The 71,389-nt window shown below is 32.2% G+C and overlaps 7 protein-coding genes across 17 annotated transcripts in view; 5 read left to right on the plus strand and 2 right to left on the minus strand.

Annotated features, from left to right (window-relative positions):
• The window catches only part of LOC137823904 (ABSCISIC ACID-INSENSITIVE 5-like protein 2), a 4,793-nt gene extending 1,069 nt beyond the window's left edge, over positions 1-3,724 (plus strand). For 2 of the 7 annotated variants that reach the window (XM_068629233.1, XM_068629252.1), the window contains exons 2-4: positions 351-1,261; positions 1,368-1,439; positions 3,397-3,724. In XM_068629233.1, coding sequence (XP_068485334.1) covers positions 443-1,261; positions 1,368-1,439; positions 3,397-3,477 — 972 coding nt within the window. In that variant the 5' untranslated portion in view covers positions 351-442 and the 3' untranslated portion in view covers positions 3,478-3,724. Of the gene's footprint in view, positions 1-22; positions 318-350; positions 1,262-1,367; positions 1,440-3,396 lie in introns of all 7 variants that reach the window. The other 5 variants (XM_068629268.1, XM_068629276.1, XM_068629261.1 and 2 more) reach the window with 5 other exon arrangements.
• A 5,488-nt stretch (positions 3,725-9,212) lies between these two features.
• Positions 9,213-14,632, plus strand: LOC137829412 (calcium and calcium/calmodulin-dependent serine/threonine-protein kinase). The gene is made up of 8 exons (XM_068636216.1): positions 9,213-10,069; positions 10,441-10,746; positions 11,737-11,791; positions 12,019-12,129; positions 12,637-12,869; positions 13,390-13,597; positions 13,848-13,907; positions 14,267-14,632. Exons 1-8 carry the CDS (start codon positions 9,639-9,641, stop codon positions 14,444-14,446), a joined length of 1,584 nt encoding a protein of 527 aa, XP_068492317.1. The 5' UTR covers positions 9,213-9,638; the 3' UTR covers positions 14,447-14,632.
• A 5,563-nt stretch (positions 14,633-20,195) lies between these two features.
• LOC137818354 (serrate RNA effector molecule-like) lies at positions 20,196-27,683 on the plus strand. The gene is made up of 12 exons (XM_068621722.1): positions 20,196-20,806; positions 21,852-21,976; positions 22,617-22,665; positions 23,748-23,822; positions 23,930-24,004; positions 24,128-24,175; positions 24,355-24,423; positions 24,554-25,357; positions 25,446-25,491; positions 26,522-26,775; positions 26,863-27,042; positions 27,438-27,683. The coding sequence occupies exons 1-12, from the start codon at positions 20,406-20,408 to the stop codon at positions 27,496-27,498; spliced, it is 2,187 nt and encodes a 728-aa protein (XP_068477823.1). The 5' UTR covers positions 20,196-20,405; the 3' UTR covers positions 27,499-27,683.
• Positions 27,684-29,752: 2,069 nt separating this feature from the next.
• On the plus strand, positions 29,753-30,402 carry LOC137827112 (histone H3.2). The gene has a single exon (XM_068633328.1). The coding sequence runs from the start codon at positions 29,803-29,805 to the stop codon at positions 30,211-30,213; it is 411 nt and encodes a 136-aa protein (XP_068489429.1). The 5' UTR covers positions 29,753-29,802; the 3' UTR covers positions 30,214-30,402.
• Positions 30,403-38,806: 8,404 nt separating this feature from the next.
• Positions 38,807-44,888, minus strand: LOC137824658 (protein FAR1-RELATED SEQUENCE 3-like). Of its 4 annotated transcripts, none has more exons than XM_068630338.1 (6): positions 44,645-44,888; positions 41,346-43,676; positions 41,167-41,256; positions 40,742-40,891; positions 39,886-40,001; positions 38,807-39,009 (listed from the first exon to the last, which is right to left on the minus strand). In XM_068630338.1, exons 2-5 carry the CDS (start codon positions 43,560-43,562, stop codon positions 39,891-39,893), a joined length of 2,568 nt encoding a protein of 855 aa, XP_068486439.1. In that variant the 5' UTR covers positions 43,563-43,676; positions 44,645-44,888; the 3' UTR covers positions 38,807-39,009; positions 39,886-39,890. The 4 variants fall into 4 exon arrangements, with proteins under 4 accessions (XP_068486439.1, XP_068486443.1, XP_068486427.1 ...); XM_068630342.1 differs by having other exon boundaries at positions 39,851-40,001; positions 44,645-44,846; XM_068630326.1 differs by having other exon boundaries at positions 41,325-43,676; positions 44,645-44,846.
• A 14,480-nt stretch (positions 44,889-59,368) lies between these two features.
• On the plus strand, positions 59,369-62,131 carry LOC137820528 (uncharacterized). 2 transcript variants are annotated; one of them, XM_068624671.1, is made up of 3 exons: positions 59,386-59,513; positions 59,690-59,758; positions 60,155-62,131. In XM_068624671.1, the coding sequence occupies exon 3, from the start codon at positions 60,376-60,378 to the stop codon at positions 61,558-61,560; it is 1,185 nt and encodes a 394-aa protein (XP_068480772.1). In that variant the 5' UTR covers positions 59,386-59,513; positions 59,690-59,758; positions 60,155-60,375; the 3' UTR covers positions 61,561-62,131. The 2 variants fall into 2 exon arrangements, with proteins under 2 accessions (XP_068480765.1, XP_068480772.1); XM_068624664.1 differs by lacking the exon at positions 59,690-59,758 and having other exon boundaries at positions 59,369-59,513.
• A 1,555-nt stretch (positions 62,132-63,686) lies between these two features.
• Positions 63,687-68,875, minus strand: LOC137820541 (ethylene-responsive transcription factor WRI1-like). Its single transcript, XM_068624680.1, has 7 exons — positions 68,197-68,875; positions 68,014-68,096; positions 67,822-67,830; positions 67,533-67,621; positions 67,258-67,382; positions 67,049-67,125; positions 63,687-64,587 (listed from the first exon to the last, which is right to left on the minus strand). Exons 1-7 carry the CDS (start codon positions 68,373-68,375, stop codon positions 63,953-63,955), a joined length of 1,197 nt encoding a protein of 398 aa, XP_068480781.1. The 5' UTR covers positions 68,376-68,875; the 3' UTR covers positions 63,687-63,952.
• Between the last annotated feature and the right edge of the window lie 2,514 nt (positions 68,876-71,389).

The raw sequence follows: 71,389 nt of genomic DNA on the forward strand, positions 1-71,389 counted from the left end.
TCACTGTTTTCATGTTTGGTAGGTTTCATTTTTAGAGGAAATGAAATGTACCTTGCATCCTGCTGCTAACTTACAAGATCTCTGCTTTTTTTTCTCTTTTGACTGGTTTGAGTCATGAGTTATGTTTTTAAAATTATTTTTTTCATAGGAAATTGCAACTCTGTCAGCTACATGTGCATGATATCATGTTTGACAAAAAGTTTTGAAATTTTCTTGCTTTGCTACAATTGACGGTTTTCTTCAGTGTGTTGGAATGCATGTTAGACATGTAGGTTATTATGGATTCTAAAAGCTTATGGATTATCCCTACAAACAAGGTGATTTTGATTTTGATTTCTTTTATTTATCAGATTCTGATTTTCTGGGACAGGGTTGAAGATGTGGATTAGTTGGTTTCAGTCTTTTATGTGTGAACTGAATTGTTGACAGTTATAATTGGTAAATGGGGACTCAAACCATGGGATCTCAAGGTGGTGGTAAAGACAGTAATGGAAAACAGTCACAAGTCCAGCCTCTGGTGCGGCAAAACTCAATGTATAGTCTCACATTGGATGAGGTTCAGAATCAATTGGGTGATTTAGGGAAGCCACTAAGTAGTATGAACCTTGATGAGCTTCTAAAAAATGTGTGGACTGTGGAGGCAGGCCAGACCGTTGGTATGGAGCATGAGGGCACGCCACAAGCTGGTCAAGCGGCTCTGCAGCGTCAGGCTAGTCTGTCATTGACTGGTGCACTAAGCAAGAAGACTGTGGATGAGGTTTGGAAAGATATCCAACAAAACAAAATCATTGAGGAGAAGAAGTTCCGAGACAGACAGCCTACTTTGGGAGAAATGACATTGGAGGATTTCTTGGTGAAAGCAGGAGTTGTTGCAGAAACATCTAATCGAAAGAATACTGGTCCTGTTGCTGGGATTGATTCAAACATGGTAGTACCACAGTTTCCTTCACAAGGACAGTGGATACAGTATCCACCTGCACAATATCAGCATCCACAGCAAGGTTTGATGCAGATCTATATGCCAGGCCAGGGTATGGCACAACCAATGCACATGGGGCCTGGAGCTTCATTGGATGTTTCGTATGCAGATAGCCAGGTGGTCGCAATGCCATCGCCTCTGATGGGAACAATGTCAGACTCACATACTCCTGGAAGAAAAAGGGGCACTCCTGAGGACATGATGGAGAAGACTGTTGAGAGGAGACAGAAAAGGATGATAAAAAATAGAGAATCTGCTGCCCGTTCAAGAGCAAGGAAACAGGTGCTCTTTTTCTTTATTTTGAGTGTCACGTTATGTGTGTCTTTATCCTGTAATTAGTTTTTTCCATAGTAAAATCCTTATCCTGAATCATCAATGTCATAAACAGGCATACACAAATGAATTGGAGCATAAAGTCTCGCGTCTGGAAGAGGAAAATGAAAGGCTGAGGAAACGACAGGTAGTTTCTGCTTTGAAGTTCTACTTAAATTGCCTTGACCGTGTTTTGCTGTTAATTCAAATTAAATTCCAAAGAAAACTATGCATATTATGATTCATCATCAATCAAGACTTGAATTAACAAGTATTAAGGAGTTTTTGTTGACCATGAAATATTTTCCTCAACCATTCAAAAGTTTGCTTCTTATGTGACTTGGTTGGGAATAATTAACTCTGATGTTTGATTGACATTCACAGCTTCTTTGCTTCATGAGTTTGTAATCTTTGAAGTGTATAATTCTGGTATCTGGCAACTAGTGATTTAATGTTCACAAACTTCTCGTTATACAGCATGGTGTGTTGATGGTTGAGGAGATTCAATATAAAAAAAAAATTCTGCATTACATAATTTTGCTGGGAGGAAATATTATGAGATGAGAAACATAAACAAGGGATCTGGGGAAGAAGCTTTTTCATACTGGTCCTTTATCTTTGGTTTGTCCTTTATCCTTTGAGCTAATGATGGGGATTTTTTTTTTTTGTTGCATTCTTTCATTTCCATTCTGTTTTTCAAATGTGCTGATGCATTTCAATCATTTTTAACACATGTCTTACTCTCAGCCCCTTCCAAAAGATTAAGCAAGGTAGATCTGTATAAAACTTTGGTTTACTAGAACTGGATTCCACATCTTGAAAACTTTAACATTACTATTCTGCAGCAGGATTATACAATCACGTGATTTTTAGATATTTTCTTTTCCCTATTATGATTCAAGTCAAAGGACACTTCTTTTCTTCTGCTTTTACATTATCCTTGTGTTTTTAGAATTTTATGAAAGCAACTTATTTCTATGCATTGTGATGCACCATGTTTATACCAGTGTCATATTTCTCCTTAGCTTTTTTATTAACTAGCAGCTGTTTAGCATTGTAATAATCTGTCTGTCCTTTTTTATATTTCTGGTGCATACCATAATTTGCTACCCTGCATTTATTTTCGCTCTAAATTAAACTGTTTCATCATGTATGGTGGTTTTGGTCAATCACACTTCTTCTGTACACAAATCACTGATCAATCCCTGGGTTTGTATCACCTGGATTATGGAAGCTGGGGTGAGGGGTTACTTTGGACTGTCATAATTGATTCTGGTATATTGAAATAAAATAGAATTGCACTTTGATCAATATGATGTCCTTGATATACTTTGAAAAAACCAGTTTATTCCTTTGAAAAATTAGATTGTAGAGCTATATCGTTTTTTTCTCTTTTGGTTTTTGGTTAAATCCTACCCCGAGTTGTGCAATGGGATGTGTCTTTATGATGATTATGTGGCTTTGTCATGATTATGATGATTATAATGGTAGTTGGCTTAATTTTTAGAAAGGAAAATGGTGGAAGAATGTTGGAATAGGGCTTATAAGCTTTTTAAAGTTGAGGGATCAATCACAATCAAATCTTGTAACATCAAAGGAATTGGTTTGAGTCATTACCAAAACAGCTTTGATGAGTGATGATGGCATTTATTTGGATGCATCTCTCTTGCTGTCATTAGATTTGCCCCTTTTGTCTATGCCTTGTGATGTTTTAGCTATATAGAGAGCACAATTACTTGTCACCAAATATAAACATTGCTTTCATGCACTGGTCCACATCTTGAACTGTGTCTTGGATAATGTATTTTGATTTTTTGGGTACAGTGAGTTAGACTTTGGTTTACAAGCTTTACTTTCCTTGCTCATTGCACAATTGCAGTTCATTATTACAAAAATGTTGGATTATAAATCCTTCATGCAGCTATATACTACAAAAATTGTCATTGCATGTATTCAGAATGTTAGCATCATCACTCTTTACTTGATAAAATCATGAGTACCTACCAACATGTTTTTCGATGCTGATTCATTATAATTGGACATGCTTACTTTCTTATTTCTACCATATTAGACTGACTTGTTTATAAATTTTGCTAAACTTGCAGGAGATAGAGAAGATGTTGCCAAGCACACCACCTCCTGAACCTAAGTATCAACTTCGCCGAATAGGATCAGCTCCATTCTGAGATCTGTACCTAGTTGTAGAGGTTTTGTAAATATGAGTACCAGTGAGTGAAAGCTCCTTGTGGATTACTGTGAGGTTGATTCTGGTATGTCAGTTCAATAGTTATGTGACACTTTTTCCATCCAAAGCCTTGTTTTAATTGTTATTAGGTTCTTTATAACTCCATGTTTTTTTAAGAAAAAAAGGTATGAGAAATATTGTAGTTCTACTATTCACAATATAGCCATTATCATGGCTTCATGAGTTTACTTTGGCATCTTGGGGTTCCTCACTAATCAAGTACTAATTACTAATCATGGGAGATAATCAGTTTGTTCTAACTTTTTTTTCCTCCACTCAGGAAGAGAATCTGTCCATTGTTGCATCAAAACAATGCCTTGTTTTAAGCAAAAAACTTGCACCATTTCAAATGTGTCATTGGAATTGAAACTTAAAGCATGAATTTCATTACCTAAGTTTGCATTTTATAGCTAAATTTTCAATTGGAGATCAATGGTGAGAAAACCTAGGAAATGTATCTAACTTTTGTGCATCAGATAATTTACTCAAGATCATGAATGGACATGGAAAAGAGAGAAAAAATATCTAACACCAAAGATGGCTTTGATTTTACAAAGGGTATTGTACCACCAGCTTTCCTTTTCACACAAAAGGTGGCTTTGATTTCACAAAGGGTATTGTACAAACACCCTTTTTCACAGCAAAGGTTGCTTTTATTTCACTGACATGACGAAAACCAGAACAAGCATTTAGCCTTTTGGATGACGATGACTAAAAGATGCTCAACAAATTAAAATTTATCATTTCTTTTGCTGAAAAAAACCAGAGGGTAATAAGAAGCATACCTTTGGTGTCAGAGAATCCAATCATAAGAATAATGCTATTAATGTGCAATGAACACTTGGATAATTAATTTCACCTACTTTATATTAATCATGTTTAGTAGTTGAAAAGAGTATCTAACCTTTTTGAACTTCATCTCTTTTATAAATAGCCACTCTTTGAGGTTAAACTGTTATTTTTTCATCTATTTATTTATTTTAAATCCCAGGTATTTTTGTTAGTTTTATTTTATAAACCACTTTTTTCAAATATTAAAAAATAACAAAGTTTAAGGTTAATTTAAATTACTTATATTTTTTTAAATCTACAGTTTATTGTATTTTAATATATGAAAGAAGAAAAGAGAAGATACTAATAAATTATCGACATTTAAGGTAAATAATTTAACTTGAAGTTACTAATGTGGTCCAGTAAGAACATGTTTTTGTCATACCATAATTTGATAAAGTATTATGTCATGTCACTATTCACTTATACCTTGTTATTTCATCATCGAAGTTTGTGACAATTATTTATTATTACGTATGTTTAGTAATTTAGTTTATTGTAATTATTTTTTTTAGTTTCTTAAAAGTTTGTAAAAACTAATTCTCCAAAAAGTATAATTATTTTTTTAGTTTTTAAAAAAATATTATGCAGAAATCATTTCTTGGAATTTTAGTAGTTAGTTGTGAGCTTTGAAAATTATAATCTTATGTTATGAAAATCAAAAGAAGGGGTTGTATTAGGGTTTCAAAGTTATTTATGTTTAAACTCTTTCACAAGGTGTAATGAAGTTTTTATAGGGATTTCTAAAGCAATGAATTTCCTTATTTTTATACATTTTGTACTTAAATATAGTTTTAGTTCACATAAAATGAATGGATTTTTTATTTAGATTTTTGTAACAAAATTCTTTATTTTTTTATTTCTTGTATTAATTACACTAATTAACTCTTAAAATGTTAAATAAATATTTTATGTAATAAATATTGATGCATGTGTTACCTCAAAAATTTCTTAAGATTTATACAATAAATGTTATTTATTTTGAAATGAATATCAAGACTTCTTTCCGCAAATGATACACTTTTTGAGAGTTATTTCCCTGATAGCATCATTGGATATTTAATTTCTTGGATAGCACCATTTGATAAACAAAATTCTCACATTTGTTTTTTATTTCAGCATAATTTGGTATAATTTGGTTTAGGGTTTCCAAACCCTAAATCCTAAAATATAACTTCGACTTTTAGTTTTCATAATTGTTATTACTTATTTGTTTTGATTTTTTTTAATAAATAAAAAAATACTAACATTTAATTTTGGTACTAATATTGTAATTTATTATAAAAAAATATTTACAAATTTATTAGAATTTAGTCTCCACAATTCAAATTTATTATAGAAAAATGCAAAAAAACAAAACAGTTTTCATTTATTTTTCCCATATTACCTTAATATTATCCTTTATAAATTTTAATATTTCAAATTTTAAATTTCCAAACTTTATATTTCCTTCTATTTTAATTTTATAAATATTTAACCTTACATAATTTAATAATTTCCCCTCTCGTTTAAAATTTATTCTCTCAACTTTTAATTAAAATTTTCAAAACATTTCTTATACACAAAAAAGATTTTATTTTATTTTTTCTTAAATTTATTTTATTTTATTTTTTCTTTATACTTTTCCATTCACTCTCAACAAAAGCAAGAAAAATCTAAAACAAAATTCTAAAACTTGTTACTGCATAATTAATTGCGTATGAACATTCATACACCAAATTCGAACACTGAAAGTCAAAATTATATTTTTCAGAAACCGCATTTTGATGACCCACCAAACCAACTTTCTCCTCTCATGTTCATCATCGGAAAAAAAAAATACCCCCAAAATTCGTCTTCCTGAAAACCAGAATTCTGGAAACTAAATGTGAGAATTCGGGTTTCCTGAGAATCAAATTCTCACGTGAACAAAAATGGTTTTCTGAGAATCGAACTCTCACGTGAACTAATTAGATACCAATTTGGAAACTATTTATCATTAATAGAAACCAATGATATTTTTAGTCTTTAAATGTCTGTAATTTAGTCACTATAACAACTAATTACTTTTGTTCTTTAAAATTAGTTTATATTTAATGTTTATGAATATACTGGAAAAGATGAACATGGACAAAATTGAGTTATCATTTAGCCTAGATGTCTCGTATTAGTAATAAAAGGATCCATAAATGGGAGCACAGAAAATTGGGATCATGACAAATACCTTAGATTATGCGAGAAGGTATAATCGAGCAAGTCTATTGACTATTCAATATTAGAGGTGTTTGAGTGTCTTACTATCATGTAGATAAATGTAAGCTTGAATCCAAGTCTAGGAATAAAATGTTTGTTGGTTGTGAAAGTGGAATGAAATGCTTCATAGTATTATCACCATTGAAGAAATGAGTGATTGTCTATAGAGATTTTATGTTTAATAAAGTCTCTATTTTCATATGAAATTTGAGGAGACAATTAGAGAAGTGCATGAGTCAAAGAGAGTCCAAGAACAAGTGGAGTTCTATTTGCAGGAATCGTTTGATACATCTACGACGTTTATAAATGATGCACCCAATTGTCTAGTAGAACAACAATGATCATCAAACATTTATTTAAAGGTCTCAAAGGCAATAACGATAACTAGGGAGATATGAGTTTGATGGTATCTTGACCTATCCATTGGTCACAATGAAAGAGGTGGAATCATCTAAGGTAGTTATGTTTCATAAGGTGATAAGTGAAATATGGTCATGCATGAAAAGACGAAATGTATGTAGAAAAATGAGACTTAGGAGCTAGTGAAGCCACCTTGTGAATAGTCTAATGATACAACATTTGGTGAAACATCTATATTAGTCCTAGATACATTAGTGTCTAGTTGTAGAGCGTTTGATGGTACAATGTTTACGAAAATGTCCATATAAGAATATGTTATTAAGAGAAGAATATGTGAAAAGGAAATGTGTTGATACTTTCATCTTCAACCATTTTTCTACACCCACTTAACAACCAATAATAATATTATTTTAATAATTTTCTATATCATTTAATTACAAATTTTTTTTATTATTATATTATTTTTTTCTAAAACTATCAAATCAAAAGTTGCACTACAAGAAAATCATGAAATAGAAATCAATTTTAAATACAAAAAATAATTAGTTGTTATAGTAACTAAATTAGAGACTATTTTAGAAACTAAAAAAAATTGGTTTCTAAATTAATTTCTATTATTATTAAATAGTTTATAAATTGGTATATAATTAGCTATCAAGGTTTTAACTACCAATTATTTAGATTCTAAATTTGGTAACAAAAATATTGATTGCTAATTAGATACCAGTTTAGAAATCATTTAACAATAATAGAAACTAATTTAGAAATTAGTTTCTATTTCATGATTTTCTTGTAGTGTTGTATAAAAAAAATTAAAAATAAATAATAATAATTTAGAAATCAAGATATAATATTATAAAATATAACAATAACTTGTTGAATATATATATTTATCACGTGTACACAAATATTAATAGTAATGAATTTCTTTTAATGTAAATAAATATCTTAAACTTTAATCCTTTTAAAATCGACACTATATAAACTTCAAGACGATTCCAATTTTATAAATAATTAATTTAAACTTTAGTTTCTCCTTAAATAATAAATAATTTATTTTTTTTCATATTGAAAATGAATAAAAGATATGATTTAAGAACAATAAAAATAGAAAACGAGGAAAAGTAATCGCAAAACTTTTAATTAATTTTTAAAACGTCTAAAGTTTATAGTGTTTTAATGCTCAAAAAAAGTAACCAATAAACAATTGCGATTTAAAATAAGAGAATATCTAATATATATATATATATATATATATATATATATATATATATATATATATAATTTTTTAGGGGTTTATTTACAAACAGAGGTAATTAAATTTAAGAATAGGTTAGGATGAATGCATGTTTAAGGTATTTCTTTTAAACAAGTAAAATTTCAGGATCAAAGATAAAAAAAATAAAAATTTAAGGTATTTAATTACAAAAATAGACAATGTGTGTAGGAAAATATTAGTCTTTTTTTTTTAATTTATTTTAGGCTTGTATAATTTCCATCTCAAAAAAGTAGCCAAATTTTGATATCAAAAGTTCATTTAATTCCTTACTTTATAAAAAAAAAAATTAATGTAATATATTGTGCTTTTTTGAATAATTATTTTGCTTTATTAAATAGTGATATATCAAATTAATCACTTGATTATATTATATATTTGAAGATGGATGACCACTATAAGGTTGAATATTCCTAGGATCAGCTCAAATGTTTAGTTTATAGATATATACCTTAGAACTATATTGGAAGCTAAACAAATCATAATTACAAATTTTACATCTAGTATTTAATAATTTTTTCTTAATTTTTCTTTCCTATTTATTTATTTATTTTGTGTTTGGTTCCTCCTATTACATTATTTATATTTTCGTATAATAAAAAATATGTTGGTTGATATGATAAAAAATATTTAAAAAAATAAAGTATTTTTTAGTTCACTTAAAAGTTCTAACATAATTATAGGGACTAAATAAATAAATAAAAACTACTAATATTTCAAGGATTAAAAGTCAAGAAAAAATATATCAGTGATTAAATACAAAATTTGTAAATTTTTCAAGAATTAAAAATACATGTTAAATTTAAAATTATTAAAATAAAAATTAATTAATATCATGATATGAATTAGTTTAAGAGTAAGATATATTAACAACTCTACACTAAATTACAACTAGAATTAGATTGGTATCTTTCACTTTCACTGTGAAGTTGTTAGATTGGTATCATTAAGTGTCTTTCAGTGTGTGTGCAGTTATCATAGTAACATTTTACTTAGTTTAAAGAGAGTGTTGAGATAAAATCCAAGTGAGTCATCTAGTTTCTTCCTTTTGTTTTACTTATGATCTTGAGACAGTTTTAATCTCAATGTGGCTAAATGGTGAACATGGAAACATTAAACATAGAATATAGTGTTAGCAGTTGACTCTCTCTTTGTCCCTTCTAATATACCTTCTACCAGCCACATTGTTTTTTCTCTTGTCCCTATCTCAATTTGTATCATATTTTATGCCATAAACTAATGCACAAACTCTAACAGGTTATCATGTCACTCTCAACCGTTTCAACACGCGTTTTGAAGGCTCCTCCTATCATTTTTTTAACAAACAAATTCCTTTGTCCCTGCAAATTTTCTGAGTCTTCAAGATTCCTTAGTTTCCAAGACTCTGTGTGCAGCACACCACCATGGGGTATGAAACCAGAATACTCTCAGATGAGTATGAAGTCTCAGAGGTTCTAGGAAGAGGTGGATTTTCTGTTGTCAGAAAAGGCACAAGAAAATCAAGTAGTGACACCAAAAGCCTTGTAGCCATCAAAACCCTGAGAAGGTCAGGAACTGCCTCAAGCCCCAGCTACCCTTCTGGGTTTCCAAGACCAAAGGGTGGAGAGAAGAGCACAGCAGCTATGATGGGGTTCCCCTCAGGGAGACAAGTCTCAGTCTCAGATGCCTTGCTCACCAATGAGATTCTTGTGATGAGGAGAATAGTGGAAAACGTTTCACCACACCCTAATGTGATTGACCTTTATGATGTGTATGAGGACTCCAATGGAGTGCACCTTGTGTTGGAGCTGTGCTCTGGTGGGGAATTGTTTGATAGGATTGTAGCACAAGATAGGTACCTCTGAAATACCTATAGTTTCACTTGTTAAATTTATCTGAAGTATTCTTCAAGTCCTTAAAATGTTGTGAAAATCTCACTTAGTTACATGTAACACAGAAACATTGTTTTTTATATGAACAAAAGTGAAAACTCTCCTCTTTTAGATGCTCTTAAGAAAGAAATAAGATCAAAATTCCTAGTTGTCTAGAACAGAAAGTGATTTGCAGTGACATTGTTTATAATATGCAGAAGAATTACAGTAATATACTTATTATATGTAGATATGCATGTATTGTGTTTTGTGTTTTTCTAGAGTAATCACATTGTTGTTGAATAGAACATGTATGGTATCTGATATATGAGTCACATCTATGCATCAATGATAGGTACTCAGAGACTGAAGCTGCAGGTGTGGTTCGCCAGATAGCTTCAGGATTAGAGGCTATTCATAGAGCTAACATTGTGCACAGGGACTTGAAGCCTGAGAATTGTCTTTTCTTGGATGTGAGGAGGGACTCCCCTCTTAAGATCATGGACTTTGGATTGAGTTCTGTTGAAGAATTCACTGACCCAGTTGTTGGTTTGTTTGGATCCATTGATTATGTTTCACCAGAGGCTCTTTCTCAAGGGAAGATAACTACCAAGAGTGACATGTGGTCTCTTGGAGTGATTCTATACATCTTACTCTCTGGGTATGTTGACTTTTTTTTTCCTTCACATGTTCATAATTTGCCTGTCCCCATCTACCCATGTGCAATTGCAGCACATATGATGCCAAATAGGGAAAGTCTTCAATCACTTCTAGACATTGAAATAAAATATGGTATCACCTTATAATTGGATGAGATTTCCATAGAGATTAACATTACCACTCACTATAAAAATCCATTTTAGACTATAAAAAAAATTCACTAGCAAGGTGAAGTCTACTCAAGTTGGACACAAAAATAAATGTCAAATATTGTGTCCACAATGGAGACCTTTAACTCACACTAAAAATTATTAAAATAATAATAATAAGTTAGCGTCTAGAATGGGGACACAAAGTAGATGCAATAAAAAAATAAGTTGCAGAAATGATACTGCGTCGAGAATGGAGACACAAAGTGGATGCAAGTTAATATTTTAGTACATTTAGCGTAGGTCTAGGCAACACTAATGTTTGTTTCCCAAGTAGTGTCCCCAATGGCGACAATTTACTCACATTTGCTTTCCCACGTAGTGTCCCCAACGACGACGTTAAGTTTAATTATTGTTGGAGATCCCACATCGACTAGAAATTAGGACATTTCATAGTATATAAGTGGGTGCAAACCTCTCCTTATAAGATGGTTTTATGAGATTGAGTTAGGCTTAAAGTTTACTTTTTAATAATTATTTAATTTATTTATATCCATTTCTATTGGAATGCTAAACCCACACTTGCCCCATGTTGCATCGCAGTTTTGGCATTTTTCATGTTTCTTGACAAGTTAGTAGTTGTAGTTTTTACATATTTTCAGCAAATTTAACATGATTTTCCTCAATGCAATGAGTTTCCAACACATGCATTGTGTTGATCAATTGTTATATGCTTCACTGTAATCTTTTCTTCTAGGCATATCACTAGAAGAGGAAGCTTATTATATTTCTCTTGAACAATGAAATTAACTCAATAGTATCCTCCTGTTTCTATTTTGCAGGTATCCACCTTTCATTGCTCAGACCAATCGCCAGAAACAACAAATGATAATGAATGTAAGTAACATAGGCAGAGCAAAAATTAGCAATGTATCAAAATGTAACTTTTATGTGTTTGTCATAGTAGCTACAACTTTCAATTTCACTTTTGAAAGTGGTAAATACATAAAAATACATCATCTGCACTTCACTGTGCCTTTGCATTGTGCCTGATCCATTACTTTTGTCCATCAAGTGACCATTCTATAATGTTCTTGCTTACCAAATCAAATACTTTGAAACAGGGGAATTTCAGTTTCTATGAGAAGACATGGAAGGGCATTACTCAATCAGCAAAACAGCTAATTTCAGATCTTCTGACTATAGATCCTAGCAGGAGACCTAGTGCTCAAGATGTATAGTACACTCTTACCAACTTCATCAATCTCAATTGAGAATGTTTTTTTTTCCTTTTCTTGGTGCATGAAATGAAAGATGTGTTGTATAAAAATTATCACAAAATCTCATTCTCTATCATGTCTTTAATTTTTTTCTTAAATAGCCTAAAGTTATGCATCTTAAAGAATTATTGAGGGAAAAAAATAAGAGTGTTAGTAACACAAACAGGCCCTTTGGAACACACTTTTTATTATTGACAGAAATTTATTGTAAATCACAAATTTTTGTAGGTTCTATTTTTTATCTGACAAGCTCACATCATAGTTTTTGTAGTTTCTAATAAATTTCAATCAACAAAAATTACTTTAGAAAAAATGTGTTAGAGAATGTGCTACTAAAACTCTCCTAAACACTAATAACCACTTATTAGTGTTAGTATTTGTTCAACATTTTGCATCTTTGAATTTAAATTGTCAGAGAGAACAATAACTCCCTAACACATTCTATGTGTTGGATTGGAACAGCTTCTGAGTCATCCATGGGTGGTAGGTGACAAAGCCAAGGATGATGCAATGGACCCTGAGATTGTCTCAAGATTGCAGAGCTTCAACGCAAGACGCAAATTGCGTGCAGCTGCAATTGCTAGTGTTTGGAGCTCCACAATCTTCCTCAGAACCAAAAAGCTGAAATCCTTGGTGGGAACACATGATCTCACAGCAGAGGAAATTGAAAACCTCAGGATAAATTTTAAGAAAATGTAAGTACTCCTATTTTTCCTCAATAATTTTAGGCACCATAACTAATTTTTGTAAACACATCTCTTGGATATCACACATCGTCTAGTTGATAAAGAGATTTCATAGTATATAAGTGAGTGCAAATCTCGCCGGTTTGATAAGGTTGAATTATGCTTAAAATTCATTTCTTAATACGGTATCAGAACCATTTAAAGTCAGGTTTGCAAGGTTGAGTTAGGCCAGAGCCATTAGTTCTGTAAGATTGAATTATGTTTAAAGTACACTTTTTAAAATATGGTATCGGAACTAATATGGTATCAGAGCCCGTTTCAGTAGAGTTCATTTGTAAACTGCATTTTGTCTTCAAACTTTGTTTGAAAATGAAGAGCTGCTTTGCAAAAAGGAGAGTTTGTTCTTAAACTTTAACCCAAACATACTCCAATTTGACTCTTCCATTTGATATGCAACCAAATATTTGCATGCAGTAGTTGTTTTTGACAGTTTTGAACTGAAAAAGAAAATGCTGTTGGCTATTAACAGATGTGTGAATGGAGACAATGCCACTCTCTCTGAGTTTGAAGAGGTGCTGAAAGCAATGAATATGCCATCACTGATCCCTCTAGCACCACGAATATTTGACTTGTTTGACAACAACCGTGATGGAACAGTTGACATGAGAGAGATACTTTGTGGCTTTTCCAGCTTCAAAAACTCCAAAGGAGATGATGCTCTCCGTTTGTGCTTCCAGGTTTGGCTTTTCACAAAGCTGATATATTCTCAGCACAAGAACAGGCAAAAAATTTTAGTATCAGACAAACTCAACCTAACAAAACCGATTAAAACTTTGATACCATGTTAATAGAATTTCTGAATTAGTTAACAAATTTCACACTCATGCTATAAAAATCATGGATCCTTAATATGACTTTTATTTTACTTATTGTAAGGAATTACAATAATCTGCTGCTAATTTGCCTCACTAATTTCTTTAACCACAGATGTATGACACAGATCGATCAGGGTGCATCACCAAGGAAGAAGTAGCATCCATGCTCAGAGTAATGTCCTTTCTTTTTGAGGATACAATATATTTTAGTTCTCTTAATTGTTGAACAAGACAAATTGTAGTTTCTATGATTTAAAAATAATGGTATTAGTATGAAATTTCAAATTACTATTTTAGTTCTAAAACTTCATTTCAAGGTTAATACAAAGATTTATGATATGTTAAGAATCTGCAACTTCTTTAAGATATAGCAGAAACAAGTTCTTAAGTTTTCCTAGTGAAATCATATTTTTAATGAAAACTAAACTTAAGTTTGGATGAACTAAAATCATAGTTAATTGTTTTTACTTAACCTTGACATGTGAGTTATTATTCTGATGATACTGTCTGTAATATTGACTGAACAAACAGGCTTTACCAGAAGAGTGTCTACCTGCTGATATCACTGAACCTGGGAAACTGGATGAGATATTTGACAGAATGGATGCCAACAGTGATGGAAAAGTTACCTTTGATGAATTCAAAGCTGCCATGCAGAGAGATAGCTCTTTGCAAGACCTTCTTCTCTCTTCTCTAAGACCACAATCTTAACTCTTCAAATTTCCATTGATCTATATGCTATTGTTATCAACCATGCACAACTATTTTTGTCCTTTTTGTCCCTTCACACTGTAGGAAAAAACACTATTCCAGGACTATACACTGATGTTGTTCCATCTAACTTTTGCTTAGACTCATGTTAATTAAGTATGAAAAAATTTCTGCTTTCTTATGTTATATCAGTCTCAAAGTTAAGATCACAAAGCCAACAAGATAATCAACAAAGTATATACAGAAAACTATTACAAAATAATTCTTCAAAACAGTTAGATTCTGCAAAGTAGTATGTTACTAGTAAAGAATGAGTCACCAGATATCAATTGTTTGTTTGAAAATGATAATTAAAAAATAAATCGAAACTTCAACTCATTGAAATAATATCATTAAAGTCAATAATATATTTTAAGTAGTATTGTCCTTTTCAGAATTTGAAGGTTCATAAAAAAATTATCTGAACATCATTAAAGTCAATACTACTTACATCATTAAAGTGTTTATCTTCTAATTTCTTTTTGTATTTTATATTTTTCTTAATTGTTCCAAGAAATTTGTTGGAAGCAATCTATTCTCACTAATCCTAGATTAACTGTTTATCACATAATAATTACTAAGTTTAAAATCAAAATTTTAATTGTGTACCATTTTTTTTAACTTAGGTTCAATGAAAATAATAATTTTTCTCAATATTAGAGTCAAATAAATTATTTTTCAATTATCTATTAAGAATATTTAAAAAATAATAAGCATTCAAAATATTTTTAAGAGTTGAAATATTGCAATAATAACAATTTGCTTGTGGTATTGGAAACAAATAAGTTTATTCATGATGAAGAAAATTGGTGATACTTAGCATGTAAAGGCAAAAGGGTATGTTTACCTATTTCCTTTTTTTATTTAAAGTATCATTTGTTAATCTATTTTTGAAGCTTGTGAGAGTAAAACAAATTATGGTTCACTCTTTGGTGTTATAAGAAGACATCAAAATTGGTTCTTAAAACATCATTCCCTTTAATATCTTTATCAAGGTTTCCATCAATCTCTCTATAGCCATTCCCCTCTTCACTTCCTCCTCTAGCTCTTATTGTTGTGTGAATGACATAAACTAAACTCACACCCTAAGAAGAGAACAATGTAAAAAATGAGCTCATAAGACAAAAAAAAAATCATTTTTTTTTCAAATAACAAAACAAATGGACCAAGAATGTGAATATTAAAATTAAGAAATAAGTGTTTACATTGTACTAAGAAACCATATGTAGGAAATGGTGGAAAGATGACATGAACATGGTGTTCCTTATAAAGGTACTTGAACTCCATGAAAAAATTTGGAATGTAAAACAATGTAAAACAAAAGGAAGAAAATATGGAAAGAAAAAACAAACATAATGTAAAATCAAACACTAGATAAGTGTTGAAAATGATTTTATTCTCTTGCAGGATTTGTTTTGTTTATTGAAATAGATGTTACTTTATGAAAATGGTTTAGAGTTTAGATAAATGGATAAATGGTTGACTATTTAAATTTATTGTGATATGTATTTCGAAGTTTATTCTTGGCTTTTATTGTCAAATTGTGATTTTAAACGAGCTATAGTTGTTGTTTGCCCTAGGTCTGCTCAATGCAATTTCCCTACACTCAAGTGGATTGAGATGCAGTATTTGGGGTGCTCTCATCGTCAAATTTGCTCAGTGCAATTTTTTTTTACTCAAGTGAATTGGGATGCAATTTTTTAGGTGTTCTTTACCTTAAATTCGCTTAGCACCAACACCCTGGACTTAGCACTGACACCCTGCGCTCAACACCAACATCATGTGCTTAGTGTAGGTATCCTAAGCTCAAGCTCAAATTCCCTAAGCTCGAGCCAAATTTTTAGCACTAGTCATTTTCATTTAGCTACCTCTTGTTCTTTCTCAATAATTTATATGAAATTTAATTAAATCTATTGAAAATTTATCATTTTTTTAAATTATAAAGGATTACAACTTTTTAAGGCATATATTTGATTAAATTCATGCAACTTAAGTGTTTAAAACAAGTAAATCTAAAATTTATCAAAATGTAAAGCAAATACTAGTTATATGTTCAATTGACTTGTTAAATTTTAAATGTTATGTGATTATTGTTGATATTCTTTAACTATTTTAAAAATATAAATTTTTGTGTAATTGAGTGATATGTAAAGTGAGAACTATGAATCATGTGAAATGTGATCGAGACATAATATTTTCAAGAAAGAAAATATCGTGTTAAGATTGTTAAGATGTGCATTGATTAGAAATTTGTCTAAAAGGTGATCTCCTAACTCTACTGGTATATTAGAATCATGTGGTGAGAGTTAAAGGATGTTCATATGACTGGATCTGTAGTTTGAAAAATAATTGGTCTGGCAGGTCCTATGGATTAATCATGTCATATGAGTGATTTGATTTAGGTATTTATATGTATACGTGGCTTGTTGATTTTTCTCGGCAAGTATATCGAATCAACTGTAATATAGTACTATTTAAAGTACGAATGTCAAACCCTCAGGGAATAATTCTAATTAAGAAGTTATGTTATAAAACTCATAAAGTATAGAAAATAACTGTAGAAACTTGTTCATAACCAAATTAACACTTTTACCAGTAATGAAACTAACTTATCAAATATAGATAAAAAATACTTGGGATTGATTTGCGTCTATCTTAATCATCTATATTTTGGAATAATACAATATATAATACTCAAAACTACTTATTATTGATGCTTAATTTAAAGTCATTCACCTTGATTCCTCACAGATGAAATTCATAAGATGACTTCTCAAACACTGATTCCTTAGATATCTAACAAATCATTCAGCTTTATGAACAAAATTATGATGCAATTAATAACTCGAAATCTATTCCTAGCATTACAAGTTATCAAGTATTTTCGTCTATTTCAGATCCTTAAAAATACTTTCCAGTCAAATTTAAGGATCAAAATCAAGACTCCATTAATCATATAAAATCAAGCAATAAGCATGAAACAAAAATACTAAGAACAAGTAGAAAAGAGAATAATATATATATATATATATATATATATATATATCACCAAGAATACATTTGATCAAAATAGATTACATTCAATCCCAAGTTTAAAAGCACTTAGTCACTCATGATAGCTCCTCCAATCTTCATTCTTGATCTGAATTGCATAAGAAGGGCTGATCTGAGCAAGTTCTTCTCCTAAAAACAGAGCCTTTTTCTCTTTCTCTCACTAACTTCTCTCTAAAATCCTCACTTCTTTTCCACTGCCCCTATTTTAACTTTGTTCCAGAATTTATTTAATGAAGTTTAGCTCAAGCGAGTCAATCTGGCTTAGGCTATATTATTCGGTGTTGTTTTAGCTTGGGCAAGAAATTTTAACCTGAGCTAGATTAGTACCGCACCATTAATTTAATCTGGATAATTTTAGCCTGAGCTAAGTCTTCTAGCTTGAGCGAGATGCTTCCTTTAAATCTTCCTTCTTTACTCCTTGTGGTCCATTTAAGTCTTTGATTTCTTTCTTTTAATGCTTCATATTCATATGAAATTTACACAAAAATTGAGATTAAATTTCTTCATTTGTTTCCTGGTTCAAAATATATAATCGGAATCAATAATTCTCAGATTAGGGTAATTTTCTAACATTAAGCAACAATTAGGTTCCAAAGTGTTCAATTTTCTCAATTATAAATACTACACACTGACACTTATTAGTATTTATATGTATAAGTGGCTTGTGGATTTCACAACGTGGATAGTATGACAAATGCAAATCTTTTAGTCTGAATCAATGCATGAGTCTTCCGAAAGTAGAGTCAAGTGTCTATGTGTGGATGCCAGTGAATTTCTTGCATGAGTAATTTTGAACATGAGATATTTGTAGAGACTTGGTTGTTTAGTACATGGAAATGAATTAAATGTGATTATTCATGAGTTTATGATTGTATTAATTAAATTTGGATGAAATATGATGATTCACATGTTTGTGATTGTATTTCTTGAAATCTAAAGTTATATCAAAAGTTTTCAAAATACTAGCTTACCTTGTGTTTCTTGTGGTGTTTGTTGTTTTTTAAAATTTGTAACGATTGTGTTTTACTATGCATGATGAATCTCAACAATAAGGAGCTTGGGAATTAGCATAGAAAATAAGAAAAAATGTTTTTGTCTTTTAATGTATATATTTGAAAATCCTATATAAAGGGATAATATTTGTAATGCAATATTATAAATATGAAAATTATATGTATATACCTATATATTAAATTGTATGGTATAATTATTAAATAAGATAACTGAGGATGTTATAATCATATATATGACAAAGTATAAGATAATTGACTATTATTTTATAAGTGTTATTTGGTTTGTAACACACATTAAAAATAACATTCAATCTAATATATTTTTAAATTAAGAACACTGATGGAGGACCATCCTTGCTAAAACCATCATTCTTCCCAACTAGGAGCAAAGATTCAACTTGGAAGAATCTAAAAATAATAGTTGCCTTAGTTTTTGTATAAAATGTAAATAATAGAATAAGTATTTTTTAGCTTTGTATTTCGGAGCCAACCTTAGAATAAGAATATTATTCTCTCCAAGCAAGACTACGTAGGGCGCCTTCTTTGCTTTGCATGATGACTCTTCAAGATCCTTATGAAGTTAGGCGCCTCCTTCCACTCTTTAAATTACTCAAAGACACATGACAAGCTATGAATGGAGAATTTCTTGTAAATAAGATTGTCACATGACAAGCTAGAAACGAGAGCTCCTTGTAAAAGGGTTGTCACATGGTAAGCTAAGAATGAAGAGTTTTCTATACATAGGATTATCACATGGCATGCTAGGAGTGAAAAGAGTTTTTGAGAATTCATTAGTCATTTTTAGAGTCTCTTAGATTATAAATAAGAGAGTCCTCTCTTGTCATTTTCAAACTTGATTGATATATGAAATTATATTTTTAAAATTCTTAGCACATTCTATCAAAGTCTCTCTCGTGCTTCTTGCATTCTTAGAAATTCAAGAAAGTTGACATAACCTCTTTCTTAACCCTTGCACCTTGTAAACTCATGCCCAAACCCTAAACCTCCACAGTCATTCGGTGCTTCCTCCATAAATCCACAAGTCTTCTGCTTCCATCAGTTCCATCGAACACTCGAGAAGAATTGCATCAAACACTTTAGTCATTTTTAGTTAAATTTCTCCTAAACTTGGTGTTATTAATCTCTTTTTCTCTTTTATATATAATCTAAATAATCATATTTTCCATTATTTTATTTTGTTATTCTTTTTAATTTTTCACTTTTTGATTTCCACCTATAAAATTTAATGATACTAGTTTTACAATGTTATGTCCAAAATATATGAATTAGAAAATGTGATTAACTTAGCTATACAATTTCCCCCCTTTTTTCTTTCCTACCTTTGAATGTTAAAAGGCCGCAAAAAGCTCAATAGAAAAAAAAAAGAAAAAATACTGTAAGATTAAATGTAAAATTTAAATGTTATATTAATTAATAATTTGTCCATTAATCAAATGGTCTATATAATTCGGTAATTGTTTTTCTTTCTTGCATGGCTGAAACATGATGAACAAAATCCCCAAATTTAATATATATTAATTAATTTAATTAATATTCAAGAAAGAAAGGCACGGGTTTTTGAAAAAAAGAAAATAAAAAAATCCTCAAATTTAATTAATAATATTCTACCCTATTATTTTCTTACACTGAAATTTATTTTAATAATTTAGAAGATTGGTAGCAAGGTTCAGTGTAGTGAATAAGAAAACGCAAAAGTTATCATCGTCATCGTCTCCTTCGAACGCAAACCCCATTTTCACTCCAATTTCTCACTCAAATCGAATCTCCTCACGCTTTCGTTCTCTTTCACTTCCTTTCTCCTTTTTCCTAAATTTAGGGTTTTCCGAATCCCAATGGCCGAGGTTATGAATGTGCCTCCAGAATCCCTCGACAAATCCCCTTCCTCCGCCGCTCCCCCTCCTCCTCCTCCGCCGCCGCCTCCAACTCAGCCAACCCCTGCCGCGGATGACCTTCCTCCCCCGCCACCGCCGTCGCATTACCCGCCCCGGCGAAGGGATCGCAGAGACGACAGGGATTTCGATCGCCCTCCCAACCGCCGCGGCGATTATTATGACCGCAACGCGTCGCCGCCGCGAGATAGAGACCGGGACAGGGACAGGGATTTCAAGCGCAGACGTAGCCCGAGCCCTCCCCACCGCGACCAGCGGTATTCTCCGGCACCGCGTCGGTCGCCTCCGCCGTACAAGCGGTCGCGTCGGGGGAGTCCTCGCGGCGGCTATGGACCTGATGATAGGTAGGATTTGTCGTCATTGTATGATTGTGGGAATTGAATTTCATTTTATTGACTTGTTTTGGCTACTTGCTGTGCTTTTAGAATTAGACGTTTCCAGGAACTCTTAAATGTGAAGTCTGTGTTAACTGCCATTTGGTGCAAAAATCGCTTTTTGTGAAAAGTGTTACGAATCAGTTTGTAACTAATGACAGTGATAGTTGTATGATTGACGTGAAGAAGGTTTTGAAGTGTGGTTGAGATTATGGTTTCGTTAAAAATCCTTCATGTTGTGGGAAATTGTGGTTGCAAAGACTCCAAAAACCTTGATGTCGAGGCTGAAATTGAGGTCGTCAACTGTTTCTTAAAACCTTGAATGTGAGAAAAGTGTTTTTTAAGAGAGAAATATTTCTGAGAGGGAATTTTATATTTTTATGTATTTTACAAAACTTTTTTGCACCTTTTTAATAATTTTCTTTCATGATGTTGCAATTTTTCTTCTTCTAATAGACTGTAGTCTCTGTTTTGAAGGTAAAAAGATCATGTTAAACTTATAATTTTTTTTAATGTTGTCTTGTTGGAATCTGGGGTTTATTGGAATTGGGCATTTCTTCTATGAAAGATATAATAGAAATTGTAGTTACTGTGATAGAAGTATTGTTGTATCTTCTGTAGTTCTGATGTGCACTACATGTAGTATAGTTTCAGTGTAATAATGCTAGTGAAGCTGACGGTATCCTATCTATTATGATTTCTTGTGTCAGCTGTTGAATAATATAATTTACAGTATTGTTACGTGAGTAGTTGAGAATATTTTTTCCACATGAAGGGATTTAGTGTTACATATGGTTTCCTGGCATACTTTTGTTCTCTGAGAAACGTAAGACTGGGTAGGATATTTTTCTGTACTTCTCATGTTATAATGAAAATCTGTGGTAACGTGCTTAACATGTTTTTGTGTCTCTTTGCTAACTTCCTTCTTTCCTTTACTTCTGCTTCATCCATTTTCTTGTCCTGCATCTTTTTTGTGTGCTTATTTTTCTTTAACCACATCTTCTGATTATTGCAGACATGGATATAATTATTATGGTGGTTATGAACGGGGAATGGGTGGAAGAGGTGGTTATGCAGATGAGAAGTCCTACGGTAGGTTTGGACCACGTTCTGCAGGGGGGTATCAGAATGGGATTTCTGGTATGTCAATAATTTCTAATAAGTACAATACAAGCATTTTTCCTATATCCCATAAATCCCATTTTAGCATCTCATTAGTTTTAATTGTTTTGTAAGTTAGTATTTTCATTGTCTCCTTACTTTAGCATGAGGAAAAACATTTGGATAATATTTTTGATTTTGATTTTATTAGATTTCATGTTTTCATTATTGAATGCTATTACCTATGGTGTTTGATGAATTGGCCTTTTCAGATTATAATTCTGTTTTTTATTTAATGACATGCATGTGTATAGTCCATAAATCAACCAAAATGGGCTTCACCATGTTTTATTGGTTGAAATTGTTTCTCTATGCCCCCTACTCCTCTCCTCATAAAACACATGCTTACCGACCCTATATTTGTATTTATTGTGTGCCCCATATCTTTGGTATTTGTCTTACATATCTCAATTCCTATGTTTTTAATTTTTGTTGTTGTTAAAAGCCTAATTTTTGTTTATGAATGTTAATCTATGGTTGTCCAATTAACTGAAATTCTGATGACATCCAAACTCTTACCTACCAGCATTATGTATCCACATTATGTTTTTCAGATAAAGGCAACATTTACATGCTTCTATGTTTTTGACCTTGGTATATTCCTTTTTGACTTTTGCAGATGTAGAATCTAATCGTGGTTATGGAGACATGCAAAGTGGTGCCCAAAGGTCAGCTTTGTAATTTTTTTGTTATCCAAATCTAATTAATAAATATTACTTGCAATTGGTGTGCTGTTAAGGGGTTTACAAATGGGGGAACATGTTTACTTCACATTTTAAAGGGTGGCTGCAGTTGAAACAATTTGACAAGGCCAAGATGAGATATCCGTATTGAGATTATGGACCCTCTGCAATAGATTTGGTGTTAATTATATAAATGGTGAAAAATAGAATAAAAACAAGGTGGTATTTTTCTAATTTTTGGCATAAACATACTGGAAAGATAATATAAATAAACCAAATATTTCCTTTTATTTTGTCATTTTTAGTTACAACAGTTTCACTGTGGAATTCTTCATCTCTTTTTGTTTTAGCCTCGTCATGGTTGGTATTCTTAAGATTTTCTACTGCTCTCCATGGTTATATTAGCCTATCTCTTGAAACAGTACATATTTCTGCATAAAATTTGATAAAGCCACTTATAACCATCTTTTCTTGACAGTTTGCCCATCTCAATCAGTTGATATCCAATTTAAGTAATAGTTTTCTAGACCTGCCCTGTAAATTAGTCGATATCCAATTTAAGCACTAATTTTCTGAACCAGCCTTGTAAATTAGCTGAAGTGATCATTAACAGTTTACATAGAAGTTTTCGTAGCTATACTTGTAATTTGAATATACCTACCAAGTCAAACTGAAGATCTGTACTACATGCTACTGTTGACATTGCATGCTCTTTGTCACATTCAAAAATAATAATTTATTACCTTTGATAAAAGAGTTTCTCATTAGGCCATCTTTGAAGATGCTGTATCTATAAAAGTTTTGGAGAATTCAGCACATTAGTCTTATCTTGCATTATTTTTCTGATCTGTTTTTTTTTTCAAACTATTTTTTCTTTCCACTTATTGGATCGTGTAACATTTCTACACCCAAGTCTCTTCAAGTTAGAGCTTTCTTAATAAATAGTTAGAGTAACACATGATTATGTCATTACTTGTTTAATGATTCTATGTTGTCTTTATTTTACTCCGACAATAGATTTTTTGGAAAAAACATGTTAACATTAAGATATTTGCGAGTCATATCAGGGAGGGGTTGATGTCCTATAAGCAGTTCATTCAGGAGCTTGAGGATGATATACTACCAGCTGAAGCAGAGCGAAGGTAAGTTTTGGAGAATAATATATTTTTGTATCGTGTTTAAGTGTTAAAGTAACAAGCTTTTTTGGGATGCTCATTGACAAATGGCTTTTGGCGATTTGATTTTCTAGGTATCAAGAATACAAATCAGAGTACATCTCAACCCAAAAACGAGCTTATTTTAATGCCCATAAGGATGAGGAGTGGTATATTTATTCTTCCTCCTTAAAATTGTTCAATCTTTGAAATGTTTACTGTGAAAAGCAAGTGACCATATATTCTCAAGATCAACTGATATAATGTTCTTTTCATTATTTCATTAACTTCAGGTTGAAGGATAAATATCATCCAACAAATTTGCTTACAGTCATTGAAAGGTGAGTTTTTTTTATCAACTTCTGCCTAATTAGGCATGGTATATATTGTAATGTTAATATTGGTGGGCCTTTTTTTTTTTTTTCATTGTGGGGTGGTTATTAGATAGGCTGGTGGATTAATTGTTTTTTATCAAGACATTTAAATTGGAATTAAAATTGTCTGGTTCATGATCTTATAGGAGGAATGAAAATGCTCGGCAGCTAGCAAAGGATTTTTTGCTTGATTTACAGAGTGGAACATTGGAACTGTATGTCCTTGTTCTCTCTCTTTCTCTTGCTCTCATATATGTTTGTCTCTCTCTTCTCTTCTACTTCATGCTTTCACTTTTTCCATTAGTATCCACCAATGATACATAATTTGTATCATGTACAATGCAGAAATCCTGGTTTGGATGCCTCTATATCCAGTAAATCAGGGCAAGCTAGTGAGCCAAATTCAGAGGAGGAAGGAGACACTGGAGGTAAACGAAGACGGCATGGAAGGGGATCTAATAAAGACAATGATTTCTCAGCTGCTCCAAAGGCTCACCCAATCAGTTCTGAACCAAGAAGGATACAGGCAGATGTTCAACAGGCTCAGGTCCTTGTCCGTAAGCTTGATGCAGAAAAAGGGATTGAAGATAATATTTTGTGCAGCAGCAGTGATCACAATAAAAATGATGACAAGGCACACAGTGGATCTGTGGGCCCCATAGTAATAATACGAGGCCTAACATCTGTTAAGGGTTTAGAAGGTGTCGAGCTTCTGGATACACTTATAACTTTTCTTTGGCGGATTCATGGTGTAGATTATTATGGCATGATTGAGACTAATGAGGCTAAGGGATTTAGGCATGTGAGACCGGAAGGGACAGGGCATGAAGAAACAGGTAAATCGGGGTCTGATTGGGAGAAGAAGCTTGACTTATTTTGGCAAGGAAGGCTGAATGGTCTGGATCCCTTGGAAATAATGACTGCTAAGGAGAAGATAGATGCTGCAGCAATGGAAGTATTGGATCCATATGTTAGAAAAATTAGGGATGAAAAGTATGGATGGAAGTATGGATGTGGAGCTAAGGGCTGCACAAAACTTTTTCATGCTGCTGAATTTGTGCACAAGCACCTGAAGCTCAAACACCCAGAGCTTGTTATGGAACAGACTACCAAAGTACGAGAGGATCTCTACTTTCAAAATTACATGAAGTAAGTAATAAAAGTGGCTTCTTTCATCCGGGGTTATTCTTGCAAGTTTTTTTGGTGAAATATCACTTACTGTTGCCTTTTGCTGCAGTGATCCAGATGCTCCTGGTGGGACACCTATAATGCAGCAATCTCAGGTATACTGCTGATTTTGTTTATAACATAAGCTTATATTTAGAAGACTTTATGAACTAAATATGCATGATTTGAAAATATTATCTTTATGGTTGGATTGTGAGCATAAGAGTCAGTCACGAGTGATCATGGGGTGGCAGAGTAGAGAAACCCCTGCAGCCCTAACTTAAGGCAATCGTTGCAGAGCGCTTGGCTCTCACAGTCATTGTGGTGCCATTCATGGAATATTGCAGCAGTTTGCAGGCTTGGTTGCCGCCCCCTCCATTTGCTGTTGCTGATAAAGCTCTGCAAGACTTCTTCCTTGTTCATCTTCCAGACCCCCTGTCTCTTGCCATTGCTGACTGCTCACTTCCATCTTTGTCATCAGCTTCCAAAGAGACATTTCACTTTCACTTCATAGATAGGGGTAGCGCAAGATAATGGGTCTCAAATTGAGTTCAGTAGTCTTTTAAGTGTAAAACATAATATATATATATATATATAGTCAACTAAAGAATCATACAATAATAATACAAAATATAATTCTATTAAAATATCCAAACTATATAAGGATAATATATAATATAATAAGTTAAAAAGAATTTTAAAAGTATGTAATAATGATAAAAAGATAATAGTTTTAAAAAATAGAGAAACTATTTTAAGCATACTATATAATAATATAATAAACTAAATGGTGATATAATACAAACTATATGTAATGTAAAATTATATATAAAAGAGAAAACAGAACAATGGACATCCTACTCCTGGTATCCTGCTAGTGTTTTCCCTACTGCTATGTACTATCGACTACTGTAGTTGTGAGAACCTTTTGGCATTTAGGTTCTGGTAGTCATTTATGCTTGATTGGCAAGCATTGTAGATAAATTCTGCACAGCATGTCAAATAGTGAATTTTTCAAAAAAAATCTATTATATATTATGTATGCTTGAGTGTAAATAATATAGTGAATCAAACCTTAGGATTTATGAGTTGGGTTCTGAGTTTCAGATTCTCATGTTCCTTTAATTTCTTTTTTTCAAATTTCAGAGGGACAGGCCCATGAAACGAAGATTAGGTCTTGAGGGCCGATTGAGAGATGATCGCGGTAATAGGCGAGACCATGATCGAAATGACAGAATGAATGGAGATAGGCCTGATAACTCCCCATCCAATGAAAGACAGTCACTTGAGATGGGAAACCGTGATGAAACAATGTATGATTCTTATGCAGGGGCAGGTGTACCTCCATTTGCCTCAGATATACCCCCTCCACCAGTGTTGATGCCTGTTCCTGGTGCTGGGTAGGTTTCCCGTTCTCATTTTCTTTCCACTTTGATATTTTAAGACTTGGTTAGCGATTGATTGATTATATAATTTACAACCCACAGGCCTTTGGGACCCTTCGTTCCTGCTCCCCCAGAAGTTGCAATGCAGATGTTAAGAGATCAAGGAGGACCATCATATGATGCCTCTGGAAGAAAGATGCGGGGTGGCCCTCATATGAGTGGTGCAGCACCAATAATTGCCGTTCCTCCGAACTTTAGACCAGATCCTCGGCGGATGCGAAGGTTAATCTTCTGCATAAACCCTTGTTTAGATATTGTAGTATGCTATCTCCTCTTAAGTTACTTCCCTCGTGTCTTCTTATCAGTGCGTAATCCATTTTAAGCCCTTTTTATCTATTCATAGTGTCACTTTGGTGCTCATCTGATTAGTTCATGATTTGATACTTTGACAGAGTGCCCCTATTTGTTTTTGGAAAGGAATATTCGTTTTCTGGAGAAAATTCTTTTTCCTTGACAGAATATTTAGAAAAAGCACTCTGTAAACTAGCAGAGCTCTGAAACATACCCCAGTAAACAAAAAAATATCAAATTTTTTATTTGCACTTTACTGGATATGTCAAGTTGTTATTTTTGTCTGTGATTGACCTTTTATGATTACATGTTTTTCTGTGGAGCAGTTATCAAGATCTGGATGCCCCAGAGGACGAGGTCACTGTTATAGACTATCGGAGTTTGTAGGTGATTTTTGGTGGACAGTGATAGACATGGATATTTTACTGGGGTCAAGTCTCTCTGTCTTTGGTGAATTTGTTGGAGAAATTTGTGTTACCAGGGATAGACTTTCAATTGTACTACAATTTAGATTTTGATCTGTATATTTCTTCGACTAAATTTCCTTCTAATATAGTTTTTTGGGTTGACAATTTCCTTTAATTTTGTAGGGAAGTTTTCCTATCGCATGGGAAGGTGTTTCCATGATTCTGCAAAATTGATTTTGTTTAAATTTATTTTCAAGTGAAAATAATCTATAACGAAAATAAATCGTTTTATCACTACTCAACTTGGGGAGTGAGGTAAAATTAGTTTGCCTGACAAGATTCACATCTATGTTTTTTACCAAATGAAGTTTAACACGTGTCTCATTTTTCATCCACATGAAATCAAATAACTCTGAATTGAAAGTCATAAACAACTATTTTTAAAATTTGAATTTGGAACTCTCTTTTTCTTCCTGACCTTTTTATTTGTATTCTGTATTTTTCTCATAGCTCTGTTATTTTCTTGCAATTCTCAGTCTGCATATTCTGGAAAATAACTTTCTTATATTTTTTTAAGAAGTTCTATGTTCAATTTTCATTTGAATCAAGAACATTTTGGCACCTTCTATTTTATCAAATGATGTTATATGTTGATGTTATTTGATGGAGTAAATAAAGGTTTCATGACTTGATCTGTGGATTTGGGTTGGGGTTGTAAGAAAAATTATTGTTGCCATGATACATGTTGTATTACAATGACATTTTTAGTATAATGGATCAATATTAGATAGCCACTGCGGGAGGAATTGAAAATAATATTTTTATTATAAAAATGTGGTACTTTTCTATTTTTTTTTTAGATTTAAAAAAGGTTTTCCTCTTCAATGACTACTATACCTCATCTATATGATATGGAAAGCTTGAAAACATTTTGATAGAATGTATCCAAAGTTTAGTGAAAATCCAAAAAATGTCAAATTAGATTTTTGTACATATATGTACATGTTTTGGTCAATATGAAAAAGTTGATGTTAGTGGATTTTGCTAAATCCTAAAGAAAACAATTATGTATAACTAATGTAGGATAATATATTTGTGACGTGAGCCCTAAAAAACTACATTCAAATTAATTGACCATAATCACATTATTCAACACATTTTTTACAACATCACAAATTAGACATATTTAGAGTTTTTAGGGTTATACATGACAAGATTATGCAACAATAACCAATTAATAATGATAAAGAACAACCATCAAACAACGATGAAGATGATGGTGGAAGAGCACAACAACCCCACACTTAATCTCTCACATATGATAATATTTTTAGTAAAATAAGGGTGAAATTTAGAATGTATAATAATAATTACATAATCTATCAAGCAAGTACGTGATAGATAACAAGATAAATATTATAATAATATTTGTTTAGACAGAGAGGTAATAAAGAACTACTACCACCAATATTATGCCTATTATTTTTCTCAACTGTCTATTCAAGATTTATTTTTTTAACTATTTTTTTACTCTCTTTTGATGTGTGTATCTTTAATGTGTTAACTGACTTTTAGTCTCCATCATTTACATGAAATCACTTGTAATGAACAATGACAAGGTATCTTTTTACATATTTTATTATAACTTTTTTTAAGTTTTGGTAATTATTTTTATTGAAAATATAGTTATATCAAAAATTTTATTTGCATTGATTATTTTTATCATCATAAAAATATATGGACATATAAGAATTCTCTAATTCTAATTCAGCGTATACATTTTTTTTTTCTTTCAAAATTATTCTTAAGTATACCTATTTCTTTACATAGACCTCTTACGTTGAATAAATTAAAAAGATAATTTAAAACATTTTATAAATTTAATTTTGATAATTTTTTATTAAAATATTTAAGAGTGAATCAGATTAGTTTTTAAAATTAAAAAATACATATTTTAGCTGTTATACGTAAAACAATAACCCACCGTATTCCTACAAGTTAACATGCTTGTATTAATAATAATAATAATAATAAATAAATAAATAACCCCAAGCCAACTCTTTTGAGTCTCAACTTCTTATTGGTTCATACTCTAAGCCACGGATCACGATCACAACCGTACTTTGAAATCAATCAACGGCTGTGATTTAAACCCCAAATTCCAACTTTCCCGCTTCATTTTCGTGCTTTCCACAAACCCTATAAAATCTCACTCAAATTCCCCTAAATTTTGCAATCCCTTGCACTCTCACAGAATCAAACTTTCTTTTTCTCTCTCTCTGCAATGGCAAGAACCAAGCAAACAGCTCGCAAGTCCACTGGAGGCAAGGCTCCGAGGAAGCAACTGGCCACAAAGGCTGCAAGGAAGTCTGCTCCGGCGACCGGCGGTGTGAAGAAGCCTCACAGATTCCGGCCAGGTACGGTGGCGCTGAGGGAGATCAGAAAGTATCAGAAAAGCACCGAGTTGCTGATCCGAAAGCTTCCCTTCCAACGTCTCGTGCGCGAGATCGCACAGGATTTCAAAACAGATCTGCGGTTCCAGAGCAGTGCTGTATCCGCGTTGCAGGAAGCTGCTGAGGCTTATTTGGTTGGACTCTTCGAGGACACCAATCTCTGTGCCATTCACGCCAAGCGCGTCACCATCATGCCTAAGGATATTCAGCTCGCGCGCAGAATCAGAGGCGAGAGAGCTTGATAGTTCTTGAATCCTTGTCACTCTGTGGTATTGAATCTAGTTACGCATTTAGTCTAGATATTATTAGATTTTGTCATGTCTTTGAGATCTGAGAGATTCTGAGACATTTGTTCAGTGTAGCCATTGTAGTTTGTGGGAGATTTGTGAATTATCCAAAGAGCTAATGAATTTGGTATTACTTTTGTATTATTATTTTTTTTAAGTTTTAAAGAATATTTAATTAAATAATTTCAAAACCATGTACTCTAGATTTACATTGATATACTCTTCATGAACTCTAGATTTACATGGATTGACAAAGATATTATAATAATATAATTGGTGAAAGATAATCAATGCAAATATTGAACTTTATATACTAAAGATAAAAAGGAAAAAAAGTGATAGTAGTTCATTATTTTTTAAAGGGAAGAAATGTGCTAATTCATTAATTAATTTTTTATTTAATTATTTGAGAAATATATATATATTTTTTATTTGATAATAAGTTCAAATGAATTAGAATTTCTTTAAAAAAAGATGAGGTAACTCAATTTAAATTTTTTTCTAATACTGGTTTAATATTCATGCTTAGCCTCACTAACTCAATAAAAATAAAATGTTATTAAGAAAGTACTTTATATTAAGTATTTGCATTAATATCACATTATTATGTATTATTATGTATGCACACATTACGTAAAAATGTTACGTGTTTATGCCTTTACACCTATGAGATTAGTTATACCCATAATTGAAAAATAGCCAAAAAAAACACTTAAAAATAAAAACAAGATTATGTATTAGACGGTTTCTCTTACAAGTCCAAGAAGTTTACTACCTTTATCTTTATTTTATTAGTCATTTAAAAATATACTAATTAAATAATAATAAACTCTAAATAATTTGAAAAATATATTTCAGTGTAATATTTACATTTTAAAACCACTTTTTTTTAATCTGTTTATCGTAAAAGGCAACAACAAACAGAAAGAGGCGAAAAATATGAATTTTAGACTCATTTTATATGCAAAGGTGAATTTATTTTAGATTTTAACAAAATTAACTCAGATGAAATTAAATCATATTGAGAATTAGTGTAAAAAATGTAAGTGTGCCACTTCTGTATATTTCATCACCGGGGATGCTTAAGATCGCATTTCCTCAGCATAAACAGGAAGCTAATGTTAGAACACTAGGTTGGGAAGGGAAATACTCTTTTTGACACCACTATTAAAAAAAATACATCAATCCTACAACTAATTTTTGGATTAAAATACTATACGTTAAAGATTGGATCAAAATCATTTAGTAGAATCTATTCTAATGAAAATTTGTTTGATCTATTATTTGTTACTGAATTGTTATTGGACCATCAATAAATTTTTAATTTCATGTACAAGTAGACAGTCTCGACGTGTGGGAATATGTTTGAGATCTTATATGAACTAAAGATAAGACCAAATTATATTACATGAGTGGATGTAAATATAACTTTAGAAGTTGTTTTTGTTTGTGACATTGAATTATAGCTAAATTTACTTCTTAATATATAATATAATAATAATTTATTTAGATGTAAAATGAATCTTAATTACATTTATGGATGTAAATGTATTGGTGCTTGGATGAAAATAGTGCCTAGTGATTTGGACAACCACAATGTCATTGTGCCAGAATACAACTGGTTGACATGGCTTGTTAAATAATAAATAAATGGCATGTGGCTCCCACTTGTTTAGGTGGAAAATTTTAAAAATTCAACGTTTGAAAGGTAGGTTTATGGACTAGTCGTTTGTGAAGGAAGAGCATTGCGTTTGAGGGTTTTGGATTGCAAAGGAAGAGTTGCGATTTTTTTGTGTTTTGCGAAGAAAGAAGAGGTGCGCCAGTTGCATTTTGCAAAGAGGGATTTAGGGTTTCAATAGGGCGGTTTTTGAAGGGAGAAGGAAACAGAGCAGAGGTGTGTTGCGATTTTGAAGGGTTTAGGGTTTTGGATTGGAAGTGCGATTACGATTTGATTGGGGTGAGATTTGGATTGAGGTTTTTTTTTTTTTTTTTCATTTGATTGGTGTTTATTTGTTTGATTGTTTTGGTTTGATTTTGATTTTTTAGTGTTGTTTATTTGTTTGGTGTTGTGGTTTTTGAGTTTTAAAGTTTGAATTGGTTTGGATTTTGTTGTGTGTTTTCCGCTTTGCAAATTTGGGATACTGGTTTTGAACTTTTTGTGTTCTGACTTCCTGGTGATAAATTTTGTTCCATAATTCCTCATTAAAGACAAATGTTGGTGTTAATTTGAGTACCTTATTGAGAATTGTTGTGGTTTTTAGGTGGGCAATTCCAATTTTTTGGTGTTGCATGATTTTTTTAGCTGTGATGCTCGTGTGTGGAGTGGTGCAGTGCATGAGGTGTGTGTAAATGACAAGTTTTGTAATGTAAATGTTAATGTAGTCAGTTAATCACACTGACATTAAGTGGTGACCTTTGTGGGAATAGGTGGTGACCTGCTACAATGTTTTTGCACAGTTAATTATTTTTCAAAAATTCTAATTTGTGTTGTTGTTGTGTTTGGTGTTGCATGTGATGTGTGTAAAGTCATCATAGTGGACAACAACAATGTACATTTAGTTAATCTCAGTGTGAATGTGATCAGTCAGAGTAATTGGTGACATGTGTTGGAGTAAGTGGTGACTTAGTACGAACTTTATGCACAATTAAGTAATTTTAGAAATTGAGTTCTCTTGTTATTGGATGAGGTGATGTAGTGCATGAGGTGTGAGTAAAGTGAAACCAACAGAAGACGTGATGGTTAAATTTTGTATGGTCTATATTAATATTTTGACTGTATTTTGATGGGGCACAAAAAAAAGGAACAAACTTTACTTTAGCAATAGGGAAACGTCTAGCCTTTTATGTGTTCTTGGTCGGACGTATGAGACAAGGCTGCTTCTTCCTGCACCTCCATAGCTTCTTCTCTCACCTCCATAAATTTTCATATTTCCAGAAATGCCCCTCTGTAATATTCCGGATTATATAATCTGGAAGTCATTTTTCAAATTTGTAATTAGCTTCCGGATTATATAATCCGGAAGTCTTTTCTCAGATGCATGATTACTTTCCGGATTACATAATTCGGAAGTCTTTTTTAACTTCCGGATTATGTAATTCGGAAGTCTTTTTTCAAATGCATTTCCGGATTACATAATCCGAAAGTTATTCTATGGGGGTGACACAAGAAGGATAAAAATGTATTTTCATGTTGTGTATGGAGGTGCCAAAAGAAGATATGGAGGTGCAGGAAGAAACAGTCATGAGACAAATAATGCTGGAAAACCACTAAGGATTCTTCACTCTAGTATGACTACATTGACACAGGTCTGAACATCATTTTTACTCCAACATCATCCCCAACAAGCACAGTTCAAACCTAAATATGTCAAGGTGTTATATTATACATTCCATGCTTAAACACTATGATGTTGACGTTGTATGGTTGATATTTGATGCTACTAGGCAGTTTGTGGTCCAACAAAGTGGGAAAAATCTTGATAAAAAAAAATCTTTGGAATTCCATTCTCTAATTACTTCATTATGTTCGGCAAAGGGAATTCAAATAAATCCTTCTACAAGAATTAAACCTCCAATTAACAACAAATTCATACACAAGAACTGCACCAAGAATGACCAACACAAGATTCAATCCCACGAAGATGAAGAACATAACCAGGAACCCACAATACAACAAACAACGAGATTGCAATCATCACATCTTCTTGACAATAGTATGGTTAAGAACATCATATGTTCAACAACAAGAAGCAACAAACATATTATTTAAGAGAAATGGTGGTTGATCCACCAACAACTTGTTCAGAAACCAACTCTATAAGAAATAAAAAACTTATTATTATTGAAACTCTTCAAAATCATAGTTTAACAATGATGATAAATATGCATCTTTTAGAAAATACTATGTACATTAAGTATCTCTACCTTTTGATGTGATAAACTACAATATGGATCAAACACTCCTCCTCCTATACTAAAAACATACTCAGATGCTACTGTAAAAACATGCATGACTAATAATTCTTGTGTTATGTTTGAAAGGATTGAAAATCTACATGAATTAATTTCCCACCAATCTAAAATATTCAAATTTGCACTTTCTTCCTCTAAATATTTGTTAAGCTAAAATTTGTTTAAAAAGATTAACCCGTTTGCAAAAATTTATTCCAACCATATGGATCATTCTTATAACTAGTTATCTTTGCATGTGTCATTTTAAGCTTCCATTAATCAAACAACAACTTCAAAGAAATATTCAATCTTGACTTTAACACACATCCATTACTGGATAATAAAGTTGATCAATTCATATATCTCTTTTTGTATCTAAGATCTAATACAACAACATATTCAATTTGTTAGGTTCACCCCAATATTTCTCATATATTTGTTTTCCATTTTTTTAGCAATACTGGTCCTGTTGGACTTTAGCAAATGATTGATCTCATTCCAAATCTCTACAATGTACATATTACCAGTAACATAAGTGGTATTGGAGATGTGCAAAGTAGATTCGTAAAAAATGCTAAAAAGAAAGTAGAACATACTCCCAATCTTCATTAGAACGGAAACCAACACCCTTTCCTAACTCATTAGCATATTTTGTATTGTAAAACTCAAGTTTATTAATTAATTTTTTATGCTTGAAAGTAACAGGAACATCAAATAAGTTGAATTCCACATAGTTTCAACAACTAAGTAGATATGACCTTTATATTCAATGTTTTGCTTTTCAACACACTCTTTGAATTTTATAAATCTAGAAGAAGATGATTTAATATGTTTCACTGCAACACGAATTCTTAAAATAGAGTTGTCAATTCGTTTTAGTCCACTACTAACAATTAAGTTCAAAATATGTGCACAACAACACATGAATATAATTACCTTTCAAAAACAAAGACAATAGTCTTTTATTCAAGTATTATCTATTGCCAAAACATGAAAAAAATTTAGTCATGACCTATCTTGTATGACTTATTATTTGACAAAAATTCAAAATCATTTTGTCCAAATTTTAATAATTGTCAATTAAGTGGGCTATCAAACACAATTCTGATTGAGGTGAAGTTCATGCATCAATAGTAAGACAAACTCTCTAACAATGTTGAGAAAGAAACTTCTTCAAATATAATTTTTTTACATTCTATAATGATACAATATTCCGTGGTAAGGATAGCGTGATGAGAACTTAAATCTTGGTTGCAACGCATTTGAGTACCTTATAAAAGTAAGATGCTCTACAAATCAAAAAGGGAAGTTCAACTTCACAAACATTTTTACCAGTTCTTATTAGCAAAATCCTTAATCAAATCTACCATAAGGAGAGTAAATATCCCATCAATTGTTGAAGATGCACTTACATTTTTGCCTCTTGTTTTTTTCTTTATTGGGTTATCTGGACATCTCAAAATTACCCATTTACGTTGTTTCTTTCTCATATCAAATAAGGATATCACAATACTTCATTGAGCACTCTTATTCGACTTAAGTTCTAGTTGAATAAAATGATTTCAAGTTTATGAGCAATTTTTTCTTCTATCCTTATTTGATGTGAGAAAGAAACAACTTTAATGCGTAATATGTGTTGAGATATATAAATAAACCAAATAAAGAAGAGAAGAGGCAAAAGGTAAGTGCATCTTTAACAATTGATAGAATTATTAACTCTCATACTTATGGTAGATTTGTAAAAATGTACAAACTTTCCTTTTGATTTGTAAAGCATCTTGCTTTTGGAAGGTATTCAAATGCATTGTAACCAAGATTTAAGATCACATCACACTATACTTTATCACAAAATATTGTATCATTATGGAATACAAAAAATATATATATTTGAAAAAAGTTTCTTTCTCAACATTGTCAGAAAGTGTCTCACTACTGATGCATGTAATTCACCTCAATCAAAATTATATGTGTTAGACATCTTGCTACATTGACAATAAATGGAATTTGCACAAAATGATTTTGAATTTTCGTCAAGTAATAAGTCATACAAGAGAGGTCATGACTAAATTTGTTAAGTCATGCTTGCATGAATGGGAGTTTAATCATGTTTTGACCTTGACAGTAGATAATGCTACATCAAATGACACATGATTTCAACACCTGAAGAAAATACTACTTATCTTGGAATAACTTAGTTTGAAAGGTGACTATATTCATATACGTTGTTGTGCACAAATTTTGAACTTAATTATGAGTAGTAGGCTAAAAGAGATTAACAACTCTGCTTAAAGAGTTTGTGCTGTAATGAAATATATTAGATCATCTCTTTCTAGATTTATGAAATTCAAAGAGTGTGTTGAAAAACAAAACATTGAATATAAGAGTCATATATGCTTGGATGTTGAAACTAGGTGGAATTCAACTTATTTGATGTTAGCTACTCCTAACAAGCATAAAATGGCATTTGATAAGTTTGAGTTTCACCACACAAAATATGCTAATTAGGAAAGGAAATTGGTTTGCCTTCTTATGAAGATTGGGAGTATGTTAAGTCTATTCTACCTTTTTTGAACATTTTTTACGAAGCTACTTTGTACATCTATGGTACCTCTTATGTTACAAGTAATTTGTACAAGTTAGAAGTGGTAGGAAATTGGAATGAAATCAATCATTTGCTTAAGTCCAACCGTACAACCAATGCTACATATAAGATAGCTGAAAAAATGAAAAAAATATGAGAAATATTGCAGTGAACCTAGCAAGTTGAATATGTTGCTAATTGTTATTGTCTTAGATACAAAATGAAATATATGAATTGGACAATTGATCAACTTTTTGATCTAGAAAAGACAAATAACAAATGTGTGTTTAAGAATGAATATTTCTTTGAAGTTGCTTGATGAATAAAAAAGTCAAAAAGGGAAAGTTGAAAATGACACACAACAAATACATGCAGAGATCCTTAGTTATAAGAATGATCCATATGGTTGGAATATTTTTTTGCAAACAATAGGCTTAACCTCTTTAAACAAATCCAAGCTTCAAAAATATTTAGAGGAAGAACTTGATACAAGTGCAAATTTGAATATTCTAGATTAGTAGAAAATTAATTCATGTAGATTTTCAATCCTTTCAAACATAGCACGAGAATTATTAGCTATGTCTGTTTCTATAGTAGCATTTGAGTTTGGGTTTAACATGAGAAGAATAATGCTTGATCCATATCGTAATTCTTTATCGGATCAAAAGGTGAAGACACTTATTTGTACATAGGATTAGCTAAAAGATACACCCTATATAATCATTTTGAAGAGTTCCAATTATGTAGTAATGTTACAATTAAATACGTATTAAGTAACAAAAAGTTTTTCATTTCTTATAGAGTTGGTTTTTCAACAAGATGTTGACGAATCAACTACCATTTCTCTTAAATAGTATATTTGCTTCATGATCACAACTTGATTTCTTTGAGGTTGATATTTTAAGAATTGTTAAGTCTTGTGAATATGCAAATATCCAAGTCATGTGAAAAATGATTTAGTTTTCCTTCCCACAAAATGCACAATAAGAGAAGGGCCAATATGTCTTCATATTGGATGATCTATGTTAGCTAAACTTGAATTATTACTATATAGACATTTAAACAGTCCTATTTCTTTCTTGGTGGATATTATATGTATATTTAAATGGTTATAATTTTTTAATGATCACAAGGCTCAAGTTTAATTAAAGTATTATAGGTAGGTGTATTTTGAATGTTAAGAATTTATGTATTATGTTATCTTTAATTTTTGGTCTTATTAAATTATAATTTTATTATATTTCCTTAATATCTATATAAAATCAAACTTTTTTTACATATTATTATATTAATATCATGTTAATTTTTTTTAGAAAATCTAGATTTGGATTTAAAATTCAATTCAATATTTTTTATAAAAATATGAATTTGAATTTAAAATCTATCCAAAATCCAATCCATAACCACCATTAGATATGATATTAGAATAGGGAAGAAAAGACACAATCTTGTGTGTAATTGCCCTTCTCAATCCCAGTCCCATACAAATGTAGTAGGAATAGAGTCAAGGAACAAAAAGAACACAATCAATCTAAGATTATTGAAGAGAACCTCAATCTCCAACTATCCTTTTATTTTTCTTTTCTCCCACAAAGTGTCTTCAATAATACATACAGTTGTAGTAACTACCTTACCTTTTCTTTCTTTATACACTAACCTATCAATACCCCACCTGTGAAGAATAATCACCTTGTCCTCAAGGTGAAAATTTGGAAAATCCTTGGAGAAATTTTTCTTTTCTCCCAAGAAGTTTCGTTACTAACTCTCCTAGAACTATTTATAATAACTTAGATACAGCTGTTAGGTACAACTGTAGAAAACTACCTTATCTTTTCCTTCTTTTATATACACTATACCAAACCTGTCAAGGACAAATGCAGTAAAATTGGTAACTGAGACTTTTTTTTGAAGAACAACAAACTTTTTACCTATGGATAAATTTTTAGTGCCTTGATTTGCTAATAAAAATAAACAAATAAAGATAAATAAAAACCTATAATCCTAGCAACGCAGAGAAAATTCAAGGGTCACTTGATTAAAAAATGACTGCACATACCAAACAAAGAAATATAAAAGTGAAAGGATTTTTTCAGGCACAGCTCACCATATGTCTCTGAAGCTGTTCTTTGCGCTTCATGAAATTGTGGTAAAACTCACAAAAGTACATGAGGAATTTACAGAAGTGAAAACAATTTGGCAGCATCAAGCTCCTCATGTCCCTATAATTTAACAGACACATAAAATTAAAACACAATGAACAAATTGAGAGTTGAAGCAGGAATAATCTGACCAGCCAGTAGAATATACTGGTTTCAAGTTTTGCATACAAGAAAACAATTTGGCATCCAGCTCCATAAAGCAAATCACAAACTCACAATTACATGTTTCATGCAACTTCAATCTTACTCTTAAATCTACTTACAATAGGCTATTCATATCTATACTAAAGCAGAACAAAAGAGAAAAAAAAATGAAGAAACTAGGACACAGTACTCTTCACACTTGTCTCCTTTTCCCACCCTATCCTTTATAATAATGATAACAATTACAAAGATGATGATATGTTACTAGTAACATTGACATTGAATTTTATTCAACCACAAATTACTGTCAAAAATAACACATGACAGTGATGAATCTGAATTAATTAAAAAACAAGAAACGAAAATGACACATGAATATGATGAGTCTGAAAAAAAAAACTAGAAGTTTGTTTGTTGTAAATTCACAAACAAGGGAGGTTAAGGAACTTAATCCATATTTGTTATGTTACTGCTGTTGAGACTATTGCTATTAATATACAAATGAGAAATGAGAAAAGGGAAAGAACTCAGAAATGATATATTATGATACTGATATTATGATGATGAGTACATGATATCCGTATATGCTTATTCATATCAATGTTATAGTTAAAGTACAAGTACAGTACAGCAAATACAGGTCCAACCTAACAAAATTCTTACACTAATAATAAAAATATATTCTGACAAAAATTATTATTACTATCATTTAAGTTGAATATCAGGAGAAAATAATGAAGAGGTTAGAATTTATAACTTGAGTCCAATACTTCCAATAAAGATAATGCTTACAACTCCTACAGCTGCTCCCGGATGTAGGCCATAGATCTCAGCATGGAGCCTAGAGTATCTCTAGAAACTTGGAATTTCACCTCTGTTTGCCCAGTAGTTGTCTTCGTATCCTGGAGCTGGAAGATGTAGAACTATAAAATTAGCCAAAATATATTGGACAACACAATCTTACAAAACACAACGAAATTTTTTTCTTAGACTGCATAAAATTGCATACTTAATCATGTCTGTACAAGAAATATGGAATCTATTAGAAATCTCACATTGACAATAGATATAACCAAATTATAGTATATAAATGAGTGTAAATTTCATCTTATAAACTAATTCTGTAAGGTTGAGTATGCTTAAAATCCACTTTCTAAGAGAATCGAAATTTTGGGGTCAATATCAAGTTTAAGAATAATATAAAATAAAATACTACTGGACCATCTAAAATCAATAACATGGTGAATTCTATTACTAAAACCAAGTTTTTAGTAGAAGTTGCGTGAAAACAATTGTTCAATTGTTCATGCAACTCAAGGGGTGGTAGTTAGGTAAAGTTCTCCCACAAGTAACGATTCCAGAAACCCGTGACATGGTAAAAGAAAACATTTTATCCACCATACAAGAGGTTATCTGAGCTTCTAATATCAATATTGGACTTATTAGTATATTTTGTACCATTGATACAATGATGGAACATTAAATATGCTAGAGAATCTACTTCAGTTCCGTATAATAACTAGACTTCAACATCAAGTTTGAGTAAATTTTACAAATTCTCTAGAGCATTAGACACAATGATTAACAAATACTTTTGTTTACTAGCATTGATTTCTAGAGTAGATGATCATGATCCAAGACTACATACCCTCAGATTGATGATAGCAACTCTATTGACTGGTGCATTCAACTGTTGACTAATGTAAGTCATTGATCTCAACATAGGCTCCAAAGTGATCCTTGTCACCCTGAATTGCACTTCTGTCTCTCCTAAAGGGCTCTTACCATAATCTTGCAGCTACAAGAGGGAGAGAAAAATAGTTAACAGGGAGGAAAGAATATTTCAGCACGTTGAACCTGTTATCTACACATGGAAACAATATGGTAAGTGAAATAACCTAAATTGTTAGTATTTTAAACAGAGCGTGAAGGTTAAATTAAATGGATATCTGGAAAGAGGCTGATCTCTTTAAATTAATCAAAGTATGAGACAAAAGATATTGAGATATCTGTTTCTCAATAAAAAAAAATTGTGAAGAGAACATAGGTTATAACTTGCAGGCATATACATACCTTCATGTTGATAACTGCAATTTTACTAGATTGGCTTGAATTCTTATTTTCGATGATCCAAGTCATAGACTTGAAATACATGAGGACAACCTGCATAGATAAATGATAGTCAAGTAAAGCAATAATCAGCATAAGTTGATGAAATAACTAATAATTACAAGGGTGATTCCAATCAATACAGAGTTATCTGGAGGGCCACCATCCTGGTGAATAGAAACAGGAGCCATACTAGGATGATTCAGATCAGTGACAGGAAGACCAAGGTCATTATGATTCAAGTGATGTGACAGTGAATCTTGCCAGGGCCACAGTGATGGGATGGCATCCGAAATTGATGAAGGGCTCTTCTTGCTATTGTCTTCCTGACAGCTTCCATTACCCTGAGTATTTGGAGGTGTGACTTTTGCAATAGTTTTCTTCACAATACCTACCCTTTTAGCACCCTCTCTCAAAGCATTCATTGCTACATTATAAGTCTCAACGGCAATTGCCCCTTCTTCAGAAAGCTTAACAGCTTCTCGACATAAACTATTAAAACGTATAGTGAGATTTTCAATGTCAAGTGGACCTGTTACTTTTTCATCAGTTTCAATACAGGATTTTGCATTCCTTGTCCATCGCTTCAAAATGTAGTGCGATGGAAGGGTAAGGACATTTGTTACTGTGAAAACAGTCAATACATGTCGACAAAGAATGCCAGAGTATTCAAACATCTGACAGCTGCAATTTGCCTTCATTTCAGAGATATTTAATGTGACCATGTATGCCTTGTGATCATGTTCATATTTTGCAACTCTGTATTTACTGATCACACCATTATTTTCAACATTATTTGCAGTATATGCAAAAGTTTCCACCAGTTCCTCCTGAAACTTCGTATAAATCTTGTTAGTGTACATATTTGCTGCCTGTTGTTCCATTGGTGATGGAGTCTTCAATACAGGCGTGTTACAAATAGTCTCATAATCTGCTTCTACTTCTTTTTCCAATGAATGTTCAAGAGATATTTCATACTGCCTAAAGAATAAAGGTATGGTTGTCTGTTGATTTACATAGCCATCAAAAAAGGAGTTTACCCCGTGGTTCGAAGTAATAACAGCAAAGAAAGTATCACGAAAGTAAACAGGGGCCCATTGTTTACGAGCATTATAGACTGCTTGAAGCCAATCATTTTTCTGGAGATCATATTTATCCAGAAGAGACTTCCATGTTGATTCAAAATCCTCAGTAGTCTCAGAAAAATTGATACAGCCATATAGATCCCCATAGAATGAAGGATGAGCAAGGTAAATATGAGCCAATCTTTCTTGACCTTCTCTTAAAATATGCCACTTACAAATACAGTGGCGAGTTTCTGGAAACACATGAGCAACTGCTGCTTGTATGGCTCTATCTTGGTCAGTGGTTATGGAAACAGGTGGTCTATCATTCATAGCAGATAGCCACGTCTTGAATAGCCATGTAAAGGAAGACTCAGATTCGTCTAGAAGTAATGAACAACCAAATAAAACCATCTGGCCATGGTGATTGAATCCTGTAAATGGAGCAAATGGAATTTGGTATTGATTTGGTCTATACATTGTGTCAAATATTACAGCATCACCAAAGTAATTATAAGCTGTTCTTGACCTTGCATCAGCCCAGAATACATTGGTCATGCGGTTTTCATCATCTAGTTGTATTGCATAATAGAAGCCAGGGTTTTCTCCCTGCATCTTCTTAAAATAATTCAGAAGATTTTGAGCATCTCTTCCAAGGGTCCTCTTTTGAGAAGATCTTCCATAGCTAAGGGACCCGATACTTCTCATTGGATGGCATTTTTCTGCTGGAGAGGAGTTCCTAACTGAACTAATGGGGGGCTCTAAATTATTTCCATTCAAGGAAGCACAGGATTCATTACGGGCATCAAATGTTGCTGTAACATTCCTTGCAGCACCTACAGAATGTTTACTGGGTTGACGGTTCTGCACCTTTCTAGATGAAGCAAGGGAATGGTTATGGTCCTCAACAAATTTTGTCACTACCCAGTTTGCATCTTTTCTCTCTACCCTAAGCATTGCATTGCAACTTACTATATTCTTCCTTTTAAATACCTCTCTGGAACAAGCAAAGTCCCAAGTTATAATTGGACCATCAGGCTTAGCACGACTGAATTGACCAACATGTGTGCTAAATCCTACATCTCTTGAATATGCATCATAAAATGATTTTGCAGCATCTTCAGATTCAAACAGCATGCCCACAAGTGGTTTCCTATGAGCATCACCATCCTGGTTATTTACTTCTGTTTCAGCCAAGTTTACTTTCATATTTTGTTCCTCATCTTTTTCAGTTTCAACATTTTCAGAAGCAGGTCTATCACTGTTTTCCCCTTCATCTACTGCCTCAAAGTCCATGATTGCTTAGCTAATGATACAAACACTTCATTGGTTTTCCTTGAAAGGACTGGAAAACATGAGTCGTGCCAATCTTGTAGAGGCAATGATGGAAATTGCCAGCATCATCTCTATCTACACAATGCATTGAATAAATACATCAAACAGCAAGTGTTCATAGAAAATATACGATTATGCACTTAGAAGTAATTTTCAAATTCTATAACCCATAAGGTTGAAGGAATATCCAAAAGTTTAAAATGTTAAATAGACCAACACCGTCAACCAATTAGAGATATTAATGTTGGAAATTCCACATCGACTAAAAATAAGTCAAATTTACAGTGTATAAGTGAGAACAATCCTCACCATACAAGTTTTGTAGAATTGAACTAAACCTAAACTCACTTCTTTAGTATCAAAATCTATTCTAGTGAGGTTTTTTGGGCCACTCTCTGAGAGCATTCCTCACCTTACAAAAATTTTGAACAAAATTTTAAAAAATTCACAACATAAAACCACAGATATTTAAAAATTTGGGACTATCTGCTATAGTGTTGAAATTAGGCCAGTAATTAATCTACATCAGCTTTGCAAGCCCTAAAGAAATATTAATCACATAAAATAATACCTAAGTTTGCAAAGTAAATACTTAAACCTATGGTTAGAGATAGTTTTTCGGAACACCTATCATTGTTACTCCAAAAAATATACAAAAAACTCTTCAGTGGAATAACTTTTTTCCTCACCTCAGACAACCATTTAATTACATAAAAATTAAAAATTTGCAAAGTAAATACTCCCACACATGATAAGAATCATTTTCCTGACCATCTACTCAATTTTGCATCAAAATATATACAGAAACCATTCAATTCTATAATATCTTTCTCTCTCATCTTAAAAATAAACTACAAATTGAGAATACCACATCATCTCCAATAAATACAAAAGTTTTCACTACAAATGCTGACCCAAAATCATGTTTACACTTTTACAATTCTCAAAGAGGGTGTCATAACAACCCATTGTTAATTCTTTTAAAAATCCAAACTTGTTCGCATTATATGTTGTAAATGAAGAAGAAAGCAGATTTCACTCACCTGGGGACCAAAAGAAAGAGCTGGGTTGAGGCAGAGATTGTGAGTGAAATGAAAAAAGCAGTGTTTTGGTCCACAAACCCTTGTTGTTGGATATTAGCGATTTTGAGGAGAGGAAGTAGAGCTTGAGTGGGAGTGTCCAAAAACCAGACACAAACATTCTTGTAATTCCACATTTCATTGTACCTTCACACTTCACACTGACATTTTCCCTTTTTTAAATTTTAAATCATATTTTACTTTATACATACATATACATGTATACATACATATATATATATATATATTCAATTCACCAACATATCTAAGTCGTTGACAGATATTATAAAGTTATATTGTAGAGTTAAATTATGTATTTTTTTTTCCTTATATCATACATTTGAAGCCCCTAGCTCTACCTGCAAGCTAGAAAGAAAGAGAAATAAAAATTAGATATTTAATGACAGAGGAAAAACTTACTCCCAACAAGGTTTCTTCTACCTTAATTAAACCTACTTTCAGCTATCTCCTAACTTGTGAGCCTAAGAAAAGATTAAAAAAATGAGAGAAGATAACAGAGTTATATTTTCTAGAGAGAAAGTAAAGAAAAATTAAAATTTAAAGAGATAAAAAGTAAAAAAAAAAAAAAAACTTATTTTTTTACATCTTCATAAATTTCATTGAAATAATAATTCTTGGAATTCTGTTGTCTAAAACTTATAAAAACTAGTTTTATGATTCTTGAACTTATAACAGTTAGAGATTGTAATTAAACTTAGAGAATTTTCTCAGAACTGGATGTAGCTCAAGGATTGAGTGAACCAGTATAAAACCATTGTGTAAATCTCTCTTTCTCTCAAACTCTCTAAACTGTTTGATATTTCTGCTGCTATAAACAACCGATTAAACACACAGTTTGAACGGTTAATATTCTGATATCTATTTCTTTTGGATTGTTTGATTGCCTTCCTTAAGTGTTTATCTGAGTTGTTTGTTAAAGATTCATTCTAAACCAAGTATTTGCCAAAATCTTTTATAAAACAATTCACCCCCATCTTGTTCAAGTCATCATTTCTAACACAAACAACATATGAAAGTACTTGTGTGAATTTTTTCAGCGCAATACGGACCCAGAATAAAATTGTAGAAAGTAGGGCGAAATTTCACAAGTTTTGGTAAAGGATAGCCTAAGTTTTCACCAAATTTCTGAAAAATTCTCCCGAAATAGTTTTTTCCTAAAATTCCACGTAGGAATCTCCACTTAATTTGCGACAAAATGCAATGAATTTCAGGTCAAACGGATGAGTATTTACCCACGAAAAAAATCAAACAGTTTGACACACAAACAAACCTTCCTTTCAATCCTGGCAGTGATGAATAAAAAATTTATTTTCAATCTTGTGGAACGAATCTGGCGCTAAAATCTCAGCCAAAACTCAATAGACACAATGACAAACGTCTGACAAATATTTCATACCAAAACACTCAAGGAGTAAGACATAGTGAGTCCCAAATCGAGAGTGAACAAAACTGGTTTTCTGAAAACAAAAGGTCATGGCTTTTCTTCCCCGTTTCTTCTTTTTGTGATTTTTTTATGGACGTACCTCCTTACCTGTGTGCAACCAATATAGGAAAGTTCTTGTGTGAATTTTTTTCAGCGCAATACGAACCCAAAATAAAATTGTAGAAAGTAAAGCGAAATTTAACAAGTTTTGGTAGAGGATAGCCTTAGTTTGCACCAAATTTCTAAAAAATTCTCCCAAAATAGTATTTTCTTGAAATTTCACGTAAGAATCTCCACTGAATTTGGGATAAAAAGCGACAAATTTCAAGTCGAACAAATAAGTATTCACCCACGAAAAAACTCAAACAGTTTCAAACACAAACGAACTTTCATTTCAGCCATGGCAGTGATGAATAAAAATTTTATTGCCAATCTTGTGGGACGAATCTGGGGCTCAAATCTCAACCAAAACTTAATAGACACAGTGACAAACGTCTAATAAAAATTGCATACCAAAATACCCAAGGAGTAAGGCGTATTGAGTCCCAGACCGAAAGTGAACAAAACTTGTTTTTCAAAAACAAAACGTCCCGGCTTTTTTTTTCCGTATCTTCTTTTTGTGATTTGTTTATAGACATGCCTCCTTACCTAAGTGCAAACAACATATGAAAGTACTTGTGTTAATTTGTTCAGCACAATACGAACCCAAAATAAAATTGTACAAAATAGGGCGAAAATCCACAACTTTTGGTAGAGGATAGATAGCCTTGGTTTGCACCAAATTTCTGAAAAATTCTCCCAAAATATTTTTTTTCCTAAAATTCCACATAAGAATATCCACTGATTTTGGGACAAAATGCAACGAAGTTCAGGTCAAACGAATGAGTATTCACCCACGAAAAAAATCAAACATTTTGACACACAAACGAACTTTCCTTTCAGCTCTAGCAGTGATGAATAAAAAGTTTATTGCCAATTTTGTGGGACAAATCTAGCACTCAAATCTCAGCGAAACTTCAATAGACACAGTGACGAATGTCTGGTAAAAATTTCATACCAAAATACCCAAGGAGTAAGGCGTAGTGAGTCCTAGACCAAGAGTGAAGAAAACTGGTTTTCCAAAAACAACACGTCGTGACTTTTCTTTCCCGTATCTTCTTTTTGTGATTTTTTTTATGGACCTGCCTCCTTACCTGGGTGCAAACACCATAAAAGAGTAATTATGTGAATTTTTTCAGCACAATACGGACCCATAGTAAAATTGCAACAAGTAGGGAAAAATTTCACAAGTTTTGGTAGAGGATAAACTTGGTTTGCACCAAATCTCTTAACAATACTCCCAAAATAGTTTTTTCCTAAAATTCCTCGTAAGAATCTCTACAGAGTTTGGGAAAAAATGCGACAAATTTCAGATCAAACGGATTCGTATTCACCCACAAAAAAATCAAACAGTTTCACACGCAAACGAACCTTCCTTTCAGCCCGGGCAGTGATGAATGAAAAATTTATTGCCAATCTTGTGGGACGAATTTGGGGCTCAAATCTCAACCAAAACTCAATAGACACAGTGAGGAACGTCTCGTAAAAATTTCATACCAAAATACTCAAGGAGTAAGGTGTAGTGAGTCCTAGACGTAGAGTGAACAAAACTGGTTTTTCGAAAACAAAACGTCCTGGCTTTTCTTTCCCGTATCTTCTTTTTGTGATTTTTTTATGGACGTGCCTCGTTACCTGGATGCAAACAACATATGAAAGTATTGATTTGAAGTTTTTCAACGCAATACAGACTTAGAATAAAATTGCAGAAAGTAGAGCGAAATTTCACAAGTTTTTGTAGAGGATAGCCTTGGTTTGCACCAAATTTCTGAAAAATTCTCCTGAAATAGTTTTTCCCTAAAATTCCTCTTAAGAATCTCCACTAAATTTGGGACAAAACACGATGAATTTCAGGTTAAACGGATGAGTATTCACCTACGAAAAAAATCAAACATTTTAACACACAAACGAACCTTCCCTTCAGTCGCGGAAGTGATGAATAAAAAATTTATTGTCAATCTTGTGGGACAAATCGGCGCTCAAATCTTAGCCAAAACTCAATAGATACAGTGACGAACGTCTGGTAAAAATTTCATACCCAAAATACCCAAGGAGAAAGGCGTAGTGAGTCCTAGATTGATTGTGAACAAAACTGGTTTCTGAAAAAAAAAAACGTCTTGGCTATTTTTCCCCGTATCTTCTATTCGTGATAGGTTTATGAACGTGCCTCCTTACCTGGGTGCAAATAACATATGAAAGTACTTGTGTGAGTTTTTTTCAGCGCAATACGGATCCAGAATAAAATTGCAGAAAGTATGACGAAATTTCACAAGTTTTGGTAGAGGATAGCCTTGGTTTGCACCAAATTTATGAAAAATACTCCCGAAATAGTTTCTTCCTCAAATTCCACGTAAAATTCTCCACTGAATTTTGGAGAAATCGTGATGAATATCAGGTCAAACAAATGAGTATTCATCCCCGAAAAAATCAAACAGTTTCACACACAAACGAACATTCCTTTCAGCTCTGGCAGTGATGAATAAAAATTCATTTCAAATCTTGTAGGAAGAATATGACGCTCAAATCTCAGCCAAAACTCAATAGACACAGTGAGGAACGTCTCATAAAAATTTCGTACCAAAATACTCAAGGAGTAAGGTGTAGTGAGTCCTAGACCTAGAGTGAACAAAACTGGTTTTTCGAAAACAAAACGTCCTGGCTTTTCTTTCCCGTATCTTCTTTTTGTGATTTTTTTATGGACGTGCCTCGTTACCTGGATGCAAACAACATATGAAAGTACTGATTTGAAGTTTTTCAACGCAATACAGACTTAGAATAAAATTGCAGAAAGTATAGCGAAATTTCACAAGTTTTTGTAAAGGATACCCTTGGTTAGCACAAATTTTTTGAAAAATTCTTCCGAAATAGTTTTTTCCTAAAATTCCACGTAAGAATCTCCACTAAATTTGGGAAAAACGCGACGAATTTAAGTTCAAACGGATGAGTATTCACCTACAAAAAAAATCAAATAGTTTCACACACAAACGAACCTTCTTTTTAGCCCCGACAGTGATGAATAAAAAATTTAATGTCAATCTTCTAGGACGAATCTGGGGCTCAAATCTCAGCCAAAACTCAATAGACACAGTGACGAACGTCTGGTAAAAATTTCATACCAAAATACCCAAGGAGTAAGGTGTAGGGAGTCCACGACAAAGAGTGAACAAAACTATTTTTTCGAAAACAAAACATCCTGGCCTTTCTTCCCCGTATCTTCTTTTTGTGATTTGTTTATGGACGTGCCTCCTTACCTGGGTGCAAACAACATATGAAAGTACTTGTGTGAATTTTTTTAAGCACAATACGGATCCTAAATAAAATTGTAGAAAGTATGGCAAATTTCACAAATTTTGGTAGAGGATAGAGCTTTGGTTTGCACAAAATTTCTAAAAAATTCACCCGAAATAGTTTCTTCCTAAAATTCCACGTAACAATCTCCACTGAATTTGGGACAAAACGCGACAGATTTTAGGTCAAACAGATGAGTATTCACCCACGAAAAAAACAAACAGTTTCACACACAAACGAACCTTCCATTCTGCCCTGGCAGTGATGAATAAAAAATTTATTGTTAATCTTGTGGGACGAATCTGGCGCTCAAATCTCAGCCAAAACTCACAAGTTTTGGTAGAGGATAGCATTGGTTTGCACCAAATTTCTAAAAAATTGTTCCGAAATAGTTTTTTCCTAAAATTTCACGTAAGAATATCCACTGAATTTGGGACAAAATATGAAAATTTCAGGTCAAACGTCAAACAGATGAGTATTCACCCATGAAAAAAATTAAACAGTTTGACACACAAATGAACCTTCCTTTCAGTCCTGACAGTGATGAATAAAAAAATTATTTCCAATCTTGTGGGACGAATCTGGCGCTAAAATCTCAGCAAAACTAAATAGACACAGTGAGGAATGTCTGGTTAAAATTTCATACCAAAATACCCAAGGAGTAATGCGTAGTGAGTGTCAGACTGAAAGTGAACGAAACTGGTTTTACGAAAACAAAACGTCCTGGATTTTCTTCCCCGTATCTTCTTTTTGTGATTTGTTTATGGACATGCCTCCTTACCTGTGAGAAAACAAAAGATGAAAGTACTTGTGTGAATTTTTTATTGCACAATACAGATCCAGAATAAAATTGTAGAAAGTAGAGAGAAAATTCAGAAGTTTTGGTAGTGGATAGCCTTGATTTGCACCAAATTTCTGAAAAATTCTCCCGAAATAGTTTTTTACTAAAATTTCACGTAAGAATCTCCACTAAATTTGGGACAAAACGCGATGAATTTCAGGTCAAACAGATGAGTATTCACCCACGAAAAAAATCAAACAATTTCACACACAAATGAACCTTGCTTTCAACTTTTGCAGTGATGAATAAAAAATTATTGCCAATCTTTTGGGACGAATCGGGCGCTAAAGTCTCAACCAAAACTTAATAGACCATTGACGAATGTCATGTAAAAATTTCATACCAAAATACTCAAGGAGTAAGGCGTAGTGAGTCTTAGATTGAGAGCCAACAAAACTGTTTTTCTGAAAAGAAAACGTCCTGACTTTTCTTCCTCGTATCTTCTTTTTGTGATTTGTTTATGGACGTGACTCCTTACCTGGGTGCAAAAAACATAAGAAAGTACTAGTGTGAATTTTTTCAGCGCAATATGGACCCAGAATAAAATTGTAGAAAGTGATCGAAATTTCACAAGTTTTGGTAGAGGATAACCTTGATTTGCACTAAATTTCTGAAAAATTCTCCCAAAATAGTTTTTTTCCTAAAATTCCATGTAAGAATCTCTGCTGAATTTGGGACAAAACGCGACAAATTTTAGGTCAAACGGATGAGTATTCATCCACGAAAAAAATGAAACAGTTTCACACATTAACGAACCTTCCTTTCAGCATTGACAGTGATGATTAAAATATTTATTGTCCATCTTGTGGGACGAATCTGGAGCTCAAATCTCAGCCAAAAATCAGTAGACTTAGTGGGGAATGTGTGGGAAAAAATTCAGACCAAACTACCCAAGGAGAAAGGTGTAGTGAGTCCCAGACCGAGAGAGAGCAAAACTGGTTTTCCGAAAACAAAACATCCTGACTTTTGTTCCTCGTATCTTCTTTTTGGGATTCGTTTATAAGCGTGCATCATTACCTGGGCGCGCAGAACATATGAAGGTACTTGTGTGAATTTTTTCAGCGCCATACAAACGCAAAATAAAATTCCAGGAAGTAGGTTAAAATTCCACAAGTTTTGGTAGAGGATAGACTTGGTTTGCACAAAACATCTGAAAAATTCTCCCAAAATAGTTTTTTCCATAAATTCCATGTCAGAATCTCTACTGAATTTGGGACAAACGCGACAAATTTCAGGTCACACGGATGAGTGTTCACCCACGAAAAAAATCAAACAGTTTCACACACAAACGAACCTTCCTTTCAACATTGGCAGTGTTGAATAAAATATTTATTGTCCTTCTTGTGGGACGAATCTGGGACTCAAAACTCAATAGACACAGTGACGAATGTTTGGTAAAAATTTCAGACAAAAATACCTAAGAAATAAGGCGTAGTGAGTTCCAGACAGAGAGTGAGTAAAACTAGTTTTCCAAAAACAAAAATCCTGGCTTTTCTTCCCCGTATCTTCTTTTTGTTATTCGTTTATGGACGTGCTTCTTACCTGGGTGAGAAAAACATATGAAAGTACTTGTGTGAATTTTTTCAGCGCAATACGGACCTTGAATAAAATTGCAGAAAGTACGGCAAAATTTAGTAAGTTTTGGTAGAGGATAGCCTTGGTTTGCACAAAATTTTTGAAATATTGTCCCGAAATAGTTTTTTTTTTCTTGAAATTCCATGTAAGAATCTCCACTGAATTTGGGACAAAATGCGACAAATTTCAGGTTAAACTGATGAGCATTCACCCACGAAAAAAAAAATAGTTTCACACATAAACGAACCTTCCTTTCAATCCTGACAGTGATCAATAAAAAATTTATTGTCAATGTTGTGAGACGAATCTGGGCTGAAATATCAGCCAAAAATCAATAAAAACAGTGACGAACGTCTGGTAAAAATTTTAGACAAAAATACCCAAGGAGTAAAGCGTAGTAAGTCCCATTATCAGAGTGAACAAAACTTGTTTTTCGAAAACAAAATGTCCCGACTTTTCTTTCCCGTATCTTCTTTTTGTGATTTGTTTATGAACATGACTCCTTACCTAGGTACAAACAACATATAAAGTACTTGTGTAAATTTTTTCAGCGCAATGCGCACCCAGAATAAAATTGCAGAAAGTATGGCGAAATTTCACAAGTTTTTGTAGATGATAACCTTGATTTGCACAAAATTTCTGAAAAATTCTCCCAAAATAGTTTTTTCTTCAAATTCCACGTAAGAATCTCCACTGAATTTGGGACAAAACGCGACAAATTTCAGGTCAAACGGATAAGTATTCACCCACGAAAAAAATCAAACAGTTTCACACACAAACGAACCTTCCTTTCATCTCTGACAGTGATCAATAAAAAATTTATTGCCAATCTTGTGGGACGAATCTGGGGCTCAAATCTTATCCAAAACTCAATAGGCACAGTGACGAACGTCTGGTAAAAATTTCAGACCAAAACATCTAAGGAGTAAGGCATAGTGAGTCTCAGACTGAGAGTGAACAAAACTGGTTTTTTGAAAACAAAATGTCCTAACTTTTCTTCCCCGTATCTTCTTTTTGTGATTTTTTTATGGACGTGCCTCCTTACCTGGGAGCAAAGAACATAAGAAAGTACTTGTGTGAATTTTCTCACCGCAATACGGACCCAAAATAAAATTGTAGAAAGTAGGGCTAAATTTCACAAGTTTTGGTAGAGGATAGTCTTGGTTTGCACAAAAATTCTGAAAAATTCTCCCGAAATAGTTTTTTCCTAAAATTACACGTAAGAATCTCCCCTGAATTTGGGACAAAATGCGAAAAATTTCAGGTCAAACGGATGAGTATTCACACACGAAAAAAATGAAATAGTTTCACACATAAATGAACTTTCCTTTTAGCTATGACAGTGACGAATAAAAATTTATTGTCAATCTTGTGGGACGAATATGGGGCCCAAATCTTAGCCAAAACTCAATAGACACAGTGAGTAATGTTTGGTAAAAAATTTCACACAAAAATACCCAAGGAATAAGGCATTGTGAGTCCCAGACCGAGAGTGAGTAAAACTGGTTTTCTGAAAACAAAAATCCTAGCTTTTCTTCCCCGTATCTTCTTTTTGTGATTAGTTTATGGACGTGCCTCCTTACCTGGGTGTGAAAGACATATGAAAGTACTTGTGTGAATTTTTACAGCGCAATATGGACCCTATATTAAAATTACAGAAACTAGGGCAAAATTTAAGAAGTTTTGGTAAATGATAGCCTTGGTTTGCATAAAATGTCTGAAAAATTCTCCCGAAATAGTTTTTCTATAAATGTCCACGTAATAATCTTCATTGAATTTGACACAAAACGTGATGAATTTCAGGTCAAACGGATGAGTATTCACCCACGAAAAAATCAAACAGTTTCACATACAAACGAACCTTCCTTTTGAGTCTGGCAGTGATGAATAAAAAATTTATTTTCAATCTCTTGAGATGAATCTGGGGCTCAAATCTCATCCAAAATTGATTAGACACAGTGACGAACGTCTCCTAAAAATTTAGACCAAAATACCCAAGGAGTAAGGCGTAGTGAGTCCCAGACCGAGAGTGAACAAAACTGGTTTTTCGAAAACAAAACGTCCTAGTTTTTCTTCCCCGTATCTTATTTTTGGTGATTTTTTTATGAACATGCCTCCTTACCTTGGTGCAAACAACATATGAAAGTACTTGTGTGAACTTTTTCAGCACAATACGGACCCAGGATAAAATTGCAAAAGGTAGAGCGAAATTTCACAAGTTTTGGTATAGGATAGCCTTAGTTTGCACAAAATTTCTGAAAAATTCTCCCGAAATATTTTTTTTCCCTAAAATTCCACATAAGAATCTCCACTGAATTTGGAACAAAACGCGACAAATTTCAGGTCAAACGGATGAGTATTTACCCACGAAAAAAATCAAACAGTTTCACACACAAATGAACCTTCCTTTCAGCTCTGGCAGTGATGAATAAAAAATTTATTGACAATCTTGTGGGACGAATGTGGTGCTAAAATCTCAGCCAAAACTTGATACACACAGTGACAAATGTTAGGTAAAAATTTCATACCAAAATACTCAAGGAGTAAGCCGTAGTAAGTCTCAGACCGAGAGTGAACAAAACTGTTTTTCAGATAACAAAACGTCCTGGCTTTTCTTCCCCGTATCTTCTTTTTGTGATTTGTTTATGGACATGACTCCTTACCTAGGTGCAAACAGCATAAGAAAGTACTTGTGTGTATTTTTTCAACGCAATACGAACCCAAAATAAAATTGCAGAAAGTAAGGTGAAATTTCACAAGTTTGTGTAAAGGATAGCCTTGATTTGCACTAAATTTCTAAAAATTCTCCCTAAATAGTTTTTTCATAAAATTCCATGTAAGAATCTCCGCTGAATTTGGGACAAAACGCAACAAATTTTAGGTCAAATGGATGAGTATTCACTCACGAAAAAAATTAAACAGTTTCACACACAAATGAACTTTCTTTTCAGCCTTGGCAGTGATGAATAAAAAATTTATTGTCAATCTTGTAGGACGAATCTGGGACTCAAATTTCATCCAAAAATCAGTAGACTTAGTGACGAACGTCTGGTAAAAATTTCAGACAAAAATACCCAAGGAGTAAAGCGTAGTAAGTCACTGACTGAGAGTGAGCAAAACTGGTTTTCCGAAAACAAAACTTCCCGACTTTTCTTTCCTGTATCTTATTTTTGTGATTTTTTTATGGACATGACTCCTTACCTAGGTGCAAACAGCATAAGAAAGTACTTGTGTGAATTTTTTCAACGCAATACAGACTTAGAATAAAATTGCAGAGAGTAGAGCAAAATTTCACAAGTTTTTGTAAAGGATAGCCTTGATTTGCACTAAATTTCTGAAAAATTCTCCCGAAATAGTTTTTTCCTAAAATTCCAGGTTAGAATCTCCACTGAATTTGAGACGAAACGCGACAAATTTCAGGTCAAACGAATGAGTATTCACACACACAAAAATGAAACAGTTTCACACATAAAGGAACTTTCCTTTCAGCTCTGACAGCGATGAATAAAAATTTATTGTCAATCTTGTGGGACGAATATGGGGCTCAAATCTTAGCTAAAACTCAATAAACACAGTGAGGAATGTCTGGTAAAAATTTCAGACAAAAATACCCGAGGAATAAGGCGTTGTGAGTCACAGACCGAGAGTGAGTAAAACTGGCTTTCTGAAAACAAAAAACCTGGCTTTTCTTCCTCGTATCTTCCTTTTGTGATTTGTTTATGGATGTGCCTCCTTACATGGGTATGAACAACATATGAAAGTACTTGTGTGAATTTTTACAGCGCAATACGGACCCTGAATAAAATTGCATAAAGTAGGGCAAAATTTAACAAGTTTTGGTAAATGATAGCCTTGGTTTACATAAAATTTCTGAAAAATTCTCCCAAAATATTTTTTTCTATAAATTTCCATGTAAGAATCTCCATTGAATTTGAGACAAAACTCGATGAATTTCAGGTCAAACGGATGAGTATTCACCCACAAAAAAAATCAAACAGCTTCACATACAAACGAACTTTCCTTTTAAGCCTGACAGTGATGAATAAAAAATTTATTGTCAATCTTGTGGGATAAATATGGGACTCAAATCACAACAAAAACTGAGTAGACACAGTGGCGAACATTTGCTAAAAATTTTAGACAAAAATATTCAAGGAGTAAGGCGTAGTGAGTCCCAGACCGAGAGTGAACAAAACTGGTTTTCCGAAAACAAAACGTCCTAGTTTTTCTTCCCCGTATCTTTTTTTGTGATTTTTTTATGGACGTGCCTCCTTACCTGGGTGCAAACAACATATGAAAGTACTTGTGTGAATTTTTTCAGCTCAATACGGACCCAGGATAAAATTGCAGAAGGTAGGGCGAAATTTCACAAGTTTTGGTAGAGGATAGCCTTGGTTTGCACAAAATTTCTGAAAAATTCTCCCAAAATATTTTTTTCCTGAAATTCCACATAAGAATCTCCACTGAGTTTGGGACAAAACGCGACAAATTTCAGGTCAAACAGATGAGTATTCACCCACGAAAAAATCAAACAGTTTCACAGACAAACGAACCTTCCTTTTAGCTCTGACAATGATGAATAAAATATTTATTGTCAATCTTGTGGGACGAATCTGGGGCTCAAATCTCATCCAAAACTCATTAGACACACTGACGAATGTCTGGTAAAAATTTCATCCTAAAATACACATGGTGTAAGGCGTAGTGAGTCTCAGACCGAGAGTGAACAAAACTAGTTTTCCGAAAACAAAATGTCCTAACTTTTCTTCCCCGTATCTTCTTTTTATGATTTGTTTATGGACGTGCCTCTTTACCTAGGAGGAAACAACATATGAAAGTAACTTTTCCAGCGCAATACGGACCCAAAATAAAATTGTAGAAAGTAGGGCAAAATTTCACAAGTTTTGGTAGAGGATAGCCTTGGTTTGCACAAAATTTCTGAAAAATTCTCCCGAAATAGTTTTTTCCTAAAATTTCACGTAAGAATCTCCACTGAATTTGGGACAAAACGCGACAAATTTCATGTCAAACGAATGAATATTCACCCACGAAAAAAAATCAAACAGTTTCACACATAGATGAACCTTCCTTTCATTCCTGGCAATGATCAATAAAAAATTTATTGTCAATGTTGTGGGTCGAATCTGGGGTTGAAATCTCAGCCAAAACTCAATAAACACAGTGACGAACGTCTGGTAAAAATTTCAGACCAAAATATCCAAGGAGTAAGGCGTAGTAAGTCCCAGATTCAGAGTGAGCAAAACTGGTTTTTCGAAAACAAAACGTCCCGACTTTTCTTTCCCGTATCTTCTTTTTGTGATTTGTTTATGGATGTCACTCCTTACCTGGGTGCAAACAACATAAGAAAGTACTTGTGTGAATTTTTTCAGCGCAATACGGACCTTGAATAAAATTGCAAAAAGTAGGGCGAAATTTCACAAATTTTGGTAAATGATAGCCTTGATTTGCACTAAATTTCTGAAAAATTCTCCCGAAATAGTTTTTTTTTTAAAATTCCACGTAAGAATCTCCACTGAATTTGGACAAAACTTGACGAATTTTAGGTCAAACGGATCAGTATTCACCCACGAAAAAAAATGAAACAGTTTCACACACAAACGAACTTTCCTTTCAACCTTGACAGTGATAAATAAAAACTTTAATGAAAGTTAAATTTATAACTTTTAAAAAAAATAATTGTTAGTTGTATTTGAAATTGAGTACAAAATTATTTCACTTCATTTCTAACGACTGTGTTTTGTTTTTAAATTTTTTATTTAAAAACAAAAAAAAATTCATAATTACCCTATATTTTATTTCGAAATATTAATGATCATGCTAACATTTTACAATTTAAAAATTTATAGAAATATTTCTATAGAAAAAAACTTATTCAAAGTTATAAATTGACCAAATCAAATTTTAAAATTTATCTTATTTTATGTATAAAATATTATAATACATTATTTATCAGCTTATTTTTCTCATTATACACGTTATTTTTACAATGTTGAATCAAATTATGTGATCATTATGATTATGGTATTTTCCTTGTGTCCTATCGAAATCGAATACCTAAAGGTCGTGAAGGTATTCGGTTATCGGATCTCTCGGCTAGGAGTGTTCACAAGTCAATTAAGGCTAAGAAGAGGTTAGGGATAATAAAGCATTCGGCCTACGCTAATCCCCATGAAGTACAAAGTCCAATAAAAAAGGTGTAAATAAAGGTAGACTACATGGTGAAAGGTATGGATTCTCTCAACTCTAACCACAAATACACATATCGACACCTAAACTAGCTTGAGCATCAGAGTATCTTTGTAAATATCCTCCCCTTTCGGACTTGAGGATGAATAATAGAAGTGGAAGAAGCAGAAGACACTTGATAAGAAATACTCAGCCTCATATATTATAAGAACACTTTTTTATTTTTATTTTTGTCAATCTTTAATCTTTATCTCAATTTTCGTCTTACTCTCTCACATACACCTATTTACACTACTTGAGTTGAGCTGCTATGTTATGGTTTGTTTAATCTAAATCCAATTAGATTCAATATCTTCTTAATATTGATTTTAAAGTTCATTTATGCTTGATTATTGATAATAAAATAATTATCCAATACTCCTATAAATTGATTGACTCGAATAAATTACCCGTGAAAAGGTAAAAAATCGACATATGTTATTTTATGATAAAAGTCCACGTGTAATTTAGATATAATAATAATCATCATCGACATATGTTATTTTATGATAAAAGTCTACGTGTAATTTAGATATAATAATAATCATCATCATCAATTACCATGGAAAATAAACTTTTTCTTTACACTATGAAACTTCCAAGAAAAAATAATTTCAAGGAAAATGCTAAATATTTGACATGAAAAATAAATAAAAAGTTAATTTTTTTTATTAAATCCCAGCTTTACTTTTTAATAAATGAGACTAGACTAAGAAAAAAATATGGGCAATTTGTGAAAATAATTTTTATTTAGCTTTTTATCCCGTTATTTATTTATTCAATTTAATCTATTTATTAATAAAAGTTCCCATAAAGTCTTTCCATCTTCAAAGTGCAATAATTGTGAGTTTTAAAGCTTAATCCAATTCTTCAATTTTTAAAATTGTAACAATATGATTATTTTTATATTGATATTAGTAAGTTGATAAATTGTCACTGCATTTGTTACAAATGTATTATGAGAAAGTCTTAATTTATTTTTTAACCATTTTATTGCTATTTGGGTGCAAAGTAATCATATTGTTTTAATTTTAATAATGAAAAAATTTAACCGAAACTTTATAAAATAATGAAATAAATAATATAATTAAAACTATTGTGAACTTTTTGTTACCAGTGAAAAAAATAGACTAAAATAAATAAATAATATGTTTAAAAACATTTTGAATCTTTTAATTTTATAGTTTACAATAGTGATGATTAATAAGGGTTACCAGAAAAGAAAAAAAGGGTTCATCTTGTTAGCGTCTCCAGTGGCTTACTCAGTTCAGAACTTCCATATCATTATCCGTCACAGTTCAACACTGTTGCTCCAAAACCCACTTCAGATTTTTTTTCACTGGGTACTATTCCTTTGCGCTTTCTTTCGTTCTTAACGTTATCTGATTCAAATTTGGACTCTTTCGTTGAATGTGGAGTTTTTTCTATGTGTGCACCATCTGTTTGATTTTTTGCCCAAGGGAGTTACACTCTGGAATTTGTGCTTTTGGTTTATGTTTTACATGCACCTTATTGTCAGAGCTTTGAGTGGGCTTCTGGGGTTCCAATTTTGTGAGCTGAGTCGTCGATAGCAGCTTTGGAATTGGTGGTGGGTTTATTTTATTTTTTGTTTATTTAGTTTGTTTTTGGCGGGTTCAAAAGGAGGGTTTTTTCAGAAGATGTGTAGTGACTCTGCACTTTATGTTGGATAAAACTTAGATACAGTTCCTTAAGTACTTTTGGTTTTTGTTTTCCATTTGGAATTGTTTTATCTCAGTGAGCTGTGTGTTGACCTTTGATGCAATCCTTTATTACGTGGATATACTAGATGAAACTACAATTTTCACTAGAAAACATCACCCAAAATACCTAAAGAACTGTTACAAGATTTTTTTTTTTTTTTTTACGGTGGTTTGTTGGTAATGGGTTTTCGTGCTTATATTGCTGTTTAGAGATTGAATGGGGTTGGGTTTTAATGCTGTTGAGGTTTCTGGATGAATTGCAGAGGGAAAGCACCGAATATACTACGACTGTGTTTGTTGCCATTGCATCTCGCCTGTGTGTTGGATCCCTGTATATCAACGGGTTATTATTGCTGTCGTTGTAATTCCTGAGTAACTCACTGTGTCAAAGGATATGGGACTGCTTTCATCCAGTGCATCCTTGGTTTTGTGATATTTATGTAATTTTCTCAAAAGTTGATTATTAGTTTTCCTCCAAACAATAATGGAAGCTGCAAAGGTTCTTTCACACTCCAAAACTGCCCCCTTTGGTTTCTCTATTGTGAGCAACAAAGTGTCTCTGAGACCTTTCAACAAACATTTTCGTGCCGATGTACTTGCTAACCGACCCAAGAGCATTAGTTTTCAATTGAATTGTACCTATGGAAACCCTTTTTCCCCAGTGCCTAAACCAGCAAGAAAAAGGGCTGATTTGTTGTCTTCTCTCAGTTGCTCAATTTCCAGTAATGCCAGCACTGAATCTCAAAATCCAGTCCTAGAGTTTTTCAGAAGTCTATCATTTGATTCAATAAAAGCTACTCTTCTGCAGTTGACTCCAATTAATGTTGTGAAGTGCTCTGGATTATTATGCATCATAATTGCGGCCACAAAATGGACTATGAATGTGCTTTTCAGTCCCTTCTTTTGGATGTATTTTAGCTGGACTTGGCTGTTCTGGCCTTGGTTGGTGGCCATAGCGCTTGCAGTTTATGGGTTATATTGTTTTCGGAAACATCTGCATGGTGAGGCAAACATATTTGAGCAGTTGGCAATTGTTACATCTGTTTTTACATGGCTCACTCTTGTCCCAACTGCTCATTTCAATGGCTTCCTTGAAGGCTGGCCATTTGTTTTCTTTTTTGTGTATCATTATTTCTTTTTCTTCAATGTTAGCGTTAGAAAGCGGTTATATGGAGATTATAATGCTCGGCCTCATGACCCAAAATGGGACATTAATGTGCCAACTTTGTCTCGCATACTGTTCAGTGCAGGGGTCATGGTTGGCCATTGGCTTGCAGCATTTGAAGGGCCGGAGCTTCACCTCATTCCCGGTGGGTGGAGCAATCTTGGAATCTGGGCTTTAATCATTACAACCTTACTAATGCAATATAATGCAACATTGTATCTTGCCAAGTATTCAGAAAATGTGGTGGAGCCAAGTGCTGTGGTGCAATTTGGACCTTATCGTTGGGTCCGTCATCCGATATATTCATCTACAATGCTTTTGTTTGTAACAAACTGCATTGCGCTACGAGCACCTCTTAGTCTGCTATTTATCGTAGCAGTATGCTTGTTGTATTATAAGCAGAAGGCAGATATAGAAGAGGCTTTGATGGTTGAGACTTTTGGTAGGAGTTACACAGACTATGCAAGCAAAGTTAAGTTCAAGCTTATTCCTTTTATTTATTAGTTGGTCTTCTGAAGTTTAGTCAGTCATCAAAATCTGACTGTAGTGGCAGGTTTAGGCAAAAGAGAGTGTCAATTCTCAAAATCCAAGTGTATGTCTTTGTCTACTGTTTACTCTGTTATCTTAGTGTGTTTAACTTGCCTTTAGTTTCCATTGATGTTTTGTTCAGCACCTTGCAAACCTTGGCTATATAATTTTTCCTATCTTGAGCTATGTGCCTTGATTGGTGCTAAACTATACATTGCCTAGTTTTTGGAAGCTAAGTTTTCTACCATACATCTCCTTTCTGCCACCGGTTTTTACTTGAAATGAAAGGATTTCCCCATGGATTTTGCTGTTGCTGGTAGGCTGAACAATCAATCATGTTTTCCTATTATAATGAGCTGTGATGAAAGTCTCATTCAAATATTTTAATACTTGGAATGCAGATATGGAGGGGGTTTTCAGAACAGGTGTTGGCACATTGTATTTCACTAACCTGTGTTGTTTAATTTTGATGAGTTTTAGTTTTAAAAATTAGTTCTGATGTATTTTAAGAATTAGTTTTAATGAAGTTCTGATGTACTTTATCTTAGGCTATAGCCTAATCTCTTGTATTCTTTAAAAATTAAACTTGTTTCTAACAATTCTGTATTTCTCGACTTAATAACTTTTTATATAACATCATATTATATATCTATATTACCAATATTTATTTTAAAGTATTAATTTTAGTTCTATAATTTTTTTTAATTTTATGATTTATAATTTCAACATTATTTTTAATTAATATTATAATTCTTTACCTTTTCTCTACATTCAATTCACACACGCACAAGTCAATCGCTTAGAGGACCTAAATACAAAGGTTTTAATTGGTAAATGAAACCATAATAAGCTTTTATTGTTGAGCTGTATATGAGATCCTTCCATTGCAAATAGTGTATAAAAAATTAATTTACGTTTAGTCCTTTATTTATCTACTCAGATTTTCTTTAACCCTTTTAAAAAAAATGTTCAATTTAATCTTTTATATTTAAAGTAAATTATAGTGGTTCTTTCTGTTTGTATTTTAAATTTATGCTTAATTTCTCATAAATTTAGTTATTTTTAGTTGAGTCCCTTTAATTTTTTTCTCTATTGCATACTCAAAAGTATTATATCTTAATTGAGTTTCTATCATTTAAGTTTTATATTATTTGGGTGACGTGACTTGTTCTGTCTTTATTGAAAACGTGTTGGATAATAAAGAAGTGTTGTCATCACGTACATCGATGGTGGTGACAATAATGGTCATTTGATCGTGATAGGTGATGACCTGAAAATAATAAAAGACTTATTGTTTTACATTAATCGTAATATCGTTTTACTAATCACAAAATCTCACATTTTGTAATATGCGAAAACAAGTGTTAGGAAAAAGTTCAACATCTATAATTTTAATTAAGTGTTGAAAACAATGAAGTGTAAAATATCGTCAAACTTTTGTTTATAATATGATAGTTTTAGTTTAACAAACAAATTACATAAGATGCAAGTATTTTGTTTGTCAAACAATACAACACTAAAACACTAAGTATTTTGTCTTTGAGACAATACAACACTGTGTTTTCTTCTTTCTATGTTTGCCAAAAAAATGAATATGCTTAGACGGTATCTACGCAAACATAAATTGAATTTACGAGAGTCTTAAAACTTAATTAAACCTTAAATTTATTATTAAAATATAATAAAAATGATAGAAAAGTTGAGTAAGAGGTAATAGGAGGTGGGATTGATAGAGAAGAGAAATGAAGGGAGATTTAATTTTTTATTATATTGGTGATCGAAAGGTATCCCTATTATTTCAACATAGTTTACTCTATACACAAAATGATACATAAATCATTTTTATTCACTTTAAAAACACATAAATTTAATTTAATTTATATATATATATATATATATTATGTGAGTGTGATTATTTTTTACTAAGACATATTTTAATGCATAATAGGGTAGGTGACATGTAGAAGAATCCCAACCAGATACCAGATTTCATATCTCAACACTAACTACTATGCCACAATAAAATAAAAGGACAAAGGGAAAGAAAGCCAAATTATTTAAACAAAGGAAAGTTTGGTTTTGCACCCCAATTGCTAAAAAGGTTTTGATCTTAACTTATACTGCATTGTCTCCTAAGAAGAGGATTAGTTTAATTTGCAACCAAATTAGATTTTTGCTCCTTTATACTAAAATCCATTCTAAAATGAAAAGATAAGAGTGTTTGGTGGAAGAAAAATCCTAAAACCAATGAACACTTTCACAAGTCATCTATTGTTCACACCCCCCACCACCTATCACAACAAATCCCAACAACACAATAATCTACACAGGCTTCCCTTCCATGTAGTTCATTGAAGAGATCATAGATCTAAGCATAGGTACAAGAATCTGCAGTTGTTGTAGATGATGGAGAAGAAGATGCAAATGATAGTATCTCCTTCTGCTTCTTATCCCCATGCACCATGTTTCCACCAGCCCCATTTGTGTCTCCACTTTCATTACTATCCAAAACTCCACTCATGTTGATACCACTCTCATTCTCACCATCCTCTGTGCTAAACAGAAAATCAATGTCTTCCTCAAATCCTGACCCATCAAACATGCCTACTAAATCATCAGCTTTGCTGAAGGCAAAGTCTGGATCTTGAAACTGAGACACCCCAGTATACATGAAGCTCCATGGCAGATCCTGTTCAAGCACATGGTCCATAATAGTGACCAATGATGATGATTCTTCCCTATGATAGACAAGGGGTGTGTGTTGAACTTGGTGTTGCAGTGGTGGCATGTGCAGATTTTCAAAAGGGGGTGGTGTAGTTTTCTGTTCTTCTACTTCTGCTTCTTCAGAGTCTGAGGAGTTAGGAGGAACTGTTTCTGTTTGATGAGTTTGGTCCTTTTTCTTTTTGTCAATGTAGTTGCTTATGTCAAAATTGGTCACTGCATTCAATCCTCTGTACTCTATTGCTGCTAAATCATATGCCACAGCTGCCTCCTCTTGAGTTTCTTTGAAGTTCAAATTAAGCAAAAGAAAAAAATGACCAAAAGAGATTAGCACTTAAAAAAGAAGAAATGATGCATACATACACAAGTACCATAGCTCTTTAAAGAACATGATTTTGTATTAACCAAGTCTCATTTTTTATAATTCTCAATCAGCATAGTTTATTCCATGACATTATCAGATTCAGATATAAAAATAGTTCGCAAACAGAAAAGTGCTAACTAAAAGTGGTTGGTGATTATTGAATTAAGAAAGAATAAGGTTTGCAAAAAGACAACTTTATGACATACATAGAATCTCACAAAGTTAAAAGCTTTGAAGTATCAAGGGAGGATTACTATTCACGTGGTCACTGAGTTTGGGGTGTGTTTGTGTCCTGCTTCCTGATTCACTTCTCTATTTAATTTAAGCATATCTTTTCAGCCATCTATAAAACTATTCAAACAAACCTTTATTTTATTCTTCCCTCAAGATCGACAATTTTTATAATATTGTTACTTTTGACCCACATGTTGGCAAGAGATTGTGGAACACTGCATATGAACAAAGTACAAAGTCAAGGATCTGCTGTACCCTCCAACATTAGGCTTCAATTGTCAAATGTTAGATTCAACTTGCCCAACTATTTCCCTTTAAACACACCTAATTATTACAAATTAGGTTGTTCAAACTTTATCATAAAAAAAAACTCACTTATTAATTTTAAAGATAGAAATAATTAATACTGATATCCATTTTATGCATATTTGACCTCTATAATATGTGACAAGATGAAAAAATAGCAGAAGAAATAGAGTTATGGCTATGATAACCCCAGAAAGAAGGCTTGGTGGTGAGTTTGAATGAACTGGACCCATGAAGAAAAGGGAGAGAGGGGAATGCACGTGCCATGTTGGTCACTGTTTGCAGCTGTAACTTTCCTATGCTCCTATTTTTATGTGATCCACAACCACATATTGCAGTGTCAGATCAGAAATTGATGCATACTGCAACTAGTGGACAACAGTGCTGCAGCTACAGTTGAAGCAATGAGAACAACTCACACACATGATGCATCCTAGAACTCAACCTTTTTTTTTTCACTGTCATTAATTATGAGAACTGCAGGTTTACAAGCTGTACTGCTCAAATATTTTCTTAAAAATTAAGGAAACATTTGTTTATTTGTTTATTTATGCTTTTGTTTTTTACTTTCTCACCTTTCATTATGAAAAAAAAGAAATATCTTTTTGTTTACATGTTACACAGTGTAGTGATTTCTTAAAAGAAGAGATTTTATGTCAAACACCCCTTTTCTTCAACTTCATAAAGATTTATCCTATATAAACTATTCTTTCAGAATATAATGTGAATAATACTAAAGTTAAAACAATTCTTGAGGAAATTTTTTTATCACTGGAATAAAATTTGTATGTTTGTATTTTTTAAAAGTACTGTGACATTATAAAAATCTCAAAAAATCCTGCCAAAAAAAAGTGGTTTTAATAATTCTTATAAAAAATATTATTAGAGATGCCCTTAATGGTTTTTGAAAATTTATAAAAAGATCACTGTTTTTTTTGTTCCTGAATAAAATTTTGAAAATGGTAAAAAAAAATCAAAATCAAAGTGGTATTTTTACAATTAAAAAGTGAAAATTAGAACAGGAAAAATAAAATTGGAATACCCTGAATCTTCCTCTTGTTTCTTGGTCTTTTAATAAAAAAGTAACACCCCAACATAAAATGTATTCAAAGAAAGAAATTTGGCTTTTTACTAGTATGTCACTTTTTGAACAATTTTTTTTGTCAAAATTATTTTTCAATTATAAAATAGGTAACAAAAGGAGAATAGGAGATTTGAATCTGCCTTGAAATGTGCTTGGGACTTGTGAGAGAATTTTTGTCCTGTATCATATAAAAATGTGATTTTGAAGAAGAACTAGATCTAAATACTATTTTGTTTAACTAGAGGGAGGATGAGTATAAAGAGACAATTTTGAAATTTAATTTGAAAATTAAAAGAAAGAAAAGCAAAATTTTGAATTTTTTTAAACTCTCTCTCTCTCTCTCTTCTATTAACTTTACTCATCTTTTCTTAACCTAAATAAATTCTTATGTGAATTTTAGCTTTAAATAAATAAAAGGGTATAAATCCAATTGAATGTTTGACTTTTATTCTATTCAACATCACAAAATGGGCAAGAAAGAAAGGAGGTGAAAAATAGCATCATCTAATTGTGACCAATTTATGGTTTTGATGACTATAGCTTTTGGGGTCTACAAATTGTACTTTGATCACTTTATGAATTGCCACATGTGACACTAGAGAGAAAAAAACTCAAACTTTTTGTATTTTTTATATACCCTTTGGAATTTCACAAAAACATTCACTTAGGTTAGCCACAACACATCCAAGGAACAAAAAGTTTGAAACAAATTTCATCATGGAAAACATCATAGAAAAATAGATGTGACTACTTACTATATGTTCCCAAGTAAAGGTACTTGTTTCCACACACTCTTCCAATGCGTGCTTCCCAACGCCCATTATGATGATGCCTATCACCAAAATATTAATATCACAATTAATAATATTCACAGATAAAATTCTAATTTCCCCTTTAATTTATAGGGAAATTTAAATTGCAAAATTTAGTGAGAAAAAAAAAAGAAAAAAATGAGTTAATTAACCTAGCAACCCCTCGATACTTAGAAATGCCTCTAGAAAAACCACTGCTTTGGCGCCGCAAAGAAGCTAAATATTCTTCTTTTGAAACTTTGTCCATTTCCTCAATATCCTTTGCATAATTTCCAATCTGCACAAAATCAAAAAAAAAAAGCATTTTTTTATCTGAAAAATTAATTTTTTTTAGACAAAGGAGAATTTTACATCATTAAGAAAAATAAACCCATGATTTGAAAGATAAAAAACACATTTTTATCAAATTAAAAAAAAATTGTTATACCGGAAAATTCAGAACTGCATCCTTTCCCCAGTACTTCAGGGCTGCAAGATCATAGGTACGGGCTGCAGCTTCCTCAGAATCGTATGCTCCTGCAGAAAAAAAAAATAGATTTTTAAAAAATAATCAGAGAATTGGGTCCAAACAACAGCATCATAATCAGAATCTTTCTTGATATTAAAAAAATAATAACCCAGAAAAAGAAGTTGAATTAATAATTAAGAATTTGGAAAAAAAACTAGAAAGTTGACTAGGATTGTGTGAGATCCAAGTGCATGAGAAAATGACTTACCCAAATAAACTATAGCAGCAGCCCCAAAAGTGTTTGTGAAGGTTGCAATCACAGAGATTAGCAGGAATAAAACAAGGTCAGAAACAGATAATAATAATAATAATTAAGAAAAAAAAAATGGTGAAGAAAAGGTGATAGATCTCCTTGATTTGCTCTGTTTGTTAATTTAATCAGCCACGAGGGAAAAATTACCTTGTCTACCCTTTTTGCTCTGAATGTTGTTCCAAGAACTCTTATCCCATAGGTGAGATTCAAACCTACCTGTCCACCTATGCCTGATGATGAAAGAGAAATGAGAGACATGCAAATGCAGATGAAAACTGATTGAGGAGAATGCAGAATTCAGAATTCAGAATTGGGATTGAGAATTGAAACCTTGTGACTCCTCTGTAGATAGAGCTTCTTCTGGCAGTGGTTTGGCTCTGCTTGCATTTCTGTGACTTCAAGTTCCTCCTTGAATAGCTAGGCCTTCTTTTGCCTTGCTGAGAAATGGGAGCTTCAAACCCAACAGAGGAAGAAGATGATGAACAAGAAGATGCTGGAGACCTCTTCATTGGGGCCTCAATCTCAATCTCAACACCCTTTTGCCCCAAAAGAACAAAAGTGAAAAAAAAACTCAAATGGGTGTTGGTGAGTGAATGAAAAAAAAGGACTTTGAATGTGTTTTTTGCCAAGTTTCTCTCTTTTTCCCTCTTTGGTGGATTCTATGATGGCATGTTCATATATGTAGTTGTGGGAGCAATCTGGTTACCTAAAGTGGTTCACCAAAACACAGAGAAAGAAGGAAAAGAAGAAATTGGGGTCTATACAGAGAAAGGGGAAAAAAAATAGTTATATATAGGCAATTGAATCTGCAATTGTAAAAGGGTGGGGTGGGAAAGGGAGTGAAGTGGGAAGAAGAGAAAAGGGAGTGATGATGGTTGGTTTAACCTTGGGTTGGAATTTAACTTGATGAATTAACCATGGCTAATTGAGTGGCTTGAACTTGAGGAACACTTGGCAAGGTGGTGCAGCCATGCTACCAATGGGGTTTTGTATTCTAAGCTGGCTTTCCTGGTTTAGGAATCTCAACCTCTTTTTTTCACCATTTTAAATTGGCTCTTAGGAATTAAAATAATGAAAAACATGAAAAAGAAAAAAACTTTATCTAAGGGTCCACCTCAGATACTGTGATGTGAGAGTGTGTTTTTTTGTGTGTGTGAGTGTGTTTCTGCAACATTAGTTGTTGGCACAGGCATGTGAGAGATGAGAGAATGTACCTTAATCAGAAATTAGTTGAGAATATTATGTGCAAAGGTTCTGCAATTTCACCAAAACAGTGACAAAGAAACAAAGAAATTCAGAGGTTATGAAAGGATGGAACCTTTGTTCTGTTTGTTTTCCATGTTTTAATCTTTTTATCTGATGTTCTATGTCTCTGACCATAACAAAGTGTGTCATTTTTGTGTGTGCAATTCACATGACAGTGAACAGTGCCACTTTCAAAGTTGAATCACATTAAGCAATGATTCTTCTTCATTTGAGTGTTGTTTTAATAGATTCAAATATCAATCCAAAATGTGTTAATTTATTAAAGACAACAAAAATATTTAATCATTTTCATTCATTTATTATTTTGACTCATCATCTCAATCTGAATAGAGTTATGAAAGTTTGAAACAATTGTGTTATAGACCAACATAAATGCAGTTTTTTTTTTCTGAGGATGAACTCAGTTACTCTTAATAATGCATGCAACAGGTTTTCTCTTTTATTAATCACTTTGCAGCAGTGATTATTATCTCAGAGAAAGTATAAAAAACTATCTATAGAAAAATATTGAAATACCCAAATTCATTAATTAACAACCAAGATAAACAATAAAAAACATTTAAAACATTGTTGTATGAAAACTATACATATTTAATAGTTACCATTAAAATTTTATCATTTAAATTATTTGATCACACCTCAATGAATAAAAATTCATCATCTGTTATTAACTCTTACAATTATGATATTCCATTAAAAAAAATGGCTTAAAATTTCTCATCTTGAATCACAATTTGATAATCTTTATGCTTTAAATTTCTAGTTAAGATATCTCATTCTGTGGATAAACTAGGGTAGTACCTACAAATCTAAAATTAATTTGGTTAATGAATAAGTTAGGCAATGAGTTTGAATTTTGTCTCTTAATATTAGATTAATCTTACTACCTTTTAATCAAGTATAAATAAAAATATTAGTTTACACTAATTAGTTGAGTTCACTTTTAGTTTCATAAAATAAAGAATGAGATCTTCAATCATATTTATTATAAATTATGTTTAAATTTAAATATGAAATTATTTTTCAAATAATAACATTAAACATTTTTAAATTTGTTAGAATTTACTTATAACTTAGTCCTCTAAACATAATTTTTTTTTTATATTCGGATAAAGTATTGCTTACCATCACTACATAAGAAAATAATTAAAAAATAGAAGAAAAAAAATCAGAATAAATTAAATATTAAAAATTTATTAATATTTAAAGTAATTTTTATTATTAATAAAAATATATAAAATATTTTTTAAATTAGTTATAAAATTTTAACTACTAATATTTTAGATTTTAAATTAATTTTAAAAAAGAAAAAATAACTAGTCTATTTTAATTATTTATTAAAAAAATTATGTGTAGAAAAAGACAACTATACATGAGAGAAAGTATTCAATAACAAAAGTTAGGTATTGATACTTTTGTAATGAAATATTTACTTTCCAAAGTTCCTATTAAGGCATCTCATAAACTAACATATTATAAAATTAAATTATGAAGTGACTAAGAATTAATGAATTACATAACTTCTAAAATTAAATTTTGGTCGATGAATTATTATATTTATTTTGACAGTTTTTATTTTGGCAAAAGAGTTTGATTTTTTCTGTCCAAATTAATTGTTGATGGATAATGAGTAGCACGTTTCATAGCTATACTATGAACATTAATTTAATTAGGTTGTCAGAATAAAAATCTTATTAGACACAAATACAAAATAAGAAATTGTATTAAACTATATAAAATAAAATGTTTAATCTATTAAATAGAAAAATATGTTTAATCGTTTTCATTCATTTATGATATGACACATAATAACTCATCCACCTCAAATATGAATAGAGTTTCTTTTAATCATGTATCACATTTTCCTTCTTATTTATTACTTTGTATTGATTTAACAACCCAAATTTCTAGATTAAAAAATGTAGAAAATTATGTAAGAGTTTTTCATTAAAATTACTATATTGCTTTATATTTGTGATTTAAATTATTATTTTTCATTAAAACTAAGAAAAAAAATATTATGTAATTTTAAGTGATTTATATTATATTCTTTAAGTTTTATTATTTCAATATATATTTATGTGTAAGTAAATTAGATAAGCTAATACAATTATAATTTTCTATTCAAAATTTGACTCTAACATTTCTCATATTAAATGACAATGTGTAAACTAAAGAAGGAAAGTAGGCTACTAAAAAAAATCTTAAAACAAACTTAGTGAATATGAACAAGTTACACATGCAAGAAAAAATAAGT

Source organism: Phaseolus vulgaris, chromosome 11, assembly GCF_000499845.2.
Source record: "Phaseolus vulgaris cultivar G19833 chromosome 11, P. vulgaris v2.0, whole genome shotgun sequence".
Lineage (NCBI taxonomy): Eukaryota > Viridiplantae > Streptophyta > Magnoliopsida > Fabales > Fabaceae > Phaseolus > Phaseolus vulgaris.

Coding starts and splice junctions, on each gene's coding strand:
- LOC137829412 (XM_068636216.1), top strand. CDS start 9,639: ATGGGGTATGAAACCAGAATACTCTCAGATGAGTATGAAGTCTCAGAG. Junction 13,598..13,847: donor CTCTCCGTTTGTGCTTCCAG/GTTTGGCTTTTC, acceptor CTTTAACCACAG/ATGTATGACACAGATCGATC. Junction 13,908..14,266: donor AAGTAGCATCCATGCTCAGA/GTAATGTCCTTT, acceptor CTGAACAAACAG/GCTTTACCAGAAGAGTGTCT.
- LOC137818354 (XM_068621722.1), top strand. CDS start 20,406: ATGGCCGAGGTTATGAATGTGCCTCCAGAATCCCTCGACAAATCCCCT. Junction 21,977..22,616: donor GTATCAGAATGGGATTTCTG/GTATGTCAATAA, acceptor TGACTTTTGCAG/ATGTAGAATCTAATCGTGGT. Junction 24,005..24,127: donor GCCCATAAGGATGAGGAGTG/GTATATTTATTC, acceptor CATTAACTTCAG/GTTGAAGGATAAATATCATC.
- LOC137827112 (XM_068633328.1), top strand. CDS start 29,803: ATGGCAAGAACCAAGCAAACAGCTCGCAAGTCCACTGGAGGCAAGGCT.
- LOC137824658 (XM_068630326.1), bottom strand. CDS start 43,562: ATGGACTTTGAGGCAGTAGATGAAGGGGAAAACAGTGATAGACCTGCT. Junction 41,257..41,324: donor TATTGATTGGAATCACCCTT/GTAATTATTAGT, acceptor TTATCTATGCAG/GTTGTCCTCATGTATTTCAA. Junction 40,892..41,166: donor TTGCAGTTATCAACATGAAG/GTATGTATATGC, acceptor TCCCTCTTGTAG/CTGCAAGATTATGGTAAGAG.
- LOC137820528 (XM_068624664.1), top strand. CDS start 60,376: ATGGAAGCTGCAAAGGTTCTTTCACACTCCAAAACTGCCCCCTTTGGT.
- LOC137820541 (XM_068624680.1), bottom strand. CDS start 68,375: ATGAAGAGGTCTCCAGCATCTTCTTGTTCATCATCTTCTTCCTCTGTT. Junction 68,097..68,196: donor ATCTACAGAGGAGTCACAAG/GTTTCAATTCTC, acceptor TTTCATCATCAG/GCATAGGTGGACAGGTAGGT. Junction 67,383..67,532: donor ATGCAGTTCTGAATTTTCCG/GTATAACAATTT, acceptor GATTTTGTGCAG/ATTGGAAATTATGCAAAGGA.